Raw genomic sequence first — 72089 nt, forward strand, 5'->3', positions numbered from 1 at the left:
AACAATTGGAACACCGAGATTAAGAACATTTTGCCTTACATTATTGAATTTTCATTGTATTCATCGACTGTGAATTGACAATTAAGGAACTCTCTACCAGGTGAATGCCGCCAAAACGAGACTTACTATTTTGGCAACTTCTTAACATGTCAACCTGTGACCATTTATTAACTCAGGTAATTGTTTGTCATTCTCTTTGGTCCTATTTCTGATGGCTAAGCCAAAATTTATTATGCAAGGTATTTCTCAGAGTATTAGTGGTGTATAGAGATGAGACAATGCAATGCAGTTTCATTCTATATTAATAAACAACGTAGGTTTGCGGCTGCTACAGGTGCCGGTGTATGGCTTATTTTGTGCAAACTCATGCAAGCTATCTGTAGACGTCTTTTCTTTTTTTTCACCCGTACTGAGAAAACAATCATTTTAACTTTGCTATACATAAGTGTCCCTCAGCTTTCACTTTGATACAATATTTCTAATTTTAGATATTTTACCCACTTCCAAAGCCATCTGATAAATTTTTTCGTTCCATTATGCATTGAGAATTGATGCCATATAAAACAAATGTTGTTTCCCAATTTCTCAATTTCTGCATTTCAAACATTTATTTTTGTTTTTTACTATTTTTTTTCTAACGTTCCTTTATATCCTTTTATCTTATTATATTGCTGGCGATTGCATTAAAAAAATATATATATATTTAATAGAATCCTCTAGCTGCTTCTGGTATATTAGGAGCGTGCAATAAGTAATGCCCCTGACCCATTTCTAGTTGTCTGATCTAGCTGAAATTTTGCATGTGCAATGATTTATATCTCTACGGGATATGTGGCAAATTACAACTCTGAACTAATTGTGGTTTCTGTTTTACAGGTGTTTGAACTGAGTCAGGTGTGAAATGGAGCCTGTTGATTGTCGAGCAGTGATCCAGATTTTGTATTTGAAAGGACGCACACCACAAGAGACTTTTGATGAAATGAAAGAAACTTATGGTGATAATGACCCATCATATGAACTTGTAAAACGCTGGCATTGTGAATTCAAATATGGCCGGAAGTCTGTGGAAACAGCTCTCAGACCTGGTCGCCCTCCTTCTGCCATTGATGAGGCATGTGTCCGTCAAGTTGAGGCTGCCATTTTGGAAGATCGTCGCATTACTATTCGCCAAATAGCCCAAGATGTCAAGATTAGTACAGGTTCTGTGGAAACTATCATTCATGACCATTTGCATATGCATAAGGTGTCTGCCAGATGGATTCCCAGGTTGCTCACACCATTCCAGAAGCGAGAACGCGTTGAGTACTCGAGGATGAATTTGGAGATGTGCCAAGAAGATAAGTCAAAGTTTTTCAAAAAACTGATTACACAGGATGAAACCTGGATCCATCACTATGATCCAGAGACAAAAGCCCAGTCAATGCAGTGGAAGTACTTGGACTCACTATCTCCAAAGAAGGCAAAGGTGTAGCCCTCCACTGGCAAGGTCATGCTCACAGTTTTCTGGGACCAGGACGGAGTAGAGATGACAGATTTCCTGGCAAAGGGTACCACAATTTCAGGAGCCTATTATGCTTCACTTTTGAGGAAACTAAGGGAAGCTATCAAAATCAAGAGGCAGGGCAAGATCAGCAAAGGTACCCTCCTCCTGCAGGACAACGCTCCGATCCACAACTCGCATGTCGCCAGATCAGAAGCACGGGCATGTGGTTATGAAATCCTGCCCCATCCTCCCTATTCTCCTAACCTTGCACCCTCTGACTTTCACCTCTTCCCAGCCATGAAGTTGTTTTTGAAAGGAAAGCGTTTCCCAGATGATGCAGACTTGATTTCTGAAGTCACACCGTGGTTGGAGGACCAACCTGGGGTGTTCTACAAAAACGGTCTCCAGAGCTGCATCAAACGATGGAAGAAATACATAACTCTGGGTGGTTCCTATGTAGAGAAAAACTATTAACTGTGTCAAGTTTCGTTGCTTTACTGCTATGGGAAGTGGGTCAGAGGCATTACTTATTGCACGCCCCTCGTATATTATTGACTGGAAACATCCAGGTGTGTTCACAATATTTGGGATGATGAATCTCTATATCATGATCGTTGGAGGTTGCACACAGACGGTTATAACTATAAAATAGAAGTCGAACATGAAAAAGTCAAATTTTCAAAGAAATACACAGGGTGTTACAAAATTAACCATCTATTTTGAAATATTACTTTTAACCCTATGCATACGCCTTACCTCCAAAGCCAATGGAGCGTAATTGCCACACTTTTTATTCTCCCTCTTAATCACATTCTGTTCCCAAGGCCCTGAAAAGTCTACGATTTGTCACCTCTTTGAGACCTTGCCAATAACTATTAAATTTTTAGGATTATGTTCTAATTGCTTGGCTGTAATGACACTTTTGTTCCCCCATGTATCCACATTGCCATCCTCACTTGTTCTTACAAGGGGTGAACAGAGGTATATATTGCATGAGTAAATCTTTCTGAATCTTTTCCCAAATGTTTTCCTTGTAATGGATTAAGAGTTGTGAGACTTTAAAAACTTATATTTCTTTTCAAAAAACAATCTGGTTTGCAGGGTCCATTCATAATGTCATTAGATATTTTTCATAATGGAAAATAGTTGATGATTTGTATACACAATAAGAAGATGGTGTAGAAAGAGAATAGTTTAAAATAATTTCCTAAAAAACCATTCTTAGCATGGGTATTTCTGAGGGGGATTATTCTGTGATTTCTCTGTCTAAAAATGTTCATAACCCTAACCCTAATTATTAAATTTGATCGGTTATTAGATTTATTTATTTTACTGTAAAAAACGTTTATTTGTTTTACTGTAAAAAACGTTTATTTATTTTACTGTAAAAAACGTTTATTTATTTTACTGTAAAAAACGTTTATTTATTTTACTGTAAAAAACGTTTATTTATTTTACTGTAAAAAAACATTTATTTGTTTTACTGTAAAAAACGTTTATTTATTTTACTGTAAAAAACGTTCATTTATTTTACTGTAAAAAACATTTATTTATTTTACTGTAAAAAACGTTTATTTATATTACTGTAAAAAACGTTTATTTATTTTACTGTAAAAAACGTTTATTTATTTTACTGTAAAAAACGTTTATTTATTTTACTGTAAAAAACGTTTATTTATTTTACTGTAAAAAACGTTTATTTATTTTACTGTAAAAAACGTTCATTTATTTTACTGTAAAAAAACGTTTATTTATATTACTGTAAAAAACGTTTATTTATTTTACTGTAAAAAACATTTATTTATTTTACTGTAAAAAACGTTTATTTATTTTACTGTAAAAAAACGTTTATTTATATTACTGTAAAAAACGTTTATTCATTTTACTGTAAAAAACGTTTATTTGTTTTACTGTAAAAAACGTTTATTTATTTTACTGTAAAAAACGTTTATTTATTTTACTGTAAAAAAACATTTATGTATTTTACTGTAAAAAACGTTTATTTATTTTACTGTAAAAATATAATATAGAAGTACTACTACTATTGCTATTACTAATACCACCACCACCACCACCACCACCACCACCACTACTACTACTACTACTACTACTACTACTACTACTAATAATAATAATAATAATAATAATAATAATAATAATAATAAAACTACTACTGCTACTACTATTACTACTAATTAATAATAATAATAATAATAATAATTAATAATAATAATAATAATAATAATAAAACTACTACTATTACTACTAATTAATAATAATAATAATTAATAATAATAATAAAACTACTACTGCTACTACTATTACTATTAATTATTATTATTAATAACAATAATAATAATTAATAATAATAATAATAATAAAACTACTACTATTACTACTAATTATTAATAATAATAATAATAATAATAATAATAATTAATAATAATAATAATAAAAACTACTACTGCTACTACTATTACTACTAATTATTGATAATAATAATAATAATTAATAATAATAATAAAACTACTACTATTACTACTAATTATTAATAATAATAATAATAATTAATAATAATAAAAATACTACTGCTACTACTATTACTACTATTACTACTAATTAATAATAATGACGATGATGATAATAATAATAAAACTACTACTACTACTACTAATTAATAATAATAATAAAACTACTACTGCTACTACTATTACTACTAATTAATAATAATGACGATGATGATGATAATAATAATAAAACTACTACTGCTACTACTATTACTACTAATTAATAATGATGATGATGATGATGATGATGATGATGATGATGATGATGATGATGATGATGATAAAACTACTACTACTATTACTATTACTACTAATTTATAATAATGAGGATAATAATAATAATAATAATAATAATAATAATAATAATAATAATAATAATAATAAAAACTAGTGGCGACAGAAGTCATGGAACTACCAAACCAAAAGGAGATGATGGCGCTAGGGGAACAAGACGCCTATAAATACCTAGGAGTACTGGAAACAGACACCATCAAAGCAACAGAAATAAAATAGAGAATTGGAAAGGAATATCTCAGGAGAACAAGAAAACTTCTTGAAACGAAATTATATAGCAGAAACCTAATAAAAGGTATAAATATATGGGCAGTATCACTAGTAAGATACTCTGGACCGTTCATAGGGTGGACTAAAGAACTGAGACAACTCGATCAGAAAACCAGGAAACTCATGACCATGCACAATGCACTACATCTAAAGGATGATGTTGACCAACTCTACATGAAAAGGAAAGACGCCAGGAGGGGACTGGTTAATATAGAAGACTGTGTGAATGACAGCAAAAAAGAACTAGAAAAATACATAATGCAAAACACTGAAAGAATAATCATAGCAGCAAGAGGCACGGAAAAAATCAATAAAATGGAAAACAGAGAGACAAAGGATAAGACAAGAAAAGAAAAGTAGGAAGAGAAACAACTACACGGAAGATTCATAAGGATGACAAAAGATGAAAATAATGAAAACACTTGGGCATGGATGTGAAAAGGATACATAAGCCGAGAAACTGAATCCCTAATAACTGCAGCACAAGACAACTCGATAAGAGCCAACCACATCAAAGCAAAGATCAACAAAACACAAGAAAACAGCAAATGCAGACTCTGTAGACAAAGAGACGAGACAATAAATCATATAATAAGTGAATGCAGCAAACTGACCCAAAAGGAATACAAGAACAGACATGACGAAGTAGGAAGGGTAGTACACTGGGAATTATGCAAACAACTGCATCTCGAATGGACAGACAAGTGGTACAGACATAAGCCAGTAACAGTGCTAGAAAACGAGAATCACAAAATCCTATGGGACATGGACATACAAACTGATAAACCCATCCAAGCAACTAGACCGGATGTCGTAATAATTAACAAGAAAGAAAAATCCTGTTAAATCGTAGACTTTGCTGTTCCAGCTGACCACAGGGTGAATATCAAAGAAAAGGAGAAATGGAGCAAATACACAGAGCTAGCCAGAGAGTTGAAAGGGATATGGAAGATGAAGAAAATCAAAATAATACCTATAATAGTAGGAGCACTAGGAATGATCCCAAAAAACTTTGAAAAAATAATGGGAGAAATTGGAATCAAAGGAATGACTGGAAAAATACAATGAACAGCAATCATGAAAACAGCTGAAATATTAAGAAAAACCCTTGAATGTGGAAACAAGTGTGAGCCAGGCAAAACACTACATGGAACTAAGAACACTGAAACCGCATATCTAACCCAACCCAACCCTACTCCCATTACCACATCACTGCCCCCCCCTCCAAAAGAGCAAGACCAAATAACTAAGTAGAGTCAAGGCAGAAGGAAAGATCGATGAACTGACCAGATCTCAGCCAAATAAGTGCGAAGAGAACTGGGACCTTGGGGAGACTTATTGCCACTCAAATCCCAACAAAGACCAATAGCTGCTGCCAACAAGAAATCAATGGCAAGCAGCTGTTGCGATAATGCAAATTTATATGCAAATGTTATCGAAAGAGGTGGAGAGTACTGGAAACCTGGGAAGACTTGTTGTCACTCAGCTTCCAGGGAACATCACAGGCTGTTTTTAGGGAAAGATCTCTGAAGACCTGTGTGAAAGTTCCTTGTGAGCCAATAATAATAATAATGGTAGCAAATGCGTAGATTAAGATCTCTAATGTAGAGGATAGATATGTGTGTCCTTGACTGTGGCATTAAAATAAACAATATAAGACCGAATTACATATACATAAACAATATATTTATTGTGAACAATGTAAAAAAATAACATAAGAGTGTGTGCTTGGGCAGGTGATGTGTACAGTTGGGAATGAACCGACGGTAGTAGTTCACAAGTCCAATGTAACGACGTAGTTGATGCAAGGAGATGGGTACAAGAAAATCTTGGACTGCTTGCACCTTTGAAGGCAAGGGTATAATCCAGACGTTGATCTGGTGTCCAAGGAAATCAAGGAAACAGACACTGAATTTGCACTTTATGTTAATGATGTACTCAAAAGTGTTGGGTGAACTCAGGAAATTAGTTCAACAGGGCTTCAAAAATTGCATTTGATGGACTTGCCATGCAGGTGTTTGGTGTTTTGCAGGAAAACATACTACAGTGGACAGAAAAGAGAAGTCTTTGTCTCAGATTGATGGAAAGTTGAGAGTTCAAAAGGAAATCAGCGCCAAGAATATTTGTCTATATGTTGGAGATGATGGAAATCCATGGGAAACTGAATCAAAATCCAAGGTTTAGAATATGTGATGAGGTACCAAAGGTTTGGATGGAACTCCCCTTAGCAGTTTGGGGTGCGACAGTGGTTACAGCTGACGTGTGATGATAATTGTCTGCAACGTGGTTGGTGATAACCGTTAGCTACTTGAGGTCCTCTTCTCCAACGAAATGGACAGCGTGTGAGACAATTGTTGTGACAATTTGTCTAATCATAATTGCTGGAGGATCTTGTTGCGACTGCCAAGCTAACTTTTCATTTGCTTCAAAAGCTGAGAGGACTTTCGATTGTTGAGACTGATGTCGTTAAAAAGTTGCTTCAACTGTGCCGTCTCCAATATTTGTTTGAGGATAACTTCTTTCAACACCTTGTATGAGTTTACACTTGGGAGTGCTGTGAAAATATCTTCGACTTCTTCAGTGACTTCTGTGGGCAGCGCTTCCACGATATAGAAGTACTGTGGAAGTGATTTTTCATTTTGTGAAAAAAACAAATATGTGGCTTTTGTGTATTGTAGCTAGACATCCTGAAAGAAATGAGGCTCTCTACAGACTTGGAAACAGACTGCTTCTCGATAATGTCAGCAAAGTCAACATAAAGTGAAAAAAAATGAAACTCTTTTTTTTATTCATTTATTTATTGCGTAATATTATCCTCATCTTTTTAGTTTCATGACGTTTTGGCTAACTATCCCTCTGGCCTTTGTCAGTTGTTTACCACAGGGGATAGGAACTCCGAATCTCCTAACTACGTCCTCAGCAATTACTGCCTTCCATAGTTGTTATCGTCTCACCACGTTTTGGCCAAGTTAGCCTCTGGCCGGCTTTGGGTAGGATTGAAACCGCTATCTTCAGACAATGCTCATCTGGAACCGTAGAGATTCAATGTCTCTATCAACTGCGCCACGGGCCTCTTTTTTATTATTATTATTTTTTTTTAATTGATATTACTATTTTGTTATTTTTTTTTTTTTGTTCTTCTGCAAGCACATGGTGTGGGAAATTGAATGGCAGTGAGTTACAATTGTGACACGTGTCTGAAATTATTGGAGTTTTGCTGTGCATGTTTCTCTCGCCATTACATAGAAATTATGACGAAATGTTGAAATTTTGTTTTTAAAGTTCAAAGTCGGCATGGAGGAATGTTTAATTATTACGTGAATAATTAAAAAGTTCAGTTCGATGGTCAGATGTGAGAGCTGAAAATCAGAGGTCATCAATCTTGTTGACATCTATGCCTGGAGTCACCAATTTTGTAGAAAATAAATATGCATGTCCTCGACTTTGACTTTAAAACAAGATAACACCGAATACATGTATACAAACAATATATTTATTGTGAACAATGGAAAAAACATAAGAGTGTGTGTGTGTGTGTGTGTGTGTGTGTGTGTGTGTGTGTGTGTGTGTGTGTGTGTGTGTGTGTGTGATCAGGTATAGTTGTGAAATGTTCTTTAATGTTGTTGCGAGATAATTCAATTGTTCATTGCAGTCTATTAATTTTTATAGTGAAATTAAGTTAGGCTTACTTCGAATATTTGCACATATATACAGACTAGCAGGGCTACCCGACGTTGCCCGGGACCGTATAAACAATGAAAAAACAAAAGCAGATATTGAACATATGTTTTATTCTTAGGGGAGAGGAATCTTTCAGGGTGAGAGAGAGAGAGAGAGAGAGAAGATAAAGAGTGTGAGAGAGAGGCAGAAGAGAAAGTTGTTCTATCCTCTTTCCCAAATTTGACTACTGTTCACGTTTGAACTCTCATCGTCGAGTTGATCCTCGAGTTGCCTATTGGCCTTGATAAGTGCTAATATAGAGAGAAGAGAAACAGGGTGAGAGAGAGAGAAGATAAAGAGTGTGAGAGAGAGGCAGAAGAGAAAGTTGTTCTATCCTCTTTCCCAAATTTGAATACTGTGCATGTTTGAACTCTCATCGTCGAGTTGATCCTCGAGTTGCCTATTGGCCTTGATAAGTGCTAATATAGAGAGAAGAGAAACAGGGTGAGAGAGAGAGAAGATAAAGAGTGTGAGAGAGAGGCAGAAGAGAAAGTTGTTCCATCCTCTTTCCCAAATTTGAATACTGTGCACGTTTGAACTCTCATCGTCGAGTTTATCCTCGAGTTGCCTATTGGCCTTGATAAGTGCTAATATAGAGAGAAGAGAAACAGGGGTAGAGAGAGAGAGAAGATAAAGAGTGTGAGAGAGAGGCAGAAGAGAAAGTTGTTCCATCCTCTTTCCCAAATTTCACTACTGTGCACGTTTGAACTCTCATCGTCGAGTTTATCCTCGAGTTGCCTATTGGCCTTGATAAGTGAATAATATAGAGAGAAGAGAAACAGGGGTAGAGAGAGAGAGAAGATAAAGAGTGTGAGAGAGAGGCAGAAGAGAAAGTTGTTCCATCCTCTTTCCCAAATTTGAATACTGTGCACATTTGAACTCTCAATGTCGAGTTTATCCTCGAGTTGCCTATTGGCCTTGATAAGTGCTAATATAGAGAGAAGAGAAACAGGGGTAGAGAAAGAGAGAAGATAAAGAGTGTGAGAGAGAGGCAGAAGCGAAAGTTGTTCTATCCTCTTTCCCAAATTTGAATACTGTGCACATTTGAACTCTCATCGTCGAGTTTATCCTCGAGTTGCCTATTGGCCTTGATAAGTGCTAATATAGAGAGAAGAGAAACAGGGGTAGAGAGAGAGAGAAGATAAAGAGTGTGAGAGAGAGGCAGAAGAGAAAGTTGTTCCATCCTCTTTCCCAAATTTCACTACTGTGCACGTTTGAACTCTCATCGTCGAGTTTATCCTCGAGTTGCCTATAGGCCTTGATAAGTGCTAATACAGAGAGAAGAGAAACAGGGGTAGAGAGAGAGAGAAGATAAAGAGTGTGAGAGAGAGGCAGAAGAGAAAGTTGTTCTATCCTCTTTCCCAAATTTGAATACTGTGCACATTTGAACTCTCATCGTCGAGTTTATCCTCGAGTTGCCTATTGGCCTTGATAAGTGCTAATATAGAGAGAAGAGAAACAGGGGTAGAGAGAGAGAGAGAAGATAAAGAGTGTGAGAGAGAGGCAGAAGAGAAAGTTGTTCTATCCTCTTTCCCAAATTTCACTACTGTGCACGTTTGAACTTTCATCGTCGAGTTTATCCTCGAGTTGCCTATTGGCCTTGATAAGTGATAATATAGAGAGAAGAGAAACAGGGGTAGAGAGAGAGAGAGAAGATAAAGAGTGTGAGAGAGAGGCAGAAGAGAACGTTGTTCCATCCTCTTTCCCAAATTTCACTACTGTGCACGTTTGAACTCTCATCCTGGAGTTGCCTATTGGCCTTGATAAGTGCTAATATAGATAGAAGGGAAAGAGGGTGAGAGAGAGAGTAGATAAAGAGGGTGAGAGAGAGAAAGAGAAGAGAAAGAGGTCTAGAGAGAGAGAGAGAGAGAAGAGAGTTAGAGAGAGAGAGAAATATGGTGATAGAGAGAGAGTTAGGAAATTGGTAGAGAGAGAGAGAAAGACGGAGAGAGAGAAGAGAAAGGGAGTGAGAGAGAGAGAAGAGAAAGACGGCGAGAGAGAGAGAGAGAAAGACGGCGAGAGAGAGAGAGAAAGACGGCGAGAGAGAGAAAGAGTGCTTGGGAAAACTGCGACCTAATTTTCGTGTACATAAGCGGCCTGATACTGATACCCACCCCTCCCCTTCAAGTTTAACAGAGTTAGAAAGTAAAAAGAAAATGGCTAAACCTTTGTTTACATGTTTTACAAAGAGCAAAGTCACCTTCGCCGGCAAAAAACTTCGAGCAAAAATAAAAACATTTTCCCTACGTCAATTTTCGTGTAATTTTGGAATTTTGCTTTTTGGAGTGCGATAAATCCGTTGGTAATAACGGTTCGAGTCGAAAACTCATATTTAACTGTGTAATAGTATCAATTACTCCTCCGAAGGCAGTTTTTATGTACCTCAGCCGCAGCCGACATTTTACTGAGCTGACGTCACGTCACGTGACACGTAATGAATAACGTTAAAATGACAGGTTTTTTGGGGGCCCCCCTGGGAGAAAAACGATCAGTTCCCCCCCCCTTCTACTGGTCCGTTTGACGTGAAATTTCGATATTTGTCATCCGGGATATGGGGCTTCGATATGATACCAAATTTATCAAGTCTGGTTGTGTCTGTCAAAAGTTTTAGCGTTACATACAAACATACAAACACACAGACGTTTGAGATTTATATATATAGATGGAAAATTGTTCTTTGTGTGCGTGAATTTTTTTAGCAATGTGTATCGCATGCCTTCACTGTCATGTCAAGGTGAAAAAAGAGAGAGGAAAAAGAAAGAAAAAAGAAACGGAAGGAAAAGGTAAGATGGAAGTGCCCTCAATGCCTTGTTAGAATGTCAGATAAACAAGGAAACGTAATTTGTGTGCTGCACACACATGGCTTGTTTTGTGTCTGTGTGTTCGTGCCACATGCAAATCTGATGTAGCAGCAGTAATAGTTGCTATATCAATTACCATTAGCTCCTTACTCCTAAAATAAGATTTACTGAAAAAAATGATAAATAAATAAAAGTTAATGGAAATGATCACTCTTTTGCAAATTTTTTTCCATCTTTTGCGAATTTTTTCCATCTTGTATTCAACGTTCTGAAAAGTAACGATTGTAATTTAAACGATTAAATAGAGTGAAAAACGCTCTTTAAAATGATATATAAAGTAAAGGTATTATAACGAAAACTACATAGTTTTAGTATAACGAAAACTACATAGTTTTAAATCAAAATAAAAAATTCCACAAAAACTTTCTTCTCAACCTAATAGAATCTCATTGAGTATGTATGAATGTAGATATAATTTCTTTTTATAAATTTTATAATTTGATAAATTTCTAAACGTTCATCCTTTATGTATTTTATATATTTTATCTAAGGTTTTGATAAACTCATTACGAGATTTTTATCTGTATTATTTACTTGTGGTAAAAAAAATGCAATAAAATAGGATTGTTTCAAAGATGATCACTCCAGACAACACAATGCCAGAAAAAAATAAGAATAAAACTTAACCCTTTTAAGTTAACTCTGAACTCTGAGAGGTATCTTATTGACTTTTATCATCTAGGTGCTAAAATATGATAATTTCAAAGGGGTTCCTAAGGCATTAAAAGTAAGTAAACTCTTGATTATTTACTTTGTTTGCCATAATTTAGCAACAAAATGATTTAATTGGACCCAGAAATCCTGGTTCTCAGTCTCTACGTTTTATGCTATAAAAAATATTTGTGTTTGTTTCTTAATAATTTCCAGATTGCGATACCCTCCAAAATTCCAATTTTTCCGGTTCTGATTAATCGTCCCAACACTAATATATATATATATATATATATATATATATATATATATATATATATAATTATTTACTTTAATGATTATTAAATACCTACGGACCCTTTCGGGAATCATTGGGGCATAGATTCGAACTCAGCAACAGAAGCCATCTCTAGCTCTATTAGCAAGGGCCTAATCCATTTTTTTTTTTTTTTTTTACATAGGCATCACCACATTATCAAGGCCAAGAGGCCACTCAAGGATAAGGGTTAAAGAGTGTACAGTAGAAATTGGACAATATAGTAATCATTAGTAATGAAAATTTGGTAAATTTGATAACTTATATGGAACGGCTCATCAAGAACTTATTTACGTTAGACTTGAAGACAGCCATATTGTAGTCAGCCGGAAAGCAGGAAAACGGAAGACAATTCCACAGGCGTGCAGTTCTAAGAAAGAAGCTTTGTTCGTGGAATCTACGTTTAGGTTTAAGCACAGATAAAGAGTGGGGGGAATTATTGATAGTGTTTACAGCTAGACGAGTGTTTCTTGTGAAAGTTTGGCGAGGGGGGACCATAGATTGAACCTCAGTTGAACACTTTCCATGAAAATAATGATACATCAGAGACAAACTCGCAACATCACTTCTGTGAGATAGAGGTTGCAAGGAGGAGAAAAGGACATCTCCTACGAGGCTAGAAATCTATTTTGAACTCTATCAAGGCAGGACAAGTCCTTTCTAGCAGCTCCTGCCCAGATGTGGCAACAGTATTCCATCCTTGGACGTACCTGGCTCTTATATAGATAGAGAATAGCATCAACAGTGAGATATCTACCGGATCGATAGAAAGATCCCACCATTTTTCCAGCGGCCTTGGCAACAGATTTGATGTACGTGTTCCATTTAAGATCAGGAGTAATGGTCAAGCCAAGAAGCTTGTCAAAAGTTGAGGCCTCCTGAAGACGAGAGCCATTCATTTCAATTGATGCCAGATGTGGATCAGAATGTTGATGATGTAAAGAGAGAAGCTTGGTTTTAGATGCATTAAAAGTAACCAGCCACTCCTTACCCCATTGTACTACGTGCTCAAGATCAGAGGAGAGAGAATTGGAGAGAACTTGGTCGTTTACTGTCTTAGATGTGCTACCATAAATGGTAGTGTCGTCAGCATAGATGTCTACAAATGATGTAAGGATGTGATTTGGAAGATCATTAATGTAGATCAGGAAAAGAGTTGGGCCCAGGATGGACCCCTGAGAGACACTGGCATTAATATTAATGAAACTCGTTAAAAAACATGATGACAGTACAATCTAAAAATAAGCTTAAACCAGGCTTAGGGTCAAACAAATTCAACTTGCCTCCTCCCTTGAGGCTTGCATTCACAAATATCCGTGGGCTTAGAACTAATTTAGCTGATGTTGAAGCATTTCTCCTAACAAATGCCCCGGATATCTTAGCACTAAGTGAGACTAACCTACACTCCTCCATCCCCTCTAACTACTTTAACATGCCTGGATATCTCCCACTCTGCCGTAAGGACTCTGACAGACATATGCACGGACTTGGAGTTTACATTCGTAATACCCTTCACCTGACTAGAGAGACAAACCTAGAAACGGATGATCAAGCCTTTATGTGCTTTAGACTAATCATGCAACACAACATTAGCTACTTTTACTTTCTCTACCGCTCTCCTTCGACCCAAGACTGCACCATAATAAACAAAGTATCTGACAGCATAGACACAGCACTCTCCTTCGACACTAGCGCCCAAGTACATGTATTTGGTGACTTTAATGTCCATCACAAAAACTGGCTTGGATTCTCTACTTATACAGATGCAGCAGGCAGCGCAACTCATAGCTTCTCTGTATCTCACTCCCTATCGCAAATTGTTACTTTTCCAACCCGCTTCCCTGATCAGGAAGAACAACACGCATCACTATTAGATCTGTTTTTGACCACAATTCCTGATGATTGTGTAACGAAATCCGACAGCCCACTTGGGAACGCTGATCATGCGCTAATAATGGTTGAAATCGCCCTAAACTCTAGACCCAAAACTGAAGAGCCAGTGCTCAAAACAACCAGATATTATAAAAAGGCTGACTGGGAAGCTATCAGAGATCTTATCAGAGACGCCCCATGGGGAAATATTTTTTCTCTTCCTGCTGAACAGTGTGCAACTGAGACCACTGAATGGTTCAAAACTGCAATCGAAGCGCATGTTCCCATGCGGAAATTCTATAGCAAGCCCCACTCTCCCCAATGGTTTACTTCGACTTGCGCAACTGCCATTGCTCAAAGGCAGCATGCATTCCGAAGGTTTAACCGACATAAGTCCAGTTCAAACAGACAAAAGTACATAGAAGCTAGAAGTAACGTTAAGAAAGAAATAGCGACAGCTAAGAGGGAATTTACGGAAACCACTAAAAAACGCATCGAAGCACAAAAATTAGGAACTCGTGACTTCTGGAAAATCTACAACAGTGTAGTAAATAATGGGCAATCAACGATTCCCCCACTAACCAACAATCACGAGGTTCTTTGCTCAGCAACCGAGAAGGCTAACATGCTTGCCAGTCGGTTTGCCTCCAACTCTACACTGGACCCTTTAAACCACCCCCTACCTGACTTTCCTATGCGGACTGACGCCAAGCTAGACGATCTGGAAATCACCCCTGCTCAGGTGCATGCTATCATAAAAAACCTTGACACTTCCAAAGCATGTGGACCCGACCTCATCCCAGCTGTGCTATTAAAAAAGTGCTCAGCCGAAGTAGCTCCAGTTCTCTCCAAACTCTACAACAAATGCCTTAATGAATCTTGCTTTCCGAGCTGCTGGAAAACTGCTTCTGTGGTACCAGTATTCAAGAATTCTGGCGAAAGAACTGACCCATTAAATTATCGCCCTATTAGCCTCCTCCCACTTTTTGCCAAAATATTTGAGACCTTAATTAACCATGCTCTAGTCCAGCACCTTACAGATGCTAAACTTCTGACCGACCATCAATATGGATTTAGACAAGCCCGTTCCACGTTAGACATCCTCACTGTAATCTCTGAACGCATATACCATTCACTGGACAAAGCGGGAGAGGGCAGAGCGGTAGCTCTAGATATATCTAAGGCTTTTGACAGGGTATGGCATGAGGGTCTCCTCAGGAAGATTAGATCTTACGGTATCACTGGTAGAATACTTAACATAATTAAATCCTTCTTAGATAAGAGAAAAATCCAGGTTGTCCTCGACGGTCGTACGTCTAAACAATATAATATAAATGCCGGAGTGCCCCAGGGATCTATCCTTGGTCCTCTGCTGTTCCTGATATTCATAAATGACCTCCCCGATAAAATTGCCTCTGAGATGGGTATATATGCTGATGACACCACACTCTATAGCAGGCACGACAGGAAAACAAATGAACATATATCTAAAGTAATGGCAGAAACACTGGAGGATGACCTCAAATCAGTGGTGGAATGGGGACAAAAATGGATGGTAACGTTCAATGCCACCAAGACAAAACTGGTTTCATTCAATAATTACAGGAAACCTTCTCTACCACCTATAGCAATGGCCAACAACTCTTTAGCTGAGAGTACGTCTTTCAAGCTCCTTGGCCTAACGTTCACAGGAAACATGAGCTGGAACAATTACATCGAGGGCATTGCCAGGGCCGCTGCGAGGAAGGTGGGCTCTCTCTACCGTGCTAGAAAACTTCTAACACCCGAAAGTATCCTGTACCTCTATAAGGCCACTATTCGCCCATGTATGGAGTATTGCTGTCATATTTGGGCCGGTGCATCGGCTACTAGTCTCTCTCTCCTTGACAGGGTTCAAAAGAGAGTCGCAAATCTGATAGGCCCTAAACTGGCATCAAAACTTCAGCCTCTGTCCCATCGTCGAAACGTTGCATCCCTCTGCCTGTTCTACAAGTATTATAATGGTGAATGCTCTGAAGAACTGCAAGCACTTGTGCCCCCACGACGTGAACACCCTCGACAGACCCGACAAGCTGCAAAATCCCACCCCCACACTGTAGAGATCCCTAGATGTAAAAGATCGTTCTACTCCAGTAGTTTCTTCCCCAGAACTGCTAGACTTTGGAATTCCATTCCAGGTCACTGCTTCCCCAACTGTACTGACATGCATAAGTTCAAGTGCAACGTGAACCAACATCTCGCTGCCCTAATCCCTACATAGTGCCCCAGTAGATGTTTCCCCTGATAGTAGCCCCCTACACCAAAGTGGCAATGTGCCTTGTTTGGGGTGAAAATATAATTTTAAAAAAAAAAAAAAAAAAAAAAAAAAATACTGTGAGCTTCTGATTTTTGCCCCTCAACTACTACTCTTATGAACCTATCAGAAAGAAATGATTTAATAATTGGGAAGACATTTCCAGCAATACCATAGCTAGAGATCTTATGAAGTAAACCTTTATGCCATACCCTATCAAAGGCCTTAGATATGTCAAGAGCAATTGCCCTAGAAAGGTTGCCTCCGTCGAGAGATTTGCTAATCCTATGAGATATAACTGTAAGCACATCTGCTGTAGATCTAGCAGAACGGAAACCATATTGAGTGTCACTAAGAAGGTTATTTTTGTTGAGATGGTTGATTACTTCTGTATTTAACACAGATTCCAGCAACTTACTCATGACGCACAGGAGACTTATTGGCCTGTACTGAGAGGGGGATGAACGATCACCTGAATTCTTAAATACAGGGCATACTGATGAGATTTTCCAGGGCGATGGGAAACTATTCTCCTTAAGACAACGTTTAAACAGTTTTGTAAGTATGGGCGCTAGTTCAGGTTTAAGTTTTTTGAGTACTATAATTGGAATACCGTCAGGGCCAGTTGCTTTACTGGAATCAAGGTTTTTTATTAGCTTGGCAACATCACGTACAGATATACGTATATCACATAGCGTGTTTTCTGATACAGGAGGAAATATTGGGGGTTGGCGGCCTTGATCGCAAAGGTAGAATTAGCTGCAAAGTTCTTGACAAAGAGTTTGGCTTTGTCTGATGCTGACAAGATTACCTCAGGTCCATTGATAATAGTTGGGATGGAGCACACGCTTCTGTTCAGGATTCTGTTTGCTATTTGCCAAAACTGGTGGGAACCAAGCCGCTGCTCAGCTACTTTGGACTTAACAGATTGAGCATACAACTCTCTTGCATTCTTTATTACTTTCTTACAATGGTTGCTGGCAGTCCTGAAAGCGGCTTTAGTTTTCATACATCTATTACGTTGGAAACAGTGGAAAAAGTGATTTCGGTTCGCAATGGCAGCAGCACATTCTGGAGAGAACCATGGCTGGCTGTTAGGTTTTTGCTGAAACTTTTTCGAGGGTATGAAACGGTCAATACCTACAATTAACCATTCAGTCAGGTCTAATACTATAGAGGACACATCCTTTTTAAACATGGAATGCAGAGGTAGATCAGATATAAATCTACGGAAGCTATCCCAGTCAGCCTTAGTGTACCGATATACTGTACGATGGAGAGGTACGTCTGGGGACTTATTATATTTCATTTTTATCTTAATTGATACAACAGAGTGGTCGGAAGATCCAAGAGGCGACAGAACAGAAACTGAACATAGTTCAGGGCAAGTTGTGAGAAAAAGGTCTAGTAGGCTCGCATACTGGCCGTCATTGTCAGGCACACGGGTGGGTTCCTGAACAATCTGAGTGAGGTCATAGGCAATGGAGAAATCATGACAGAACCTCCCCTCATCATCGGTCTTGTTTGAGTGGGTCAACCATTCGACGTTGTGAACATTGAAGTCTCCACATACGTGAATGTTAGCTGAAGGATAAGCAGATAGGACTTGGTCAATTTTCTTAGATATGCTTTGAAAGATAGTAACTCCGCTGTTATGGGGGCGATAGAGAGTAAATATAAATGCCGTAGTGTGAGCTAAAGCAACCCGGAAGCACATATAGGGTAAGTTAGGATCTTCCCTGGAGATGTCCCTCCCACATGGAAAGCTATCTTTAATATAGGCACATATTCCATGCCCATGGCGATCTTGGGGGTCAGATTTAGAAGTTAAGTTAGAGTAGTCTTTAATTGCGAACTCTTCTAGGGAAATAGCCTTTCCAATGCCAGTTTCACTTAAAAATAAAAGGTCTGGTTTAGTCTCCTGTAATTGGGTTTCAACCTCTGGAAGGTTAGAACGTAGATCCCTGATGTTGGAGAAGGAGACATGGTAGTAGGGGTCTACGTTGGAAGTTGGAGAACCGGGTTTAATTGTGTATTTTTTCTTGAAACTTGTCATGATGAATTTTTGGAATTTGTGGACTAGGTCGTCAGATTTACTTAGAGCAGGACAGAGGGGGGAAACAAAGAGAGAAAAAGAAACAAAGAATTAAAAAAATTTTTTTTATTTGTAGCTAATGATAAGGTAAAGCCATAACAATTACCCACTAGTATGGCATCGAGAGGCCCCACCAGAAGCTACTGCATGGTCCAGAATCCATTCACCAAATGGCAATACAGCAGCCCCAGTACTTTGCACCTGCTGATAGGACAGCCTCCTTGGTGGTTAATCCAAGGATCGGGTCCCTGACTATCAGGCGGATAACGTCAGCCCAGACAAAACGTTTACCTCCAGCACCCTTACTAGTGACATGGCTACAAGGATAGACATAGAAACAGAAAATTTCCGCCATCTCTGCCAACTGTTCGCACAAAATACTGCCAACCTAGAAAACAGCTTTTTCTTCTCCCTTTGTCAGAAAAATCACTCATTAAAAAATGAGGACTGAGGGACAAAAATGGTTGCATCATTCTACTGCTCCAGTAGATATCTAACTCCCAATGCAACCCCTCTATCTGTATAACAGCCAGGTATGTCCTAAAATGGAGCTCTGTTGCCATATTTCGGGAGGAGCTTCTATCCTGCCTTGATAGAGTTGAAAACCAGCTTCAAAACCTGGTAAATGATGTCCTTTTCTCCTCTCTGCAACCTCTTTCCCAGAGAAGAGACGTTGCGAGCCTGTCTCTGCTCTATCGTTATTTTCATGACAAGTGTTCATCTTAACTTCAATCTTTGGTAACCCTCACCCCTGTAAAACTTTCACAACTACTACTAACAATTTTCACTACTCTCTATTTGTGCCTAAATCTAAATGCAAATTCCATGAACAAAGCTTCTTTCCTATTTTCCTTTCTGTGGAACTCTGTTTCACTAGGCTGTTTTCCAGCTGACTAAAATATGATCATCTTCAAGACCAATGTAAACAAGTTCGTGTTGTGCTGTCCCATTAAATAATCAAATTCTACCCAATTTCCACCAATAACGATCACTACGCTGTTGTCTTATTAATCTTTATCCTCAAGTAGCTTTCAGGTCTTGATAAATGGTGGCTCTCTTATGAAAAAAAAATATTTGGTAAAAAAAGAAACACAAAATATTAGAAATCGAAATCGGTCTTCTGCATCTCAGTATAAATTTATTAATCTCCTGTGCGTCATGACTAAGTAACTTGAATCTGCGAATGAACAATACGTAGTGACAAACAATATGGTTTCATCCTGCAAAAATCAATAGCTAACGTGCTAACTGTAATTTAATACAAAATCAATGAATATATTGATGGAAGCTTCGTTTCTAGGATGATTGTTATGATATATTTTTTATTTGATAGGGTTGGACAGAAATGGTGGCTTCACAAGAATGGTAGCCATGGAATATCTAAAAATGTCTTCCCAGCCATAAAACCGTTTACCATACATTTAATGGCAAAATACAATATAAGCGATAGTCTACCATATATCGAGATATAAATGATAAGTATATGTATATATCGAGATATAAATGATAAGTATATGTATATATCGAGATATAAATGATAAGTATATGTATATATCGAGATACAAATGATAAGTATATATATATATCAAGAAATAAATAAGTATACATATGTATCAAGATATAAATGATAAGTATATGTATATATCAAGATACAAATGATAAGTATATGTATATATCGAGATATAAATGATAAGTATATATATATATATATATATCGAGATATAAATGATAAGTATATATATATATATATATATATATATATATATATATATATATATCAAGATACAAATGATAAGTATATGTATATATCAAGATACAAATGATAAGTATATGCATATATCAAGATACAAATGATAAATATCTATCGAGATATAAATGATAAGTATATATATATCGAGATATAAATGATAAGTATATATATATATATATATATATATATATATATATATATATATATATATATCGAGATATAAATGGTCAGTATATATATAGATATCGAGATACAAATGATAAGTATATGTATGTATCAAGATACAAATGATAAATATATATATATATATCAGGATATAAATGATAAGTATATATATATATCAAGATACAAATGATAAGTATATGTATATATCAAGATACAAATGATAAGTATATATATAGATATCGAGATACAAATGATAAGTATATGTATGTATCAAGATACAAATGATAAGTATATATATATATATATCAGGATATAAATGATAAGTATATATATATATATCAAGATACAAATGATAAGTATATATATATATATATCAAGATACAAATGATAAGTATATGTATATATCAAGATACAAATGATAAGTATATATATATATCAAGATACAAATGATAAGTATATATATATCAAGATACAAATGATAAGTATATGTATATATCAAGATACAAATGATAAGTATATGTATATATCAAGATACAAATGATAAGTATATAGATATATCAAGATACAAATGATAAGTATATATATATATCTAGATACAAATGATAAGTATATATATATATCAAGATACAAATGATAAGTATATATATATATCAAGATACAAATGATAAGTATATATATATCAAGATACAAATGATAAGTATATATATATATCGAGATACAAATGATAAGTATATATATATATCGAGATACAAATGATAAGTATATATATATATCAAGATACAAATGATAAGTATATATAAATATCAAGATACAAATGATAAGTATATGTATATATCAAGATACAAATGATAAGTATATATATATATATCAAGATACAAATGATAAGTATATATATATATCAAGATACAAATGATAAGTATATATATATCAAGATACAAATGATAAGTATATATATATCGAGATACAAATGATAAGTATATATATATATCAAGATACAAATGATAAGTATATATATATCAAGATACAAATTATTAGTATATATATATATATATATATATATATATATATATATCAAGATACAAATGATAAGTATATGCATATATCAAGATACAAATGATAAGTATATGTATATATCAAGATACAAATGATAAGTATATATATATATATCGAGATACAAATGATAAGTATATATATATATATATCAAGATACAAATGATAAGTATATATATATATCAAGATACAAATGATAAGTATATATATATATCAAGATACAAATGATAAGTATATGTATATATCAAGATACAAATGATAAGTATATATATATATATCGAGATACAAATGATAAGTATATATATATATATCAAGATACAAATGATAAGTATATGCATATATCAAGATACAAATGATAAGTATATATATATATCAAGATACAAATGATAAGTATATATATATATATCGAGATACAAATGATAAGTATATATATATATATCAAGATACAAATGATAAGTATATATATATATCAAGATACAAATGATAAGCATATGTATATATCAAGATACAAATGATAAGTATATATATATATCAAGATACAAATGATAAGTATATATATATATCAAGATACAAATGATAAGTATATATATATATCAAGATACAAATGATAAGTATATATATATATATCAAGATACAAATGATAAGTATATGTATATATCAAGATACAAATGATAAGTATATATATATATCAAGATACAAATGATAAGTATATATATATATCAAGATACAAATGATAAGTATATATATATATCAAGATACAAATGATAAGTATATATATATATATCAAGATACAAATGATAAGTATATGTATATATCAAGATACAAATGATAAGTATATATATATATCAAGATACAAATGATAAGTATATATATATATCAAGATACAAATGATAAGTATATATATATCAAGATACAAATGATAAGTATATATATATATCAAGATACAAATGATAAGTATATGCATATATCAAGATACAAATGATAAGTATATGTATATATCAAGATACAAATGATAAGTATATATATATCGAGATACAAATGGTAAGTATATGTATATATCAAGATACAAATGATAAGTATATATATATATATCAAGATACAAATGATAAGTATATATATATATCAAGATACAAATTATAAGTATATGCATATATCAAGATACAAATGATAAGTATATATATATATCAAGATACAAATGATAAGTATATATATATATATATATATCAAGATACAAATGATAAGTATATATATATCACGATACAAATGATAAGTATGTATATATATGTATATCGAGATATAAATGATAAGTATATGTATATATCGAGATACAAATGATAAGTATATGTATATATCGAGATATAAATGATAAGTATATGTATATATTGTTAGGAGAAACATATATACCCCCCTCCTTATATCATATTGGACATATAGATATGAGCCAGACAGACCTCCCCTTCCCCCTTCCAAGTCAAGCAGCAGACCCCCCCCTTCCTAAGTTGAACAGCGAACAATCGAACGACACAACCCCTCTCTCCCTTACTAATCAACTATAAGCAGCAGTCAAACACCCACGCAAACATATGTAACCATGACAACCGACATCAGGCGATCGTGACGTTAAGCGCAGGAAGAAAGCGCGCAAAAAAGTTTAGTTTTTGAGTTGACAGCCGTTGGGAAACGACGACAATATTTTCTGCTACCCAAAAAGCAGAAAGATGCACCCGCGTGGACGACGCATGTTGACCGACAAATGATCAAAACTCAACTTGGCGGACGGCCATGAGATCAAAAAGGGACATTTACTCCAACATGTAATTACCTTGGTCAACATAATTTAATGAGAGCCATTCTACCCGAGAACTTTGTCAGGGCAAACTGCATATTGAAGATGACGAAGAAAGAAAAAGAAGTGATAAAGAAAAACTAAGGACATTATCACGTCATTGAAATGCGCGCGTCCGGGGAGAAATTCCCACTAAAAAAAGCTAAGTATCGTTCGATATCCATTCTCTCATATTTCACCCCTCCCCTCAGCCCGCTCAGTGACAATCGATTTCTTTCCATGAAATAATTTCTTCCCTCACCAAGCATAAAGGTGAAAGAATTGGAAAAAGAAAAGATAAGGAGAGAAAGAACATTGTTACCTAACTTTAACTTAGATTGTTCTAATGTTTGTTTCAACTGTGACTTTATGCATTATCAAAAGAAAAGAGAAATCATAACCCCATCCGAACTTGATATTGTTGGGCATGTCATTTGGAAATATAATAATTGACTCTTTGTTGGTCAGCCTAGTAACCCCTTCTCTTCCTATTCGACTCTTGAAAGGCATTTTATCCAGCCTGTTTGGGATCCAAGGGATTGAATACTAGTAGTGATATCTTTTTCGAGTTTGGATTGCTTTAAAGTGATTCTACCTTTTTCTCCCTTTTCATTATCATGCCTTCTACTAATCCTCGCAATCATTTTACCATTTCCTATACTAATATTATCTAGATTCTTCTATTGATAGCAACAATATATATGTGCGGATTATTACTTACCTATTGTCCATTTAGACTCTTCCACAGATTTACGTGGCCTTGATATTTTACTTTACAAGGCTCACCCCTATTGTATGTCTCTATGTGTCCCTAAGGTGTTTTTTTTTACCTGCCTTAGATTGTTTTTGCTGCACCATACTTCCTACTTATTCTTTTTCTATCGTTCACCTTCTGGCAATGACTACACAGTTGTTGATGCTATATCCAACAATATTGATAATGCATTGAAAGTCTTTCCACCATGCTTCATCTCTGTTTTTGCTACATGCAACAGCATTGATAATCCGCGCAACAATCATTTTACCATTTTCTTTATAATGTTCAGTCTTTTCCCTGTTTCAAATCTCCTCATGTCCTTGCTCTTTGTGAGTCTAATCTAGATTCAAGCATTTACAAATTGATAATTACAACTTCATCCATCAAGCTTCATCTTTGTTTCTGGTGACTTTTCCATTGGATTCTTCTGATCATGCTGTTATTGATGTTGAAATTGATTTTTCTGTTAAGTCTCAATTGATCGTACCTTCCACAGGAAGATGTTTAACTATAGGAAGACTGATTGAGATAGGCTTCGTAGCTTCCTATATAACATTCCATGGGGTCCTATCTTTGATTTGTCTTCAAATGATGCTGCAAAGAAGATTACTGACTTACGCTTTGTTGGAATTGACACCCGCATGCCTCATCGTAAGTTTCAATTTCATTTTCCCCTCTGGTTTTCATCTGTTTGTTCTTCTGCTATTACTCTCATAATCATTACATCAATCAATATCATCAGGGTGGTTCTGAGGCTTCTAGACAATTCTACAGAAGAGCTACCAATGCATGCAAATGAGCAATTTCTGAGGGTGTCAGCCAGTCAGCAAGTAGCAGGTTGGACCAGTTGCAAGAGACTAGCTCGGGTGTTTGGAGGTGTGTGTCGAACAAAATAAAAAAAAAGTTGTAGTAGACAGGCAGGCTCGAACCCGTACCGCAAAGGAGGAAAACAATGTGAAAACAAAAATGACCTTTGTCTTTGCCATTGCGTCCATCACCAAACCAGAAGTGGCGAAGGTTTAAATTAAGGTTAGTCAATCGAAAAGAGGGGATGACTATCGAAAATATTGGCGAAAAAAGCGACCCCTCCCTGTAGAAAAGCGCCCAGTTGAGGATGAAGGAATTAATTTTTTTAGCTAATTTTTCGATATTTGTCATCTGAAGGGTCGGGCTTAAAAACGATACCAATCTCATGAAAATCCGTCGTCCCTGTCAAAACTTTTAGGCAGACATACAAACATGCATACATATATACATACATTTAAACAGACAGGTGAGATTTATATTATAGACTAGCATGTGTGCCCGGCATTGCCTGTGTGTTTGGAAATATAAAAGAAAAAAAAACAGTTTTAGTAGGGAGGAAGGCTCGAACCTGAAGCCTTGAGGCAAAGGTGGAAAAGAAAGTGTGAAAAACTGCTCGGCCATGACGGGAAAGGAACTGAAAAGCATTTTAATTTAATGATTAAAAAGCTAAGTCACAGGTGCTTGAATTAAATGAGGTCAAACATCACGCGACTTAACTTTAGCTGCAAGCCAGTGTCTGTGTTTCCCCCAAGATGTTGGGGAAAACCACCTCCCCATAAAAAGGGGAGCGCCCAAATGAATAGCAATTGTCTAATACGACGGATTTTGGTGGCCGTATTGATCAAAGCCGATTGCTTTTCTGGACCTCCCGGCACAAGTGCCAAGGAAACGCCTTTGTAAATGGATTCAGTTTCCCTGAGAGTGAGAAATACTGCGAAAATAGCATGTAAAAGTCATTCCAATAAAGATAGATGCTACCTCTCTTTGTAAATCATAGATATTATAATCTAAAGAGCATATAAAAAGTTTTAAGAATGAGTGACCCCACCGAGCGCCTCCCCCCCAAGCCTTTGCCGGACATACACAAAAAATGCACACACACTAACACACATTTTGCCTCTTATATATATATATATATATATATATATATATATATATATATATAGACTAGCAGGGGGTACCCGGCGTTGCCCGGGTGTTTAGAGGTGTGTGTGGTTTTGGGTAAATCAAAACTCCGGGGGGAGAGGGATTAAAATTTAAAAAAAAAGATTTTCGTAGGTAAGTATGAGGATCAAACCCGAACCCTTGGGGCGAAGTTGGAAATTAAAGTGTGAAAAAAAACCGTGACGTTAACCATTGGGCCACCGTGAAACTCGTTTGAATTTATTTAACTATTTAGATTTGGCAGGTGCATGTTTTAATGACTTAATGAGGTCAACTTTGACTGCGGGGTAGTATTTCATTTACTGCGGGAACGCTTTTTTATTTTTATTTTCCCAAGATTTTTTTTGGGGGGGGACCAGCTCCCCATAAAAAAGGGGATTGTCCAAATTGAATAGCAATTGTCTGATATAAGAAAAATATTTCCCCATTGATCAAATCTGATTGCTTTCAGACATTTCCGACGATCGCGACCGGAAAAATACCGCCAGAATTAGTGCTGCTTTTATTATACGAAAAAGCCTAATCCACATTTCGAAGTCAAGCAAAACAGGCGACCTCTGTTGTTAACTCGTAGATATTATGATTTATATGTGATATAAAAAGGTTTAATAAGTTGTGAGCCGACTGTCTGCTTCTTGGAAAAGAACCCTTCTTGGACATACACAAAAAGCGAACACATTTATATATATATATATATATATAGATGACATTCTATTGTTTATAAATAATAGTGTTTTTGAAGCAAATGTTTCTAATGTTTAAATGATGTTCCTCAGGGTTTTATTCTATACCCAACTGTTTCTTCTTTTCAGAAAATTAATTTTTATATTAATGATACCATTTTATATTCTGATATTGCTTCTCACCCATTTTTCTCGGATCAATTGATATATACAACTAATCTAGATGTTGACTTGGTTCAGTTGTAGATTGTCTTACAAAATGCCTGGTTTCGGTTAATACTGTTAAGACAAAGCTTGTGTCCTTAAGTAAGACTAAGTTTGTCCCTTTTCCCCTGCTCCATGAGATTCTTATAGATGGCTCTGTCCTGCAGGGAAAAAATTGACTCTGAAACTTTCCGGATTTTCTTTATCAAATCTTTATTGGAGTTCATATGTTAGATCAATTGCTTTTTCTGCTTCGCTATCATTCTAAACACTTCCTCACCCTTCTCTAAAAATCTATCCATTGCTCTTTTTGCTTCTTGTAAACAGGTTCTTTCTATCCTTATAAACACTTTATCACAGCTGAAACTATTCTCTATTTCTGTAAATCTATGATTAGAGTATTGTTAAATTTGAGTTGGTGAATCTGTCCCATTTGAGAATTTTTGATGTTGCAGAAACGTATCTGCAATTTGATTGGCCTCACTAATCTTCTCTGTAACCTCTTTCTCACATATGATGTTAGTCTTTTCTATAAATACTATTCTTCAGAATTTTCTGATCTATTCCCTGCCTACTTATTCCGGCTCGTTAGTCTAGTGGCCTTCATCAATACCTCATTGTAATACAGCTTCCTGTTCCAATAACACAAGGTTGTGGAACTCTCTTCCTGCTCACTGTTTCCCTTCTAGCTACAGCATTGATCTTTTCAAGACTAAGGTCAATAGGCATCTCTTGTTTCTGATAGCTCCTCACATCAAGTGGCTAGATGCCTTGTCTTGAACAAACACAAATAATCACAAACATGTGCTAAAAATGTATAACTATATGCCTATTAATACTTGAAATTAAAATTACTGAAACATTAGCACTCTTGTTCACTGCTATTTTAAGTTTGAATTAAAGTTTGGTGGTCTTATTCAATTTCTATATATCATAATTTAATCAATCCCTTACTTCCACTACTATTTAGGAATTTAAATAACCATCAATGTATTGTTAACAGGAGGGTGTTTTCATTCTTCAGAAGGTGAATTGATTTCTTCATGGAATGTTAAGGTGGATTCACTAGATTACCATATTTATCTAGAGTAAATCATTTAAAAATGCTTTAAGTTAATACCTAATTCATCTCTTTAACTGGGCATGTAATGATAGCTAATTTTTTATTGAGACAAAGAAAGGGGAGTTTGTCAGGATTAAGGCTTTCTTCAGCATGTTTCATCCTAGTATAGGTTTTATATAATTTCCTTGATTGATAATGTGTTTGGATATAAAGGTTCCCATCACTATCTGGTTTACTAAATGATTTCTTTAAAATCAGTACATGTACTGCCTATGCAGTAGTATTTTTCTAAACAAGGATTTTATGGGGAACAGTTCCAGGTACCCAATATTTTTAGTTAAACACTTTCTACAATTACACTGCTTATTGTCATTGATATTGTGTATTATTAATAACAGTTTAATTATCTTCTAATACAGCTGTAGTAGCTTAGTTTCAGTGTAAAAAAAAAAAAAAAAAAAAAAATAGTGTGTTATTTGCAGGAAAACAAACAATTTTGGATTCAATTTTTCTGGTTTCTATTTTTCCTATTAATCTCAATTTTAGTGTTAATATAATCACCGTTTTTATAAAGCATTGCTATATGTACAACTTTGAAAATTATTGCTAATTCTATGAACAATTAAAATTGGGATATGCACGATAGAAGGGGGGGGGTCGATTTAACTTGGGATTAACATCGATGGGAGTCGTAATAAATGGTTTATATATGCAATAGCAAGAAATAGCTAAGAAATTTTAGTTTCTGCTGTGATCTCAACTTTAAATCACAAGTTTCCCATAGTTTCATGTATGAAGTTTTTTGGCCTTAGAGTTAGAATTTCTAATTATAGCCAATCAGTCATTTATATATGCCTAAAATATAGTAGTTTTAACCTTTTCTTGCTCAAAGATGAACACAGGTAAAAGAAACATTTCAAATAACATAAATAGGTTACTAAAAAGTTCATCTGAAGCAAAAAGCTAAATATCTGGAATTTTTTGTTCTTACATTTTTTTTTTAAAGAGAAGTGGTCTTTGATCAATACTGCTGGGGAGCCATGAGACAATATTTTTCATGGTAAACAACTGATGATCCCTCCAACAAGCCAAAAGCTATATCGTCCCCCTTTGTCATGTTTTTTTGAATAAAAAGGTAATGAAGCAACTTTAAAAAAACCCTATAACAGGGGCAAGGTAGTGCTTCTGTATAAGTTTTTTTTTTTTTACTTTTTATATTCTAGATGTTACATTTTGGCGGGGGGGGGGGTCACTTGTTAATCTTTTATTTTATTGATATGAAATAAATGAAAACAAAGTAATAATACATTAAAGTACAATACAAAGTAATCACTAAATGGGCTGGGAAGCTACAGTGCTGGCGAAGAAAATTCTGTATCAAGAATTAAATCCAATATACCACCTTCAATTTGAGTGGTGTAATTTGAGCACTGAATAAATTGAGATCCATTAAGGGATTCTATTAATGCCACATTGTTTGCAAGAAACTGACCCAAATTGAAATCACCCTTATACCAACAGGCAAGTTGTTGAGCTCATCGGTGAGAAGATTTAAAAAGTTCTTGAGTGGGCCAGGCTTGCAGTACACGAGCATACAACCAATCACATGTATTAAAATTCAATCTACTAATATAGAATCAATATTTGATAAATCAAGTCAAGAGTTACTTCCCTTGTACCGTTAGCCAAAACCCAATTGTAGAACTGTTACCCATTTTGCCTATTTAAACCCCTGGCCTCATGTAAAACATTGTGCTAAAACAGCCAAATGACACCATTTCATGACAAATGATGCCTTAATTTATTTTTAAATTTGGTATCATTTAAAACCCCTATCTAGACAAATATGCATGTTAGGAGAAAAATAAAAAGGTGTTTTACAACCCCTAAAATCACCCTGGGACTCAAGTCCCAGAATTTTCCCCAAGGTCAAATATATTTCCAGAATTATATCCATGTGGTCTTGCTTTGGGTTAATTTTCAGCAAAATCTAATATCAGAAAAGATTCTATGTCCAAAAGAATGCAATTTTTGTTCATTTTGAACCCCTGAGGATGCAACGAGAATTTTTATAAAAAATCCAAGAATGTTACATTTCCTCCCTTGATAGTTGTAACTTCATGCAAAAATCTCAGAAAAATGCAATGAGTAGTTATTGAGAATTTTGTGAACGAATAGTTGAGAGTGAATTCTAATGTCTAAATCGACTAAATCAGTGGACCAATAATATTGAGGCTATCATAAATTCATTGAAGCAAGTTAATGCAATGGTTTCTGTAAGAGATCAACTGACTTATAAGCAAAGAACATGCAGTTACTGGTTTTCTTTCAAATTTGAGTGAATCATCAGATTTGAATACCATAGATTTTATAATGAATCCGGAATAAAAAAGAAAATTATATATTTGCAAAGACGGAAGACTTGTAACTATTAATATCAATTAGAGGCTCGTACTTGGAATTTTTCTAAGAAAAATGTTCGAAGGAATATTGTGGCCATGGGAGTAACAAATAAAGTCATTGTGATCGACAGATTCAGGAAAAACATCTTTTCAATTGAGCTAGAAGCTGGCAAATGTTAGTTTCCTCCATTCAAGAAAAAATTTGCTGTCTGGCAACCCATGGACAAAGGCAACTTTATGGTTTGGCTCTGTGATACCATTGAATGGCATACAGTTTCCATAGGTCAACCAATAAAAGTTTCCCCAGGGTGAATACAAGTCTCACCAAACTGCATAAAAGTTCAAGGCGAACATCGTAAACAAAACTTGCTTTAGAGGCAAAGATCCTTTTTTCCTCAACTGTTGGTAGGTAGAAAAGGCATCTGTTCACTTGGAACATTTCGTTTTCTTCATTGAAATGACAAACAAGTAATTTTTTTTTAAATAGTGGATTGGATGGGAGGGGGGTGGGGGGTTCACACCACTAAACTAATTTTTTTTTCTTCCATTAAAACACAGGGATAGACATATTACTATTATCAAAATTGGGGCTTTCAAGATTTAAGAGATTCATTTGAAAGAGTGATGGTAACAAATCAAGCCATAAATCGAAAATATACGTACAATAATGTTAACGTTACAAGATACCGTTCATATTTTGATTTTCACTAAAAATGGCAAAAGAAATAACTGTTGTAGTGAAAATTATAATTATTCAATCGAAAATATTAAATGTACTTGTCCCAAGTCAAATTTGACAGCATTAATCCAGATAAAGAAGCTTTGAATTGTAAAGAATTCTAGGTAAAATTGTCAGAATCAGCAGAGCTAAGTTCCCTTCTCATGTCAAGGTGACTGAACAATTCAAAAATTTCATACAGCAATTCTGATACCTGATTGGTTCATATTTATCACATCTGGCGATAAATATAATCATCTAAATCTTTGATCACATCCAATACTATGCCAAACAGCTTGCAATGCTTTTTAATATTTACAGCTACTATACATTACCATTTTGAATTGCTATTTGAATCGTATGTATGGCACAGGTGATTGTCATTTACTTGATAGCTTTTTAATTCTCCTTTCAAAGACAAAGTTAACGAAGGACACTATTTGAGGTTTATAGAATTAAGGTTGTTGATATATTCGATGAAGCCTTGTTCCAGATCTTCCGAGTAGAAGAGTTGCCCAAACTAAAGATTGAACTTTAAGCCAAACTTAATGCAGATTTACAGAAAAAACAAGATACAGAAAATGAAAAAGTATAGAAAAAAAAAAAAATACAATTTCCATAGTTGGATAAAATGCAAATGTTCCAATCAAAAATATGAGGAATGATTTTGACCTCAAAACAAATGTGACTACTCCCACTTCCATTTAAGGAGTTGAAAAGACTAAACAAATTAAAAATATTTGTTCTTGAAAAATAAATAAATAAATAAAAGTGTAAATAAAACATGTTTATTGTTTGTAAAATAAAAAATTTTTACAAAGAAAAAAAAAATGATCTAAGCAGAAGTTATTCTGTTCATTGTTTGATTGGTCACATTTCTGGTGGTCCACTGCTGGATTTAACCATAAATGGTCATGCGACAAAGTACAGCACAACTGGAGCTAGAATATTTTCTGGAAAAGATAAAATTAGATCAGATAAACAAAAAGAAACGGTTATAATAGATCTGGAAAACAAACTTATTTAAATCATTTGTTACAGAAACCTATTGCATGTTTATACTGTGTGGGGATCCTTGCAGTAAGTGGATGTTGTAGGAGCTGCACCAAATATGACCTTAATCTTTGACCTTGAAAAATGTCCAGAGACCATAATCATGATCGATTTAGTGGTGTCGGCTGTAGGAAAATCACACACACGAAATATGTAAATATAACAATTGCAACTACACTTCCGATTTTTGCAGATTTATGTAATCATCCCCAGTTCTTTTTTTCTTTTAAAGTTAATGAATTATTCTTCTGAGGAGTCATGGTGGAAAAGATTTTTAAAAATTGACAATTATATAAATGGTCCTGTGCTATGAAATAGGTGCTGTCAAGAATTGAACATTTTAACATGCTGAAAGAAACAAAGGGTAAAAAACACAAAAAAGCTTTAAAAATTGCTTAGATATTATCTTCATAAAAAGCAAAGGTGTTTGTATTCGCATGAATTAGTTGTCAATTGTTTGAGAAAAAAAAAAAACTTGTCATATTTGGAATATTCCTGTAGATCTTAAAGCCCCCCCCCAAAAAAAAACACACACACAAACACATTTGTCACCCAGATTACTTACCATTTTCTTTTTAAATTTCATTCATTGGCTTAACGCCTCGTTGATGCCATCAACAATTTTCTGAATTTTAGCGTCACTATCAACATATCCATCTCCATTCTGGAATTAAAAAAAATAAAACTACAAATTATCTTTAAAACACAATGAATGGGGAATTTGTATGTATCTCCAGAGGATAAAAAAAAAAAATTTCCATGTGTGTAGTCAGATGTTATAGTTTCTTGAGTGTCTCCCTCATTTCACACTATATGTTGAAAGTAAGAGGCACCCACATTTAGCAGAAAATACCAAAACTAGAATAAAACTATTGTCCTTCAATTGCAGGCGTTTCCCCGTTTCTTCCCAAGATTCTTATGAATCGCTCTGCATCCAGATGAGAAATCTAAAACTTCTGGGAAACCATATTTATTACATACATACATACATACATATGATGATGATTGCAACGTCTTGTCAGACGAGTGCCACTCCCTCAGACATTTAAAATCCATGAGCCCAAATGTCTGAGGGAGTATCTATACAAATTTGATGTTACAGAGTCTTAGCTTTGTACGACAGCGAAGTCTCTCTCAGTTCAAAATGTTGAGATCCAGCAACAAGCAAGAGCAAGATAGCCAGCAACAAATTAAACTTCAGACCAGCTTAATGCGGGTACTGGTCTTCCGCTTTATGGTTTTTTAAATCAGAGATTTGCTTCTCCTAGAAAGGTTGCCTTCACCACGGCTTACGGGAGCCCTCTCTACCCCAATACATACATATGTATGTATATACATATATATATGTATATGTATATACATACATATATGTATATGTATATACATACATATATGTATATGTATATACATACATATATGTATATGTATATACATACGTACGTACGTATACATATACATACATACATATATGTATATGTATATACATACGTACGTACGTATACATATACATACATACATATATACACATACATATGTATGTATGTACATATATAAATACATATGTATGTGATGATGATTGCAACGTCTTGTCAGACGAGTGCCACTCCCTCAGACACTGAAAGTTCATGAGCCCGAAAAAGACAGTCCTGCCAGCGAATTCACATGCTCAAGCAGACATGACACTAAAGACGGTCATTGTTATACATACATATATTCACGCACGCACACATACATATGTACACATATTACACACATATATACATGCGTACATACACAATACGCACACATGCAAACATAAACAAGACGGTCATTGGTATACATACATATAAATATATACATGTATACATACATGTCTATAAGCATACGCTCGTATATACCCATATGCATACATTATACATAAACAAACATACATATACATACCCACATGCATACCTATACATCCACATATACAAACACTTACCTACATATACATAACCATCTATATATATGCATTCATACACATACAATATACACACATACAAGCATATATAAATGTATATATACACACACACATATACAAATATACACACACATACATACACACACATATACATACATAAATATACACACACATATACATACATAAATACATATAATGATGGCAGATTAATTGTTACATGCATCCAGTATTACAGGTGTACACACGTCACAGCTTAATTTATCGCCACAGGACTTTTCTCTTTTTAATAGACAAATGCCTGAGGGAGTATCTATACAAAGATGATGTTACAGAGTTTTAGCTTTGTACGACAGCTAAATCTCTCTCTCGGTTCAAAATGTATGCATGCACACATATACATACACATATATGCATACACACACACACACGATGATTGCAATGTCTTGTCAGACGATTGCCACTCCCTCAGATACTGAAAGTCTGAGCCGAAAATGACTTTAGTCCTGCCGGCAAAATTCACACACACAAGCAGACATGACACTGAAGACGGTCACTGGTATGTGTGTGTGTGTGTGTGTGTGTGTATATGTGTATATATATATATATATATATATATATATATATATACACACACATACATACATACACATTACATATGCATACATAGACATACTTATACATACATAAACATACACAAGACGGTGATTGGGATACATACATACATTATATATATATATATATATATATATATATATATATATATATATATATATATATATAATGTAACGCAAATATACATATCTACACACACACACATCTGTAAACATACATACGTATACAGACACATGCATACAAATACATACATATACCCATACGTACACATATGTACATACATATATACATACACTTACCTACATATACATACACGTACATAAATATGCACTCATACATATACATACATGCTCATACATCTACATACACACATGCATAAATACACACGCCTATATACATACATGCACATGTATGCCTATATACACATACATATACACACATGTGCATAAACATACATACATATAATGATGGCAGATCAATTATTACATGCTTCCAGCATTTCAGACCTACATGCGTCACAACTTTTCCATCGCAATAGGACCATTTTTTTTTTTATATAGACAAATGCCCGAGGGAGTATCTATACCTGATGGTGTTAGAGTTTTAGCTTTGTACGACAGCTAAATCTCGGTTCAAAATGTTGACATCGAGCAACAAGCAAGAGCAAGATAGCCAGCAACTAGTCAAACTGCAGACCAACTTAATGCAGGTACTGGTCTCCTGCTTTATGTTTTTTTAACTCGGAGATTTGCTTCTCCTAGAGGGGTTGCCTTCACTACAGCTTACGGGAGCCCCCTCCACCCCGTATACACATGGAAATAAACACATACGTACATACAGATGTATGCCAACATACGTATGCATGTGCACACACATACAAACATAATCACGTAGAGGCACACATACATACATACACACACATATACAAATAGTCCAAAAGTCATAAATAGTAAGTGATCAGCGACTGGACAGTTTTTGTCCCTTTTCCTCCCTGCTTGGATTTTCTTTTCTTAAAAAAAAAAAAAACAAAAAAAAAAACAATCCAATCCAAGCTTCTTTAAATCATTTTCAGTTGGACTGTGTTCTCATCAGTTCGTAGGTTGATTTGTTTGGAAAATTATGTGCGAGTTTGTTTATATTATTTTTCTCTCTCTCTCACTCACACACACACACACGGAACTATATAATGGTTATAGCTAGTCAAATGTTTTTGTGAAAGTTTGGCAAGCAGGAACCACAGATTAAAACCATTGCTCTTTCTAATCAAATCTTTCTTGGAGTCCATATATTAAATCCACTGCTCTTTCTGCTTCTAGTAAAATCAATTCTCCCTATTGGTCTAAACACTCTCACACTCTACAAATCTATCAGACCATGTATGGAGTACTGCTGTCATATTTGGGCTGGTGAATCTGTCAAATTTGAAGGTTCTTTATAAATTGCAGAAACGTATCTGTAATTTGATTGGCTCCACACTTTCTTCTTCATTAAGACCTCTTGCTAGTCTCAGTCTTTGTTACAAATACTATTATAGCAAGTGTTCCTCAGAATTGTTTCATCTATTCTCTGCTTGTTTGATTGTCTAGAAGTTTCCAATTTGTTTTAATACCTCATAATACAGCTTCCTATTCCAGTAGCTTTTCAAGACTAAGGTCTCCTGTCTTTGCAATAATTAGCTTTCATTCTTATTAGCTTTTTATATTGAGTGGCTTCATGTTTTGTCTCTAGCAATTTCCATTTAAGTCATTAACTCCCAACCTTTGCTTGCATTGCAAAGATTATTTGTTTTTAGAGAGAAGATAAAAAATAATGAATTTCAATCAAAAATTTACATACCCAAACTGGATGCTAACGACCTCCATTAATAATAATGCAAATAGCAGCACTTGGAGATGCTATTTCGGTTAATCTTTGCTGCTGCTGCCATTTCCAGTAATCATGTAACTAACATCAGCATTAGTGTTCTTTAGTCAATCCCTTTTATTTTCAACTTCTGCTCATATAGACAACGCCATTCATCGACCCGGGATAACAACGCCATTCATCGACCCGGGATAACAACGCCATTCATCGACCCGGGATAACAACGCCATTCATCGACCCGGGATAACAACGCCATTCATCGACCCGGGATAACAACGCCATTCATCGACCCGGGATACTGAATAGCTCTAGAATGGATACAATTTGGGGGTTTTGTTAAAATTTAATACTGGACATAAGTGATTTAAAAATTTAGTAGACAAGCAAAGATGTAGCCGAGACTGCAGAAAGGATTTTGAATTTTACAAACACTCCCTTGGCAATATTTTCTTGGACACCCTGCATAAAAGTCAATTTGATCGTAATTGCTTAAGATGTGAGAGTACCTGAATATTTACCTTTTTAGAATGAAGAATCTTTCCACCAACTATCTGCACCTCGAAAAAACCTGTTGCAGTTCTGGTAGCCTCATAAGTCTATAAAATAAAACATTTGTTAGTTTATATTGCGTTGTAGTTAGCTTCACAATAAATAAAAAGATTATCGAATATATACAAAATATTTTTTTTGCCATCAAGACTTCCGATACGGTTATGATAGTTATATCAACAATTTGGCTAGGAGAAGAGTGTAGTATCTGTTCTGATACTACACTTCATCTTTCTGTTCTCCATGAAAGTTATTCTAGGCAGATGCATTTTATTTTTGTTCCAATCCAAAATATTTCTTTTATTGGAGAGTTGAATTCCCCAACCGCATTAACTGACCATGTTAATAACTGTCCTTGTGAAGAGGCAAGTAAATATGATCAATAAATGGTACTAGTGCATATTGTGAACCAAATGTATGCAAATGTCTGCTTGGTTTGCACGGAACCTAATGTAAACTGCCCGATTATGATAAGTGTTGCCAAGTAAATCTTACAAATGCTATGAAACAAAATAACATTCAGATATGAATTATGATTTAAAAATAAAAACATAAGGTGCTTACTGCAGGGAAGTTATGGTACTAGCTTTTTTAGTAGTATTTTCAAGTTTAATTCAAGTTTTATGGTATCTTGTTTAAATTATTAGGTGAAAGTACAGAAGTTACAAAACACCTTATGGTTAAGAGTGGATTTTAAAATACATTATTTCAGTATGTTATCTTCTTTGCATAAGTACTAAAATAACCTACCATAAGTTAAATTTTTTTTTTTTGCAAGATAATTTTTAAAATTTTAAGCAAAAAATGTTTAAGTTTTAAGAATATAATTTGAGTGGGGGGAGGGGGGTAATATATAGCACTATTCTTGATTGGCTGATCAATTTGACCAGCACTTGCCATAATCCCCAATTTATATCAGGTTTCAGGCAAAGCCGAGTGGATGCTTACGTATATCTAATTCACAAAAGGCATTAGTACCCAATGATCTATTTGGAATAGCATACAATAGCAAAAATATTCACCCCATGACCTCTTGAATCACATCCTTTGTTTTTTTGTTTATTTTTTTTTTTAAAGAGAAAGTAGAGAAACTAGTAACAACCAAACACTACCACCGTGACTACGCAAGTATAATGGCATCTAGAACATTCCGATAAATGTGCCACTACAACTATTATTTGTTTTGTAGATGACATTTCAATATAACTAGTACTTTTAATAGTATCACTGATAGTATTACAATAAATATTAGCGATTCGTCTGTAATATGTTTTACATATTTTTCAGGCGATTTACATAAGATTATTTTTTTCTTTGCATGAAGTGAAAGAACATCTTTGTATATACCAATCAAAGAACGAAAATATTCCTAAAATCAAATTTATCAATAATTTTTTAATGTTATAGTAATTTTGAATTTTTATTCATTAAAACATTGAAATTATGTTTTCATAAAAATACATAAATTCTTAAACGGAAGTTTTTAAGTTGGTTATAATATTAAAAGATACTCACAAACTCAAGTTTATCGGGAAATTTCTTAACCAGGATATCCTTGAGTCTTCTATACTAAAAAAAAAAAAAAAAAAAAAAATTTTAAATTAAGTATTAAAAAAATTTGACAATATTTAAAATCAAATTCTGGAACCTTGCAGAAGGTAAAGTAAAAAAAAAAAAAAAAAAAAAAAAAAAAAAAAAGACGGGCGGAAAAAATACATCAACATTTCAAAAACAAAACAAAGAAAAAGATTCTATTTATTCACAATTGCAATTCATAACAATGGTAAATAAGTCTCATAATTTATTGATGTTCCATGAACCATCAAAAAATCTAATTTATAAAACACTGTCTCCACTTTTTCAAACTGTATTTCTTGAGGTTGTAAAGCAGTGCTAGGCGGCTCAAATGATTGCATTTTGTGGATCCACAATAAACAGGAAAACCTTGTATTCAAAAAGAAATTAAAATCAGGAATTTATTCATACCTTTCTGATGCTTAGACGATTCATGTCACAGCAGTAAAGTCTTAAAATAAAACATTTTATATCAAACTTATAACAAATAAAAATAAAAACACTTACCTTAGGGGCATACCCTCATGCACCACTGAAAATAAAAAAGAAAAAAATTATATTGATATAATTTGCTTCTGCTTCCCTGACTGTACTAAACTGCAGAAATTTAAATGTAAAGTGAACAGACATCTTGCTGCTCAACTCTTCTTTCTGTTATACTGGAGCCCAAATCGTAGCTTTTGTTTCAAGTAGCAATATGCCTTGTTTATAGTGTGAAAACAAATATAAATATACAATCTATTATATTTTGCTTAGTGTGTCCGTTCTATTTTTCCGGAAACTACTGGATCAATCTGACTGAAATTTTGTATGGATCTTTGTTATACAGCTGCAGTGAACTAAATATGGTATCTGATGCACAGGGAATAATAGGGATTAGTATTTAATGCAAAAAGGAGCATAAATTTAACCATCAATTTAGCATAAATCACTCATTTTAAGTCCATGCGCTATAACTTACCAGTTTTTAACAGGTTATAAAATCTAATATATTTTAGCCTTCTGAAAAGACTGGGTTGGTTACATAGGAACAGACTTAACTATCATGAGCATTACAGGTGTAATGCCATTACATTTTCACTGCTTATCTAACATGTATGCAGCGACAGGAACAAAGGAAAAATTCAACACTTTTCAGTCGAAACAAAAAGTTGACAGGTCATTTTATTACTAAACTGTAGACAAAATTTTCCAAGCTAGCGGACAATGTGGGTGCATACCTGCATTTCTCGAGTCAATTACTCATTTCCTATATCTACAGATCAATCCATGGTTGTCTGATCATTTTTGTTAAGTTTTATTTCATCCGGTATTAAAGGTTCCTCTTGCACAAACACAAGCTTCCAAATCTTTTCTTTTGGTTCTCTTCCTTTACTGTTAAGTCACCTTGCGCCATGGCTTTTTCATTTGCATGCAAAATGACACTGCTACTATTTTTTTTTTTTTTTTTTTTTTTTTTTTTTTTTTTTTTTTTTTACACAGGAACCACATTATCAAGGCCAAGAGGCCACTCAAGGATAAGGGTTAAAGAGCGTACAGTAGAAATTGGACAATATAGTAATCATTAGTAATGAAAATTCGGTTAATTTGATAACTTATATGGAACGGCTCATCAAGAACTTATTTACGTTAGACTTGAACACAACCATATTGTAGTCAGCCGGAAAGCAGGAAAACGGAAGACAATTCCACAGGCGTGCAGTTCTAAGAAGCTTTGTTCATGAAATCTACGTTTAAGTGTCCATTACTTTACTACGAATGGATTTCATACAAAATATTTCCTAGCAGGTAAGGTATGAAACTACTACCAACTATCGATATAACAACAGTCAAAAGTATTTTTCAATCCCATTTTATAAACATTTTTATTAAAAAACAATTTTTTTTAAAGTGTCAAGATCTTAAAAATGAAGCCAATTCGTTTTATATCTGAATTCCCAATTTGGTTACTTTGAAACAATTCAACCTGCTTTGGCAATTAGGTCTTCTACGTCAGATCTTAATTAGGTTAATAACAATTAAACCCCTACATTTGATAATATGGTAGTTGAAATTGGTCAATTAAAGTTTGACTTCCAATCAATATTGGGTTTAGCTAAATGCTGACATGTGCTAGGTTACCATTTAAAAAAAGAAAAAAAAAAGTTTTTTTCTTTAAACTTTACCTCATTAATCGTACATCTTAAAACAAAGTTTTGCAAATCACTTTATTCAAAGTAAAGAAATAATTTTTAAAAATTCACGAAGTTGCTAATTCTTTACATTTACGTACATTTCCTTCACGATTCAGAAGGTCTTTTCAGCCAGAGTACCTCAAAATATTTTTGGCATAATGACAGTGCCAGGATTAGGATTTAAATTAGAAATTTAAATTTCAATATACATCTCATTTTACATACAATATTGAAGAAATATTTATAATATAAATTAAATTTTGGGGCAATATTCAGCTATATACATCAGTATATCAACTTTTGAAGGAGACAGATTCCAATGTTTTTGGTTTGTTTTTCTTTGATCTCAAAATATACCTTAGTTTCCACAATCGCTTCTACATGGGAGCCGAATCATTCCTTTGAAGTCTGTAAAATAGATTTCAGTTGCTGAGGAGGGGGAGGAGCAAACCTGGAAAACATTTGGTGGTTACAGAAGACATTCATGTTGTCTTGCTATTGTCTATCAACTTGTGATGTGCTGCATTATTTAGGTGAAGGAGTATTTTTTCATTTGTGGTAATTTTGGTATAACTTCCTTCAAGCATACCAATAATTCTATATAATATAATATTCACTAGTGATGGTTCATCTTTAAAGTTCATCAACAAAATATCTTGCACATCCTATAATAAAACCTTGCCTGCTGAGGTTCACATCTGGTTGGTTTTCATTTGCCGAGTGGTACATCCATCCTTCAACATTATCACATGGATGCAAAAATCTTTTAATTGCATTGAAACAGTTGTAAACACGGAATCGTTGAAGTCTTGTTTCTATTGATTGGATAAACACAGGACCCACTTCGAACACAGCTTTCGACAAATATGCATGAAAAATGGTAATATCTTCAACTCATACTATCTCATACAACTTCAACTGATGAGCAACCAAAAGGAGTTAGGACTTTATCGATGTTTTCTGGAACAACTGACAAATTCAGGCCCTGAGCATTTAACATCAGGTGTTTAGGACTGCGTTTAAATTTTAACCATTGTTTCTGATGGAGTGGAGTCAAAATAACTTTCCTTGAACTGTATTCCCATCAGAAAGTTTGGTTGATGGGTTAGTTTGGAAGTCAAATTTTATAGTTGCCAAATGCATGCTCGCATGTAAAAATGAGAAATCAATTCAGATCGCATGTAAAAATGAGAAATCAATTCAGATTTTTCTTCATTTATTTTTAAACTTACAGCTTCATTTAACATTTGTAAAACTAATTAGATTTGGCTCAAATTTTGATATGTGCCATTTGAAGGTTAGTACTTTATAAAAATCAGATTTTTTTTTATTGATGACTCCATCTAGGTCAAGGCCGGATTTTTTTGCATGATGAATTACAGTATAAAATACTCAGTCCTCAAATTGAGTGCATACTATAAAAACCCAAAACAGCCTTGTTTATTCGTTTCTTTCAAACACAAAAATACATACAAATACTTAATGTCGTCTTACAGAGATTAAAAAAAAATAAAATAAAGAATCATTTTTAGAACTCATTCTATGAACAGTATTTTGTATTGTCTTAAGGCGGTCAATAAAAAATTATTTTGAAAAGGTCCTATTTTCCACAATGTTATTGGGCAATGAAGATAATGTTGCATGTTCAAATACAGATATTTTAAGTTTTAACTTTAAATATGGATAAGCATTAAAAACAAGTTTAAACAAATCAGTTTTCAATGTATGCATCTATAAGGTGTACTTGTGCGTTAAGCAGTGTGTGTATGCTTCACAAGACGCTGTATATAGAAGTCCATAAAAGTAGTCTGTTGAGGCTTTTTTCATCACGGCTTGGAGTTAGTTTTAAGGACACAGACAGGTGCATTGGGTAGAGAAAAAATTACTAAACAATGAGCATTTTGTTTATGTTCTTAAACTTAGGTCTAAAAGGGATGTTGGCTGGATTGTAATGCAAGCATGCGTGTTCCGTAGGAGAACAGGAGATGAAGACATGTTTAGCTTTTTACACTACACTGGCTTTCTGATTTAACTGAAAGAAAATGCTGAAGAGATTTTGTTGAGTTTTCATACGAATATCACATTTACTGTGTCGTTTGCTCTCAGATTAAAAATACTTAACATTTTCTTTAATAGTTACTAAAAATGTGAAATAAAGAAAAAAACTAATGTTTTCACTAATAATTGCTTTAAAATAGTTATTTGTAAAATTTAAAAAAAAAAAAAATAGCCAACTTAAAAAGCTTAGAAAATATTTGAACTTAATATTTTTACTATCAAATATTTTTGTAAAATATATAAAATTTATACCAAATTTTAAAAGGCCAAATTTAAAATCTGGCAACCCTGGCATGTAGCTCGACATTCAGCATTTGAATTTTAGACTAATCAGATACTTTCTCTGAATTTATGAAATTTGCTATTAAAGTTCATTTTGAATACATTAAAAAAAGAAGATTTAGACATGGGAAACTAGATTAAAAAAAAAAATTTCGTCTGCTTATCAAAAAGAAATGTATAAACTTATTTTAATATTCCTAACATTTTTCACTGAACTTTCTACAATGAAAACAAATGAACATAAATTCTTAACTTTTAGATGGAATTATAGTAATTGAGCAAGGAAGTTTGGATTGATTTTTCAGCACTGCGGATAATTGACAGTGGCTTTCTTAGCTAATATTTTGCAAGGACTCAAAATAAGGACAATTTTTTTTTTATCTATTTAAACTTCCATTTTTACACAATTTTCAAGCTAGTTATTGTTTATGACTTATTGTTATTTTGTTTTTGACATCCAACTCGACTCACAGAGTAATACTTAAAATGATCTTAAGAAATATTGTGAGAAATTTATTCTCAAATAATTTAGAACTCTGCAATGCGAAAAACTGCCACAACAACGTAAAGCAAACTTACCAGGTTGATGCAGCCGGTTGAGTCTAATTTGCAAAAATGCTGTGTCATTTAAGCTGCTCTTTTGAGTCTATTAGATAAACTTTTGGCATAGTGGTATTTTTTTTTCTTCTGAGAAGCCTTTCGTGGTTTCTTGTTTAGAGCTCAAAATTTCTACATTCTTTTCAATATGCCAAAGTGGGAACCCCAATGTCAGTATAGTTGCCAATTTAAAAGACAATATTTCATCTGGAAGGAAAACCCAAGTTACGTTAAATTTTCTCAGTGCCGAGACAAGTAGGGAATAATTCACCCTTAAATTAAGGAGTCTATGAAGCTTTGACCATAAACACAAACTAACGTCCATCATGCTAGGAGGCTAGTCAGGAACTGAACTGTTCATTTGAATTCGTGCGGGGGGGGGGGGGGGTAAAATTTAAATCAACTAATCAGAAAGGCAAGGCATCAATTAATGATCATTCGTATTTCAAGTTATGCAGTTTCTGACATTATCCAAAAGTGGCTCTCCCCAAAGATCAGTCCCCTCACCAAATTGAGACTTTTCTATAGGTCGCTCCTTTTTGGATGAAGGTGTCAATATGTACCAACAAAACACTCGCCTTTCAAAAGTTGATTTCTAGAGGATATTCAGGTTTGCTTTAAACGAATCACATTTAAAATTGTCGCCAACAAGTAGTTTTTATATTAACACTTAATTTATTCTAATATGTATTTCCTTTTGTAAAAAAGGAATGTAGGTGGACAATACACACCCACCTTGCTTTGTCTTTTTCAGAGGATTATTATCGATTGGACACTAATTTACCAGATAAATTTTTTTAAATTTCTAAAAGGTGCTCATAATACGTTCTAGTAACTTGATCCCCTATATTGGAACCAGAACCATAAAAAGACAAAACGAAAAATATAAGAGGGATGTGCATGTTCTCGTCAAGTGGTTCCAATAGGGAGGGGGGGGAGATTTACTAGAACGTTGTATTAAAAACTGAGACTCCCTACAAATATTGTATTTAATTTTTTTTTTTTTTTGATAATCTGGTAGATTAGTATCCAATTGATAATCCGCTGGAGGGGGGGGGTGCATTCATCAAAAAGTGCGGTACTAGCGCACTTATGGATCCGTGTTGAAACATTTAGAAAGCCATTCTTAACGTAGGGAAGGTGTTTTGTATCTATTCTGTATTTTAACCTTACAACTTGATAAAAGCATCATAAAACTTTAAACTTGAAAATACTATTTAAAAAATAACAGATTAATAATTGCACTAGCACAAAAAAATGTTAGTTAAGAAAAAAAAAAAAAAAAAAAAAAAAGGTAAATATGAGGAATTACTCCACCCTCGAAAATTCCTTTAAAATTACCACTCTTATAGGTTTTCGGGGGTCGCTGAAAACGAAAATAACGTTTAAAATTACGGCAAACGAGTAGTTTCCAAGATATGAAAAAATGTTAGTTTAAAAAAAAAAAAAAGTAGGTGGGTGGGATCACTTTTCTATATTAATTTAACGTAAAATGAGCATCCACTTTGTGGCCACGATTTTTCGGTATTATTATACAAACACCGTGACAGCGTTAGGGTTAGGGTTAGGGTTAATTCGCTGTCACGGTGTTTGTATAGTTTTACCGATTTTTCTCCGGGGAGGGGGGTGGCTTTCTCTCCACCCTCGGAAAATCCTTTAAAATTCCAGGAAACAAGTAGTTTCAAAGATATGAAGAAATGCACTCACTTCATGGTCACTTTTTTTTTTTTTTAGGGGGATATTCAATTATAGAACTTGTAAAGTTTTTTTTTTAACAGGTGCTTATGCAGTTTAATTAACCGTTTAACGTAAGTAACGCGAACGCGCCGACAATAACCGAGCAGAAGAACTTTAATATTTTACAAAAATTCGGTTTACATTTGGCGGCATTTTAAACGTTAGTGGTAACTTTAAAGGATTTTCCGCACCCCCTCGAGGAAAAAAAAAAAAAAAAAAAAAAAAATAGCCACAAAGTGGGTGCTCATTTTACGTTAAATTAATATAGAAAAGTGATCCCACCCCACTTTTTTAAAACTAACATTTCTTCATATCTTGGAAACTATTCGTTTGCCGTAATTTTAAACGTTATTTTCGTTTTCAGCGACAAAGGAATTTGAGGGTGGAGTAATTCTTCATATTTACCAGAAGAAAAAAAAAGGTACTCATGCCCTTATCGATCCGTGCTGACTGCTGAAGTAACGTTATTATTTAAAAAGCCATTCTTACCATGGGAAGGGGAGGGTGTTTTGTGCCTATTCTGTACTTTAACCTTACAATTGAATAAAAATAAGCATAAAACTTTAAACTTGAAAATACGATTTAAAAATAGCGCGGATCAGTAAGTGCATTAGCACAAAAAAAAAAAAAAAAAAAAAGTCGCTTTGAACATAACATCGATAAAATACTAGTAACTTTACACATGCCTCAAAATTCATATTTTGGTCCTAAATGTTTTAAACTTACTAACACGAAAACTGACGAAGTTGAGATTTCTAGTGTTACATAACTTTTACTCTGTAAGAAAAAAAATCTGATTTAGTGTAATTTCTGCGCTTATACACTTCCGCGCTATTTTTAAATCGTATTTCCAAGTTTAAAGTTTTATGCTTTTTTTTTTTTATTCAATTGTAAGGGTAAAGTATAGAATAGGTACAAAACACCCTCCCCATGTTAAGAATGGCTTTTTAAATAACACTGCACTTATTGATCCGTGCTGAAATAGTGTTGCAGTTGCACGAACGGAAATCTAAAACGAAAACAGTTAATTTGCACGTGGATGTTAAACTGAACTCATGCTGATGCGGTTTTCTTAAAGAAAACAGTGATTTTCCAGAATAGTGCAGAGCAAAAAAAAAAAAAAAAAAAAAAAAAAAAAGGGGGGGGTGAAATATATATATATATATACGTATATATACATCCAATAAGTCACCAACCGTGCGAAAATGGTAATGTACTATGATATAACTTCTTTCAGTATCTCTGGATTGTAAAACAAACCCGCATTGTTTAATTTTTAAGTAAAACCACATTCCAAAATAAAACAAACTTATCAAAATAATTAAAATAGTAGCTTAGCTTGGTAACATTTATTGGTTGTGCATTTGTTTTTTACCTTTTTATTGCTTTGTTAGATATTCGGTATCGCCATAAAAAAGTTACTTCTGCAATTTATGAATTACGCTTCTCGTCGTATATTTCGTAGATTACGTAAGTCGTTGGATGATGCGGACTGAAAATAGTGTTTTTCATTTTTTTACTTTTTTTTTTTTTTTTTTTTTTTTTTTAAACAAATATTAAATAAACTTTAGCTAGTAAAAAAAAAAAAAAAAAAAATTAAAAATTAAAAGAAAAACAAATCGGTGCTTTGCTTGTGTACTTTTGCCACCGTGCTATTTTTAAATAGATTTTCAGGTTAAATTCAAGCTTCACGAGATCTTTTCTTTATTGTTCAGTGGAAGCACAGAATAGTTACAAAACACCCATGATAAGAATGGCTTTCAAAATAACATTATTTCAGCACGGTTACAAAAGTGCACACTGCACACAAGTACCAAAAAAAATTGACAATGTTAATACTAGAATATTTCATTTTCTTTTGTGTGTGGTTTTTCCAATTAAAAAGACAAACAAAGAATATTTAAAAAAAAAAAAAAAAAAAAAAAATGCTACGTTAATAAGAAAAAAAATGTTATAAACCTACCAGTAAGTAACGTGTATTTTCAGAACCATGTTTAATTCTGATGTAACTTGTGTCTCCCAAAAGCCGGGATATTTTATTCGTAGTTGCTTCTAAGCCTACAGATCCGAACTAGTCATGCAGGTAAATTAGCAGTCGGTTTTATTCACGAAATGTACGAAACTACGGCTGATAAACTTAAACCATTTTGAGAAATAAAAGTTAATTTAGTTTTACTACAAAGATAAATTTTATTTTATGGCAGTTATCTTATTTGCAAAACCATGCTTAAGTAGTTGATTTTTTAAAAAAATTTTATATGCGAAAAACCACCACTAAATATTATGTAAGTAGAGCCAACCTTCCTAAGACCAACCCATAATTAAAAGCCAGTATTTTTAGGAGTGTTTTTTTTTTTTCTTCTGTGTTTATTCTGCACCAATTTCTTTTTATTGCAATCTCATAATTAACTATCAGAACTAGTGCACAGGCATTGCCCGGAAAAAGCGAGAAAGAAATTCACCGCCAAACTTTATGTAAGATACATCTTCCGTACTTCTTTGTTGACATTTTGGTATTTTTTTACTACCTGTCCCAGCGTAGTATAAACACCTCAACCATCCCATGTTAAAAACGGCTTTCAGAATGCACCCCTCTCTCCATGTTAAGAACGGCTTTCGAGGTTGGAGGGGTGTTTATTCCGAAAGTCGTTCTTAACATGGGGTTGTTGAGGGCGTGTATAATACGCGTGGGCACGTCGTCGTTTTAAAAAAAAAAAAATACTATTTAGCGCAAAATAATTCGTTTAGCAATAGTGCCGATCATCAAAAAATTCTCTGGAATTTGTAACGCTAAACTTGGATTCAACCGTAAACTTACCGACATTTTTTTTTATTTTTTTTTTATCTGATCTGATAGTTATGAATGCTATAAATTATGCAAACGAACTTGGCTGTTTTCCAAAATAACAGGATATTTTAAAACTGGTAAAGATTAATCAGAAGTGACTTTTCCATCAACATAGAAAAATAAAAGTTTCTTTAAGGCCCGTCTCACGTTCGTTCTAAGAAATAGTTTTCATCATATGAAGAAATTACTTTGTCAAAAATTTGGTGATCACTTTTCCATGTAAATTTAACTTAAAATGAGCACCCACCTTCTGGCCACCTAGTGAGGGGGAATGTTTTTGTTTGTTTATTGGCTAAAAGGTTTCTTTGTTTGTTTGTTTTTTTTTCTGCTTTCACCTTATAATAAAGACACAACGAAATTGAAAAATACAGAAAAATCTGTATACAGATACATGTAATTCCTTATGTTATCAGTGCTGACCATTTCTGTATGTGTAAGCGTGCATAATTTTGCTCAAACAAGTAATTTTCTCGATATTAAGCAATGTAATGTTATCAGTGGTGACCATTTCTATACACAAAAGCGCATGCATATTTTTGCTGCAAACAAGTAGTGTTCCAGATATTAAGCCATTTTTGCAGCTCGCACGTTTGCACATACAGAAATGGTCACCACTGATAACATATAGAATTACATGGCTTAATATCTGGAAAACTACTTGCATTTCATATGATTTTAAATTGTTCACCAAAGATTACTATGCTATGTGAGAAGGCAGTTTGATATACGAGTTCACATTTCACAGCTTTCATTTATGCTACCATGCACTTGTGCATAGCGTAAATGAAGGTTGTGAAATGGTGGAAAATAATCCCAGGGTTCAGGGTTTAATACCATGCAAAGGGTAAATTTGCAATGGAAACAGTTATATTCTTTTGAAGCACACTGAAATCTACAAAATAATATATTTTTTTATACAAATGTGAGATGGCCCTTAAAGTAAAATAATACCCAAAGAAGTACGGAACTTGGTTTTTATCTTTATAAGTATTAACAGTTCAGCCCAGCTTTGCTAGGACACTATGTACTGTTCATAAGTTTATGTGCATATGTATATATACATATTAAAAAGTTTGACTCGTGTCCAGATAACCTACATCTACAATGTCAAGTGTTTAGACCCAAAATTGACAGAGGAGTTTGGTAGAGTCTGCAAACGTCAACTCTTTCAACGTTAACCTCTTGGCAGCCAAAATTTCGCCCAAAACCTGATTGAAAAGCTTGCTGCATGTCTAAATACCCTTTATGTAAAATTTCAAATGTTTAGACCCAAAATTGGCGTAATAGTTTGCTAGAGACCGCAAAGGTCAAATCTTTTAAGCTTTGACCCCTTGGCGGCCAAATTTTCAGCCAAAAACCGATTTGTCTGAATACACTTTATGTAAAATTTCAAATGTTTAGACCAAAAATTGGCTGAGTAATTTGGTAGAGACCACAGAGGTCAATTTTTTAAAAACTTTGACCCCAATTTTGACCCCTTAACATTTATTATTTTGGACTCAAATTAAATTTAAAAGTTTGATCTATGTCCAAGTAACCTACATCTAAAATTTTAAGTGTTTAGACCCAAAATTAGCGGAGGAATTTGGTAAAGTCTGCAAAGGTTAAATTGTTGAACTTTGACCTCTTGACAACCAATTTCTGGCTGAAAACCGATGAAAATGCATCTGAAACCAAGCTTCTATCTTTATACCATCACCGCTCTGATCTTCATCTGGCATCAATTGAAATAAATGGCTCTCGTTTTAGGGAGGCTCCATGTTTTGACAAGTTTCTGGGCTTGACCTTTACTCCTGATCTGAAATGGAACACATATATCAAATCTGTTGCCAACGCCACTGGAAAAATGGTAGGATCCTCCTACCGTTTCAGTAGATATCTCACTCCTGATGCAATTCTCTACCTATATAAAAGCTTACATCCAATGATGGAGTACTGTTGCCACATCTGGGCAGGAGCTACTAGAAGCAACTTATCCTGACTTGACAGAGTTCAAAATAGACTTCGTAGCTTAGTGTGGGATACCCTTTTCTCTTCCCTTCATCCTCTTTCTCACACAAGAGTCATTGCAAGCCTGTCACTACTTTATGGTTATTTTCATGGCAAGTACTCGTCTGAACTCCAATCTATGGTCTCCCCTTGCCAAACTTTCATGAAAAACACTCGTCTAGCCAAAACCACTATCAATAATTTCCCTTACTCTTTATCTGTGCCTAAACCTAAACATAGATTCCATGAACAAAGCTATTTTCTTAGAACTGCATGCTTGTGGAACTCTCTTCCATTTGCCTGCTTTTCAGCTGACTACAATTTGATTGTCTTCAAGTCTAATGTAAACAAGTTCTTGATGAACCGTCCTTCTAGGAAGTATAAGGAAAGTTATTTATAATAGTAACCTTGTTGAGAAGCCCGTTGAAAAAATCCTTTCATGGACATACACAAACGCATACACCCATTTTGCCTTTTATATAATAGACTAGCCTGGGTGCCCGGCATTGCCCGGATGTTTGGAGGTGTGTGTTGAGAAAAAAAAGAAGTTGTAGTAGGCAGGTAGGCTTGAACCCGTACCACAAAGGAGGAAAAGAACATGAAAAAAAAAAAGTGACGTCTTTGCCATTGCGTCCATCACCAAACCAGAAGTGGCGAAGGTTTAAATTAAGGCTAGTCAATCAAAAAGAGGGGGTGACTTTCCAAAATATCGGCGAAAAAAACAACCCCTCCTTGTAGAAAAGTGCCCAGTTGAGGGTGAAGGAATGAATGTTTTTAGCCAATTTTTCGATATTTGTCTTCAAAACGATACCGATCTAGTGAAAATTGATCACTTCTGTGGAAAGTTTTGGGCAGACATACAAACAAACAAACATACATACATACATTTAAACAAACAGGTGAGATTTATATAATAGATTATTACAACATTATTTTTATTTAGTTAAACGTTGGCATTATCTAATTTATTTATTTAAATGTTAGTATTATTTTATTTTATTTATTTAAATGTTATTTTTATTTATTTATTTAAACGTTAGTATTATTTATGTAAACGTTAGTATTTTTTTTTTAATTATTTATTTAGAGTTTGCTATGAATGTTTTATGAGGAAGAACTATAGAGTGAATTTCAGTCAAGCACCTGCCATGAAAGTAACGATAGAGTAGAAATAGGTTTGTAACTTCTCTGGAAGAGAAAAAGACATTGAAAGTGAATACGAAAAAAATAAACGAAAAAAGATTTAAACGAGGTGTGCACATTTTTTTATTTTCTTACTCATCCCAAACAAGACACACTGCCATTTGGGCATAAGAGGCTACTAAGTGAGGACATGTCCTACAGAGACTCTATGTAGGGAATTGAGCAAGCAGCGAAATGTCTTACAGTTAAATTTCTGCACATTAATATACTCAGGAAAGCAGGACACCAGGATGGAATTCCAAAGCCTAGCGGTTCAAGAAAAAACTTACTAGAGTAGAAAACCTTCCAGCATCTAAGGAAGTGAAGAGTTAGATTTTATCCCTTATCGGGATAGTTGGGTGTATTTATGTCGAAGGGGCACAAATGTTAGAAGTTCATCAGAGTACATTACATTAAAATACTTGAAAAACAGGCATAAGAATGCAACAACACATCAAAAGGCCTATTAGATTGGAGACTTTTTTGGTGGGGGGGGGCGCTATCTAAGAGGTAGAGGATAGTGGTAGATATACCAGTTAGTGTAAATTATTACATTCAGCCACTAATACACTTTCATAACTATGAAAGAGCATCTTTGGAGCAATGTACTTATGTTGTGGAGGGGGGTTTTGTGGGAGAGGTAAGTCATTGTGTCTACACAAACACTGGAAAGAATACGTGCCATTCATTAACACTATAACTAACCCTAAGTCCAGGTGGAAATTGGAAATACGACAAACAAAACAAAAACGATGTATGCACATTTGGTGTAATAAAAATGTTAAAAAAGGCGATTTATAGTGTAAGAGATGGTTAATAATCAATTTTGCCCATAAAATGTTAGAATTGATCCTATAAGCATTTCCTCACATACGACAGCATCTCAGAATAGCAGTAAACTCAGATACTTGTTTGGAGTTATTAAGCCTGATACAAAAGAGGTAGTAATGCTTGGGCAGACAACATCTCCTTGCCTTTGAACATTTTGATAAATCATAAATAACATAAAAGTGCTGTATCCTAACACTAAGTCCAGATGGCAATATAAAAGCAACAAAACAGTGCAGACAACACAGCCCTTCTCTGTAAGATGGTCTCCCGTTACCTCTGACAATCTAACTTACACAAAACTGTTATGTTTTTATCACTAAGTCTAAATAGCAATAAAAAAAAAATGGAAAAAGAGCACATCCACCAAAACGAAGAGCACATACAGCACCTGGTATTACTAAATGGTTACCCATTTTAGTATTGACTAAGTTCAACAGGCAATGAACTCATTCCTCTTGCTATTGCCTGGAAGGATAGCCTCCAGTATGTTCGGAGCTGTAATGAATTCTAAATTATATAGAATTGTTGTTTATTTATATCCGGTGGTGAAAAAAGAAAGAAAAAAGTGTCTGTTGCTTCTATTTGTGCTTGCGATCTTGTCATGTCATATGAAACTGAGGTGCATCCAGTTTAAATAAAAATCCTAGTTTGCCCCCAGACTTACAAAACTGTTTAAGCGTTGCCTTAAGAAGTGCTTTCCAACACCCTGGAAAACCTCATCAGTATGCCCTGTATTTAAGAATTCAGGTGAAAAGTCATCTCCCTCTCAGTACAGACCAATAAGTCTCCTGTGTGTCATGAGTAAGTTGTTGGAATCCATATTAAATAAAGAAGTAGTCAACCACCTCAACAGAAACAACCTTCTTAGTGACATGCAATATGGTTTCCGTTCTGCAAGATCTACAGCAGATGTGCTAACGGTTATATCTCATAGGATTAGTGAATCTCTTGACAAAGGTTTCCTTTCCAGGGCAATTGCTCTTGACATATCGAAGGCCTTTGATAAGGTATGGCATAAGGGCCTACTTTACAAGATTTCCAGCTACAGTATCACTGGAAATGTTTTCTCAATTATTAAATCATTTCTCTCCGATAGGTTCATAAGATTAGTGGTTGATGGGCAGAAATCAGAGGCCCACAGTATTAATGGTGGAGTCCCTCAGGGGTCCATCGTGGGCCCAACTCTCTTCCTGATCTACATCAATGATCTCCCAAAACACATACTTAAATCATTTGTTGACATCTATGTTGATGACACGACCATCTATGGCAACATATCAAAGGCTGTAAATGACAAAGTTCTCTCTAATTCTCTCTCCTCTGATCTTGAGCGCATGGTACAATGGGGGAAGAGGTGGCTGGTCACTTTTAATGCATCCAAAACCAAGCTTCTATCTTTACGTCATCAACACTCTGATCCCAATTAGGCATCAATTGAAATGGATGGCTCTCGTCTTGGGGAGGCCCGATGTTTTGACAAGCTTCTGGGTTTGACCTTTACTCCTGATCTGAAATGGAACATGTACATCAGGTCTGTTGCCAAGGACGCTGGGAAAATGGTGGGATCCTTCTACCGCTCCAGAAGATATCCCACTACTGATGCAATTCTCTATCTGTATAAAAGCCAAGTACGTCCAAGGATGGAGTACTGCTGCCACATCTGGGCAGGAGCTGCTAAAAACAGCCTATCCGGCCTTGACAGAGTACAAAATAGACTTTGTGGTTTAGTGGGGGATGTCCTTTTCTCTTCCCTGCAACCTCTCCCCCACAGAAGAGACGTTGTGAGCCTGTCTTTGTTTTATTGTTATTTCCATGGCAGGTGCTCGTCTGAGCTCCAATCTCTGGTCCCCCCTCGCCAATCTTTCATGAGAAACACCCGTCTGGCTGAAACGGTTGTCAATAATTTTCCCCACTCTTTATCTGTGCCTAAATCCAAATGTAGATTCCATGAGCAAAGTTTCTTTCTTAGAACTGTATGCCAGTGGAACTCTCTGCCTCTTGCCTGTTTCTCACTTGACTACAACTTGGATGTCTTGAAGTCCAACATAAACAAACTCCTGACAAACCGCCCCCTTAAGTAAGACACTCTATCAAACCTCCAATACTAATGATTACTACAATACTATCTCATTGATTACTGTACATGCAATAACCCTTATCCCTGAGTGGTCTTTGGGCCTTGATAAGTGGTGACCCCCCCCCCATGTATAAAAAAAAAAAAAAAAAAAACACTAAGTTAATTTGAATTTAGAGTAGTAAGCTTTGACAGCAATGTATTAGATTTAAGAGTAGTAAGTAGTGGCAGACTTTGAACTAGCGAGCATTGACAGCAGTGTGTCAGATTTTGGAGTAGCAAGCTTTTACAGCAGTGTGTTAAATTTTGGAGTAGTGAACTTTGACAGCAATGTTTCTGATTTTAGAAAAGTGAACTTTGACAGAGGTGTGTTTTATTTTGGAGTAGCAAGCTTTGGAGCAGTGTGTCGGATTTTGAAGTACTGAACTTTGATAGCAATGTGTCAGATTTCGGGATAGTGAGCTTTGACCACACTGTGTTGCATTTGGGAGTAGTGAGCTTTGACAGCAGTGTGTTATATTTTGGAGTAGTTAACGTTGACAGCAGTTTGTCGAATTTTTGGAGTAGTGAACTTTGACAGTAGTGTTCCGGATTTTAGAAAAGGGAGCTTTGAAGCAGTGTGTTGGGTTTTGGAGTAGTGAACTTTGACAGCAATGTGTTGGATTTCAGAGTAGTGAACTTTGGCAACGGTGTGACGGATTTTGGTTTAGTGAACTTTGACAGAAGTGTGTCGGATTTTAAAGTAGCAAGCTTAGACAGTCGTGTGTCAAATTTTTTAGTAGAAAGCTTTGACAGCATGTTTTATGCATATGGTTTGAAAACTAATAAACATGAGTAAACAGGAAGACGTATTAATAATAGCAGTTATTATTAATCAAATGTTTTATTGACTCTAAAGACAACTCTGTGTTTGCTAAATAATAATCTGCTAATATGTTATTCTGTCAATTGAGAATGCAAATGGAAATTATCGAAATAGCTAATCAAAACGACACAAAAACAGAAAGAATAGGTAATGAGATCAATTAGTAAAACAAAACAGATGCCTTTGGGTTGACACTGAATTTTGATGCACAACAACACACGAACAAACAGATAATAAAACTAAGTTATCCTCGAGTGGCCTCTTGGCCTTGATAAGTGGTGATGCCTACGTAAAAAAAAAGTTGTTTGGCTTTTCATCACAAGGTCGATTTTTAATACAGGGAAAAATTTATTTTAAGAAAATGAGGGAAAGATATTATTAATATCTTCCCCCACATTTTCTTAAAATAAATTTTTATTTAAAATAAATTATAGTTTTTTATACACCCCCACACCTTTCCTTTAAAATAAAATTTTCCTATATTAAAAATCGACCGTGTGAAAAAATGTTAAGAACTCATGTTTTTCTTTCTCATTTTAAAATAAAAATGTCTACAAAAAGTTAATATGAATATTAAACTGTAAAATAATTAATCCTCTTTTTAAAAAAAAAATGTTTTTATTTATTAGAATAATAATAATTTAAATATAAATCAAATAATTGTAGAGGATGAACTCATTTTTTAAAGGAGAATTTAGAATGATATGGACAGAATCTATGTGTTTGTTTATCAAAACTTTCTTGTAAATAAATTATTAAAAAAACATTCCTTACATTAAAAAACAAATATTTAATATATCTCCATTTTCTTAAAATAAATCTTTTCCTTTTATTAAAAATCAACCTTGTGATGAAAAACCAAACAACTCGGTTTTATTATCTGTTTATTTACAGATGTAATGTGCATCGAAACTCAACCAGCATAGATTCAAAGGGTTCCTTTCGTTTTGTTTATTTTGTGAGGTCCTTAAAACCTAGGAAATATTCTGGTTGAAAATGAAGAGTAAATAATAAACACTAACAAAATTGAAAAATTGAAAAAATTACTGTGCTATGAAGAAGAGATGTATGTTCTATGACAAAGACCATCTAACGATCCTAGTGATAATGGATGACACCCGGTGGGAGTATGTTAAAATGAAGCTGATTTGCACAGAGCCAGTTTCACTCTCTCATCTCAACTAGCCTGATCCAGTGACAGGACAGGACTGATACAGCTGGAGGCTAGGTGAGATGCAGGAGCTACTGAAAGTATCAACCTCCTCCAGGGATAATAGATCTGAAAATAAGACTGAAATTCCTCTGACTTCACGTATGAGTCATCCAAACTCTCTATAAAGAAAATATTGATCTAGGTGGAATGTAAAAATTATAGAAAGCAAATGAAATAAACGCACATCTTCCGAAAACACACATCAAGAATTGATAAATCGATAAGATAGGAAGCTATACTGGTCAGTGTAATAGGAAAAAACATGGTTTATTTTATATATAAGATTAAACATTACCGCTGAAGTTATCTTTTGGCCTTTCTTAACATCACAATCCTTATTTAAAAAGTTAGATAATGAAGTAAAGTCTATGATCCCTTCGAGGTACACTTGATGTTTCGTAAGAATAAATGACCGCAGTATATGCTAGGCCATGAACCATTTATTAATATTTCTATACTTATTTTTCATTTCTATAAATTAAAAGCTATGAAACAAAGTAAAACATTATATTCCATTTTTGTGTGAAACGCAAATACAGAATCGGTGATAATATTGTAGCCCCTTTGATCAGAATAAAATTATACCCATCCTAATTGATGTAGTTTCAGAAAATAGGCAGTTCATTCATTTTCTTTTAACTCATAACTACCACCACTTAGGTCTCTTCAGATGGTATACCAATAGAACAATTCTTTCCGACTGATTGAAGTTTGGTCGCTCAAGATTGAATACTAGGCCAATCAGCATTAAGTATTTCAACCAGTCAATTTTGAATATTATATAAATAGTGTTACTACTACTACTACTACTACTACTACTGCTGTTGCTGCTGAGCATCATTCACTCAATTTGAATGAATCAGTTATTGTTGGGTTCAGAAGGACATTGAAGGCTTACAGAATGGACCATATGAAGGTTGCCTACCGTATTTATGTAACTGTGATTCAAAGTTATGTTATTTATATACAAGCAAAACTCTGCAGATCTTGCTTGCTTCTTTGTCATTGTGCAAAGTACAGAGTGTCTCAATAAAATGTACACACTCTTTAAATCATCTCAACTTGCTACATGAATATGCCATCCAACATTGCCAAGAGATGTTTAAGTATAAAGAATGGTACTTCCAGTAGGATGGACCACATCGCCACTATCATCATGACATAACAGCCTATCTTTATGGTCACCTGCCAAACATGGGTAGGACGAAGAGTAAGTATCGAGTACTATCCACGATCAGCATATTTTTTTGAGGTGTGAGGAGGCATTCTAAACACAAGGCTCACACCAAAAAAAACAGCTACCATGACCGAGTTAAAAGCAAACATTGAAAGAGGATGTGCCAGCATCCCAACTGAACTGATAAGGAACGTTTTGGATTCAATCAGTGAGCGTTATTAGCTGTTCCTGGATCACAATGGCTAATAACTTGAACACTTTCGAGAACTAGCTGGTTTCTACATTTTTTTTTCACAGTATTTTGACGCATGAAACTTTTCTTTATCATAATAAATGTTGATTTTATAGACATTTAAAGAGTGTATGCATTTTATTGGGACACCCTGTACATCACACTATCCTTTTATGATGTAATCCATTAAAACAAAAAAGGAGGAACGGTTGTTTTGTAATGACATTGAGGGGGGCGGGGGGTCGCACAATCCTGCTTCATGGGACCAATTAATGTAATAAGGGCATCGTCTGTCCTGAAACACAGGGCTGACCATAAGTCAGCATGGCTACACCTTTATCTTCATCTAATTTAAGCAGACACTGATTGATCACTAGAATTACTGCTCTGATGCTTAGACCACACAAAATGCGCACAAATGCATAAGTCTGTATGGCAATATCTTTAACTTGTTGATTGGTCGTTTGTCATCAGATGTGGTGGTTGAGTACTTTGTATAGGTGCTCTGCTGTTGCTGGTATATCGTCTCTCTCTCAGCTTCAGTTCTGTGTCAGGTTCAGGGCAGATCTGAAATTTAACTGGATTATTCTCTACAATCCAAACAATCAATGATGACTCAGAAATCCTTTTCTTATAAACGAAAACAATTATTACATGAATTAATTTCAGATACACTTGGTGCAAAGGAAAGTTAATGTTGGACATTCTCTGGTGCAGGTATTTGACTTAATTCGATTTTCATTACAAGGTTCGAGACAATGTTGATCTGTCTACATGACTGGTCAAAGTTTTTCTTTCCACTTTGCTCTTTCGGGGAAGAGTCCAGCCTATGGTCGCCTTTGCTGTAAAATATTCACAACAAAAACTCGTTCAGCTACAACCACTACTAATAGTTTATCTCTCTTTCTCTCTCTCTCTCTCTCTCTCTCTCTCTCTCTCTCTCTCTCTCTCTCTACATAAAACTAAACAAAATTTCCATGAGCAAAGATTCTTTCCTAGAACTGTTCACCTGTGGAACACAATACCTCTAAGATGCTTCTCAGCTGACTATAACATAGCTATGTTCAAGTCCAATGCAAACAAATTCTTGTTGTGCCATCTTCCTAATCAAATTTTTCCCAATCATCACCATTAATTATCAATCATCATGGCATTGTCTCACCAGCTATCTAACACTCATTTTATCCTTTATCCTCGAGTGGCTTTTGGCCCTTGATGTGTGGTGACATCTTAGTAAGAAAATGTTAGTGCCTTCTTTTTCCACTTCACCATAATTCTATCGAGTGAGTGTCAAAGACTTGGCTTCATGCATAATGTCTTCATCAGTTCTATATGCAAATATATGCAAGATCATTCAGGTTTCTGGTCCTGTCAGACCTCAGATCCTTTAAGGTAAGCCTTTTTAGTTTCTTAGCTAGGCGAGTGAATACCCCCTCCCGATATAAAACCTCTAAGACGCCTGCTCCCCATTTTTTTTTTTTTTTTGCTTCTCCCCAAATTACATTGATCTTGGAAGGACATCACATACTCCCCAACTCCCCAACCCTATTTTTTATTTTCCCATCTAGATTTCAACTGCACTTAGAGACCAACCTGCCTGTGATAGACAAACCTTAGGTACAGTGACAAGGATAACCACAAACCCCCCTCCGACTTTCCCATACTTTTGAATGACTTTATGCCTTATTTGTTTTTGAGAATTGTAATTTTCACAAGGAAATTTTTCAAAGTATATTTAGATGGCCACACTATTAAGGATGTCAAGAAGTTTTGTTACTGAGGTGATTCCATTGAGCAGGTGCTAGTGTGATTACAAGTGTTAGGAGTCTGTGGAATAAGTTTAGGGAATTTCTGCCATTACTAACCAGCAGACTATTACCATTCTTGACAAAGGGAAGAGTAGGCAGTGTTATGATAGAAATAAAACTCGGTCATTGAGAGTTGAAGACATGTGTTGCCTGAAGAAATGATATGAAAATGATGTGATTGATGTGTAATGTGAGTCTTAAAAACAGACTTAGTTTTGATGACTTCAGACGAAGATTACATATAGAGAGGTGTGCAGAATAGTAGACTCTGATAGAATGGCCACACTGAAAGAATAGATGAAAGTTCATGGTTATTTAGATGTAGAAAAGTTAAGGTAGCAAGGAAAAGCTAAGGAAAACAAGGAAGGAAGTGATAAAAATGGACGAGAGAAAGAGGAATAGACATGACCAAAGATAGGGTATTTTAGAAGTCAATTATTTTTTATTTGTCCTCTGTATGCCTGCATGAAAAACGCACGTTAAACTGATGATGATGATGATGATAACAATGACGATGATGATGACGACCGCAATGATGATAATGACGACAACGACAATAATGATGATGACGACGACAACAACAACAAAGATGACGATGATACCAAAGACAACAATGATGATGATGACGACAACAACGATGATGACGACAACAACAACGATGATGATGATGACAGCGATGATAACAGTAATGACAACAATGATGATGATGAAGCCGATGATGAAAACAACAGTAACGATGATGATGACTAATCCCACATCATTATTCGATGCATCTACTGCCACAACTATCTTATGGCTTAGGTCAAAATGCGTGAGTATTAGGTTAGAGTTAATGAAGGATTTGTTTTTGTCAAAATTATATATATTTCGAACCTGATGAGTTGCGTAACAAGGAAACACGTGTCGTGGATAATTAATTATGTTTTAAAATATAGATGTCACTCCCTATCTGAGGGCATCATATTGGTGAGGGAAAATTATTCCCAATTAGCATTTAGATGGATTGCTTTCTGCTGAAAAGTAATGCAGGCAAAATAAACAAATAAATGGCATCTACAAAAAGGTGATTTGCTTAAACAAATAAATGACATGCGCAGATACACATACGCACGCGTGTGTGTTTATGTATGTATGCGTGCGTGCGTGCTCGCTCAGGCGTGTGTTTGTGTGCAAATGGTGTTATTTTTCACACTCATTAACCATGTTATCAAATGTAAAGGTAGACCTTTTATATAAACATCTACAACAAAAGAAAAAACACTTATACACACACACGCACAGACACACACACACACACACATGCGCGTATAAATGGTGTTATTTTTCGCACCTATTGACCGTGTTATTAAATGTAGAGGTGGGCCTTTTATATAAACATATTATATAAAATTCTGCTTGACAACGGGCAACAAAGAAACAATAACATACCACACACGACTGAATAATCACCAGTACATGTGATGAATCATCTTGCTAAACCGGTTCAAATCTGCGTTTTTGTTTTGTTTTTTTTTTGTTTTGTTTTTTTTGGGGGGGGGGTTTCTGATTGTGTTATTGCGTAAATGTTGACTGGATGACAACATTTATAAGTGTGGATCAAAATTACGTTGTTAATTTTATAGCTGCAAGTAATTTGTGTATGATTTCACACTTCCCTGAACCTAATACTTTGACAAAGTATTGCTTTGTATACAACGAGTTGTTTCCTTTGTCATTAAAAATGAAAATTATCTCACTTCATCCCGAGAAACGCCGGATAGGGACAACTATTATATAATAAACATACATACAGCAAATAAACAAATTAAAATCAAAATTTATTCTGATAATTTGGATTATTCAGACCACTGTTCTCATATTGGATGGTTCTATTTACTTGCCTCCCCGCGAGGGCAGAGTTAGTCACATGGTCGGTTTTTAATATGGGGAAAATTCAGTTCCTCAAAAGGGGGAACTCTGGACAGGAACAAAAATTAAAATTGCCTCAGTCTAGAAGGGTTTCTCCTCCACTAACTGAGAACAGAAGATGTAAAGTGTAATATCAGAACAGATACAACACTTTGTTCCAAGTAAAAAGGCCAAGGAAATTCACACAACGTTTATATCCAGTGTAGCCCCCGACTGTCTTCAGGAACCTGTGGTGCAATGGATATAAGTGCTAAGTTATAATCAGTTCTAGATGACATTGTTTTGGAAGTTAAATATTCAATCCTCAGTACAGGTGATGCTAAGAATATAATTACGAATCATATAAGATTCTCACCTGGTCATGGCTGACAAAATGGTGCATGCTACTCCAATGGATTAAATAATGAGTTCCGTTCAAAATTCAGGATAGATTCCCGACTAGAACAAGATGCACATAAAAAAGGTTGGTCGAAACATGGACAATAATATCTAAGATGAGAACAGTAATCAGAATCATCAAAACAATACAAAGTTGTAATCCTCATATAAAGAAATACTCCCTCCCCCCCCCAAAAAAAAAATTCATTTCTTTCTCTGTATAAGTTTTTTAAAACAATGTGTGTAAACAAATAAAAATTAAAAACTAAAATGACTTCACTGCATTCTGAACAACGCAGAGTAGATACAGTGTGTGTGTGTGTGTGAGTGTGTGTGTGTGTGTATATATATATATATATATATATATATATATATACACACACCGTGTGTGTTTGTGTGCATGTATGTGTGTGTTGGGGTGGAGAGGACTCCTGTAAGCTGTGGTGAAGGCAACCTTTATAAGAGAAGCAAATCTCTGATTTAAAAAACCATAAAGCGGGAGACCAGTACCCACATTAAGCTGGTTTGCAGTTTAATTTGTTGCTGGTTATCTTGCTCTTGCTTGTTGCTGGATCTCAACATTTTGAACCAAGAGAGAGACTTAGCTGTCGTACAAAGGTAAGACTGTAACATCATCTGTGTATAGATACTCCCTCAGGCATTTGTCTATAAAAGTAGTCCTGTGGCGATGGAAAAGTTGTGACACGTGGAAGCTTGAAATGCTGGAAGCGTGTAATAATTGATCTTAATGACCATCTTCAGTGTCATGCCTGCTTGAGCGTGTGAATTCACCGGTAGGACTAAAAAAAATGTCATTTTTGGGCTCATGGACTTTAAGTGTCTGAGGGAGTGGCATTCGTCTTACAAGATGTTGCAATCATCATATATATTTATATATATATATGTGTGTGTGTGTGCGTGTGTGTAAAAGTTATTTTCAATTGCATTTTACCTTATATGTTTACATATCCTTTATTTATGAAGCTCAATGTAATTACAGAGCATATGACAAATAAATGACAAAAGTCTATATTCCAAATTTCAAAATGTTGACCATCTTACAATTTATTCCTTTAAGTACATTATTTTTACATTAACTAGGCATTAATGATTTTATTTTGGAATGATAGGTTAAAATAAATTAGACTATCAAATTAACATACGAAGCAGAGAGTGGAGCTTGAAATATTCTAACTATTGAACGAATTGCAACATGTTAAATATTAGTTTATATTAAAATTTTAAATTGTAATTAAAACAACAGGGTAAATGGGAGGATGGGAGAAGATAAAATATTATGTTATAATAACAGCATTAATAATCCTAGCATAATAAAAGCATAATTAGAATTAACTCATTAAATATTAATTTATATACTCATTTAGTTAATTAAAATAATAAATTATTATATGATTAGTGTATTTTAAAAAATAAATGCAAGTGGAAATTATTCAAGTTAAGTAGAATGTACTAACCAATTTAACTAGTTTGGGGAATAATTATTAAAACTTGATTGAAGAATATTTGTATATAACATTTACAGATGAGAAAAAAAGGTAATTTTTAGAGTAAAACTTTCAAAATGATTAAATTAAAATAAATAGATAAATAAAATAAATAAAAATAAAAAATAGTTGTAATTAAGTAAATAACATTCAATATCATACTCATGAGGGTATAAATATATAATAGCTAATTTCTTGCTATCTAATTAGCCCTTATGCATCTCAACTAGAACTGTAGGAAGCATCTTCCTACACTAATGCAATCATCCTTGCCTAAGCTGCTAAGATACTGCATAGGCATATGGTGTAAGTTTGAAGGCAGTATGTATGGGAATTCAGTGTATAATTCCTGTCCCTCAGCTTTGCTTCAATTCATCTGTATGATTGAGCATGAAGTGGATGTCAAGTCACAGCTCAGGTTTGGAGCAACTACAACTGACCAGGCAATGGCTAAACTCTTTCAATACAACTGCTTTGCCAAGTACAAAGAAGGTGCTACCACACAAAGGCAATCTATAGATAGAGATACTCCACTTCCAGTCTACATTGGGATGTCTGTTCATTCTAAGACCAGAAAAAGACATCTTGTGGAAATGCTGCATGGCCATGGTCTTAGAATTCCATATGATCAAGTGCTTGACATATCAGCCTAGCTGGGAGATGCAGTTGTAAGTAGATATGTTAAGGAAGGTGTGGTTTGTCCCATCAAGTTGATGAAAGTTCTCTTCTGTACGAGTGCGATGGACAATATAGATCACAATCCATCATCTACCACAGCAACATCGTCATTCCATGATACTAGCATCTCAATCTTTCAGCATACAACACCAGCTGACCAAGGAGAAGTCCGAGAACCAGTTTCTATCAAGAGCAGAAATGTGAAGAAAGTCTCAGAACTTTCTGACTCCCACACAAATCTTCATCCTGCTTTCTTTGCTAAAAAGAATCCATCTCCTCCCAAGAGCAATGTGACATATACATCTTTACCAAGTCTTCCCCTAAAAGATGAATATGAATGGCTGCAGAAGGTCAATCTCACACAGGAAGTAGGTGATGAGGTTAACATTAGTTGGTCAACCCACCATTCAGAGAAGAAGCGAGTCTTGAGTTTGAAGTGAGCATAACATCACTGTTGCCCCTTCTATGTGATGAAACTCATTCTGTTCGTACAGTGAGACATTATATGGAAAAAGTCAAGGATGCTATTTCTCACCTCAATCCAAACCAGTTTCCTGTAATAACTGTAGACCCGCCAATCTACACTCTTGCTAAACAAGTCCAGTGGTACTGGTCTGACTAGTATGGTGAGGACAGGTTTGTGGTAATGTTTAGTGGCTTCCACATAGAGATGGCTGCATTCAGATCACTTGGGATTTTGCTCCAGAATAGCGGATGGACAGGTGCTCTCGTAGAGGCTGGGGTGGCTTCTTCTGGAACTGTAGACTCATTTCTCTCTGCATCCTATGTCACAAAAACACTCCATATGCGCAAGGTCACAGCATGCTGTCTCTATATGCTTCAGAAGGAAGCATATGACTATCACTCTGCAGAAGAAAACAGTCCTGGATTTTGACAGCTGGTGTGAGACATGGAGGATCTTTCAGTTTCAGTTCTGGGAGCTTGTTCTGTCAATGGAGTTGGTTGTGTTGGTTAGATCTTTCAGAGAGGTTAACTTCAGCTTGTACCATCAAGCACTCTCTGCTCTGATCCCCTTCTTCTTTGCCAACAACAATGTCAATTATGCTCGATGGGTCCCCATCCACCTCAGAGACATGGTATCCTTGGAACAAACTCATCCTGCAGTGTTCCATAAATTCCAACTTGGAAAGTGTGTATTTCACAAAACTCACAGGGAGTTTTCTGGTATATCCATTGACCAAGCCCATGAACAAGCTAATGCAGTGGTCAAAGGTGATGGTGGTGCCATTGACATTACTGAGGATCTATCTGCACTGAGGCGATGGATGGTGTCTGGACTAGAAATTAGCGAGTTGGTTCACCAATATGAGTTGGCTTCCCAGCCAAATTGGGGAATAAGGATATCAGACATCATGTGCAGACTAGCCAGTCTCAGAAGTCCTTTACTGACAAGAAGGTCAAGAAGGTGTTTAGTGCAATAAAGGATCAAGGCAATCCTTTCCAGGAAGAATCCAAAGATCTTCTCACACTGGACACAAAGATTTTTGCACATCCCAGTGCTGCAGAGCTTGTTAGAGCTCACATTGATAAAAGTCAAGCTGCCTTCAAAAAGTTTTTCAATACACTTGGTGATGAAGCTTCCTTCTACAAGCCTATCAAAAAGAACAAAACGGACTTTTCCCACCAACAAACAGCTTTAGCTTCCACTGACAAGAAGAAATAGGTACTGAAAGTGACTGCAATCTGTTCTCACAGCTTTTCATATACTGTCAAGTACGAGAATGTAATCTGTTAGAATTCTTCAGGCATGAGAATCAGTCTTTTCCTGCAGCACTGAGTGACACAAGGAATCTCTATCTGGAAAGAAATCTGACCTTGTTGGCATTCTGGAAGATACCATTGCCCTTCTTGATTCTCAGCCAGAATGTGATGTTATCATTATTGATGGTACAGCTCTTGTCACAGCCACCGAGATATAGAAGGCCTGTTAACTGAAAGATGCCTGCAGGCAATGTAGGTAAGATTTGTCAAACTGTTACTCTCAATACTATATGACAGCATTTTTAAAAAGAGCATTAAAACATGTTAAAAAAGAAAAGAAAGGAACCCAATTCGATTAATGATAAAACTGAACTTTATTCAATATAAAATGTAACAGAAATGTGTAAGGAAAAATTCAAGATGGCGCCCGACTCTCTCTTTAACACGGTAAGTTCAGGAAAAGATGTTATAAATGTTGCAGCAATTCAATAATCTTTTTACACCGGTTCTGCACGGATTCCAACAACGGTAAAATATCCTCACACGGCACAAGAAGCAACAGCCACACGATTCCCCAGCCAACTCAATCGTCCCTCCCGACGTCTTTCCCCGCACCCGCTTTTATCGTCGTTCTAGGCCGACTAAATTTGCATATTCCGAGAATTCGTGTGACTTTGCGAGACATCATAATTTACAAAAGACGGCGGCCGCCATCTTGGTCTTTCTTTTCTATTTTTGGTCGGTAACGCTAAGCTGGTCTCGAGGTAAGTCTTTTTCCCCTCATCCGTCTCTCCCACGTACCCACACAACATGCAAACACGCGGGCGCTTATCTCCTGGATGCACGTTACATAAAATATAAATATTATGTAAAATTACGTAATTTTAAAGCAATATACAATCTAATACTGATAAAACTGAATTATGAATTTAGGGAACAAACAATTAAAGAAACATAAAACACAAACAATTCTTGGCCTTCGGGACAAGGTCACAGTGTAGTAGTATCTGTTCTGATGCTACCTTTTCTATCCTTGGCCGGTGGAGGAGAAATCCTTCATGACTGAGACAATTTTTATTTTTGTTCCTATCAAGAATGCCCCTTATTGGGGAGCTGGATTCTCCCCACAAGATTATATGTTGAAATATTTAAATAACTATTATTTTTAATACAGAAATTACATTTAAAGTTTTGGTTTTCTGTTCTTCTATGTTCATTTTTCCCCATGTTTTTCGCCAAAATGTGTAGCGTATTTTCATCAGTTACAAAAATGAAATGCAATAAGTCTTCAAACATACTTCTCCACCGTACAGTATATCGATACTCTATGGCTGACTAGGATAGCTTCATTTATTTCTGATTTACCTCTGCATTCCATGTTTAAAAAAGAAGGTGTCCTCTATAGTATCAGACCTGACCGAATGGTTAATTGCAGGTATAGACTGATTTATACCATCAAAAAAATTCCGACAAAAACCTAACAGCCAGCCATGGTTCTCCCCAGAATGTGCTGCTGCCATTGTGAACAGAAATCACTTTTTCCATAGCTACCAATGTAATAACTGTACTGAGACTAAAGCTGCTTTCAGGACTCCCAGTAACTACTGTAAAAGAGTAATAAAAAATGCAAGAGAGCTATATGCTCAGTCCATTAAATCCAAAGTAGCAGAGCAGCAGCTTGGTTCCCACCAGTTTTGGCAAATAGCAAACAAGATCCTGAACAGAAGCGTGCGCTCTATCCCATCATCAATGGACCTGAGGTCATCTCATCAGCATCAGACAAAGCTAAACTATTTGCCAAGAACTTTGGAGCTAATTTTACCCTATGCGACCAAGGCCATCAACTCCTCATATTTCCTCCTATAACAGACAACACACTATGCAATATACAAATATCTGTGTGTGATGTTGCCAAGCTAATCAGGAACCTTGATTCCAGTAAAGCAACTGGCCCTGACGGCATTCCAATTATAGTGTTGAAAAAGCTCCAACCAGAACTAGCGCCCATACTTACAAAACTGTTTAAACGTTGTCTTAAGGAGAATTACTTCCCAACACCCTGGAAAATCTCATCAGTATGCCCTGTATTTAAGAATTCAGGTGATTGCTCACCCCCCCCCCCTCTCAGTACAGGCCAATAAGTCTCCTGTGTGTCATGAGTAAGTTGCTGGAATCTGTGTTAAATAGAGAAGCAATCAACCATCTCTGCAAAAATAACCTTCTTAAATATTGTTTCAGTTCTGACAGATCTACATCAGATGTGCTTACAGTTATATCCCATAGGATTAGCGAATCTCTCGATGGAGGCTACTTTTCTAGGGCAATTGCTTTTGAAATATCAAAGGCCTTTGATAGGGTTTGGCATTCACAAGATCTCCAGCTATGGTATAGCTGGAAATGTCTTCTCAATTATTAAATCATTTCTGTCTGATAGGTTCATAAGAGTAGTGGTTGATGGGCAGAAATCAGAAGCTCGCATTATTAATGCTGGAGTCCATCCTGGGCCCAACTCTCTTCCTGATTTACATTAATGATCTTCCAAATCACATCCTCACATCATTCGTAGACATTTATGCTAGTGACACTACCATCTATGGTAACACATATAAGACCGTAAATGACCAAGTTCTCTCCGATTCTCTCTGCTCTGATCTTGAGCAAGTGGTACAATGGGGAAAGGAGTGGCTGGTTACTTTTAATGCATCTAAAACCAAGCTTTTATCTTTACATCATCAACGCTCTGACATCTGGCATCAATGGAAATAAATGGTTCTCATCTTGGGGAGGCCTCATGTTTTGACAAGCTCCTGGGCTTGACCTTTACTCCTGATCTGAAATGGAGCACGTACATCAAATCTGTTGCCAAGGCCGCTGGAAAAATGGTGTGATCCTACTATCGATCCAATAGTTATCTCACTGCTGATACAATTCTCTATCTATATAAGAGCCAGGAACGTCCAAGGATGGAGTACTGTTGCCACATCTGGGCAGGAGCTGCTAGAAAGGACTTGGCCTGCCTTGATAGAGTTCAAAATAGACTTTGTAGCTTCGTAGGAGATGTCCTTTTGTCTTCTCTGCAACCTCTATCTCACAGAAGAGATGTTGCGAGTTTGTCTCTGATGTATCGTTATTTTCATGGAAAGTGTTCGACTGAGCTTCAATCTATGGTCCCCCCTCCCACAGTTCTCTCCAAATTTTTCTAACAAATGCCCTAAACAATCTTGTCTTCCTGACTGCTGGAAAACTGATTTACAAGTTTGGAAGAATTCTAACGAAAGAACTGACCCATTAAATTATCGCCCCATTAGCCTCCTCTGATTTTTCACCAAAATCTTAATTAACCAAGCTTTAGTCCACCTCGCAATTGTTAAACTTATGTCCAACCAAAAGTATGGATTTAAGCAAGCCTGTTCTACTGCAGATATCCTAACTGTAATCTCCGTATATAACATGCACTAGATAAAGCAGGGGAGGCTAGGCTTGTAGAGATTTCAAGTCCTTTTTCACCAAACATTTAGGTGATATAAACATGAAGAAATTGGTGCGACTCCATTCTCGATAAGGCATTCTTCTCGGAGCCAACATCACATTCGAGCACATTCGACAACAATATTCTGGACGCAACAAAACATTTTGCATTATCGGAATATTCATGCATAGGGATACCAAATAAATTGGTGACCCCAACAAAGGCTAGCATGAAAGAGTGGGTGTTCATATTCGGCAATAATTCTAAGTGAATTGCACGCAAACTCATGCATGTAAAGAGAAATACGTACATTTTAACTTCTACTCCTTCTAATCTTTATGGAAAACTGTCCGGTAAAATCCACACCCACTTGTTTAAATGGGCGAACAATTTCACCCTATGAGCATGCAATAGAGACCCGGTAGATGCCTTATAAAGCAGAGAATTTATTCTTTTACATACAATGCAAGTACGCAAAAAGGCTTTTAAGGCTTGTCTCCCTTGAGGGATCCAAACCCCAGGCAGCTTTAACTTACAGAGGGTTGAATTAACCCCCATGTGACAACAGTTAAGATAAGCCTCCTTAATCAGTTTTGTTAAATAATGATTTTTTCTCAACGAAAGGGGAAACTTGACCTCAAAGGCAAGAATATCAGAACTCTGTATCCTACCTCTAGTTTTAATTAACTAATCTTTATCAAGGAATAACCCTAAGGCAGTTACCTTAGGGGGAGGCACCTTATCACAAGATTGTTTCAGAAGGCCTCCATTTTCATATTAAAAAATAGCAATAATTTGGCCCTATTGAAATTGTCAGCACTACGGTGATGTAACAAATCATAAAATTTCAACACTTTTTTCAAGACGCTGATTGCCTTAGATAAGCTGGAATACCTTGTAATATCCAACAGGAAGGTATTTTCAGAATGATGTGCCTCATAACTGTATAAACATGATACAATTTTTTTCTTAGTTCCATTTAAACAAGGTAAGGGTGAGATTGGCCAATCAATGCCATCTTTATTAAGCCATTCCGGGCCATACATCCAGAAATTGAATAACTGGGAAAACTTAGAAGTGTTGATGCCTCTACTTAAAAGATCTGCCGGATTCTCCGATGAGGAAACATATTTAAATTTCGGTAAAACGCCAAATTTGATAGTAATATCTTCTGACAATTTTTGGATCTCTGTGATACCCAGCTGCCAATGTCTTTCATCAGCCACTTCTGCTATATCCTGGAAGAACCTTCCATGCATTTTCTTCCAAGCCAGTTCCTCTGCCCTTTCTCTATCCATACGTTTCACATAATCAGCCTTGGTCTCACATACCTCCACTTCATTGGCCACAACCTTAAGCATCCACTCCTCACTTCTAACCACATGCTCCTTCAACAACATCTCCTCGGTTCTAACACAATCTTTTACACTTTTCAATCCTCTCCCACCATCTTTCCTCTTTGATACAGCCTTGCTACACTACTTCAAATGTGAAATATACCAAACATTGCTAAAACTTTTCTTGTTTTGATATCCATGGCATGTAAATCCTTGTTAGACCATTCTAAAATTCCTGCACTGTATCTCAAAACACTGACTGTCCATGTATTCACTGCTTTCATTAGGTTTCCTCCCTACAGTTTCGACTTTGCAATTAGTTTCACTCTTCTAAGATACTCCTTCCTGACTTTCTCCTTCATTTCTCTGCTCATGAAGTGAACACTCCCAAATACTTATATCCTGTATCTTCTATTTCTTTCATGATTTCTCCATTTGACAGCACTATTCCATTGGAATTAACGTTTACTCCTCTTTTCATCACCAGCACCGCGCATTTACTAATCCCAAACTCCATCCCAATGTCTTCTGAGTATGTCCCCACAAGTTCTACCAGTTTCTCCATTTCCTTTTCATTTCTACCGAATATTTTCAAATCATCCATAAACAGTAGATGGTTGAGGCATCTGCCACCAGATCTCTTCAAGAGGATGCTCAGTGGCATCATTATCATTACAAAAAGAAGTGCAAATAACGAATATCCTTGGAATATCCCACGTTTAATGCCACCCTGCCCCATCTCCTCTCTGTTTGCTGTCAGCACCGTTTTCCATTGAGCCATACTTGTCTCCAAAAGCCCTACCACATTCTCAGCAACCTTCATCATCAAGAGTATTTCACATATCCATAAGCCTTTCTGTAATCGATCCATGCTACGCTCAGATTCCTCTTTTCCTTTGCATCCTGCATTGATGCTTTATCAATTAGTAGTCGCTCTTGCAGGATCTTTCCTAATCAGTATTGTTCTTCCCTTCACAAGCCAATCAGGGACATCTCCGGACTCTACAATCCTTTGCATGGCAGCAGCTATAGGTAGATAAAGGCATTCAAACCAGAAGCCTTCTGGACCAGGTGCCTTTCAGTTTGTCATTCTTGGTATGCCAGTCTTAACATCATCAATGCTTATCTCAACGTTCTTCGTCTGCTGTATTTCTGATAGCCTTTCTCTGACCTCTTCCAAGCAGCTAGCCTTCTTATTATATCGCCCTTCAACAGACCAAATCCCACTCCAGAACTTCCTTGCATCTTTTGCATTTGGAGTGTTGTTATTTCCCGCCTGTTTACTACCATTTAATTCTTTATACAGCTGAGACTGATTGTTCCGGAAAAGGTTGTTCTGCCGAAATGCAACACTTTTTCCAACAAAGTTCTGAATTTTCATACCACCAGTGTGGACCTTCTCTTTCAACATTGTTAGAACGTTC

At 35.1% G+C, this 72089-nt stretch overlaps 1 long non-coding RNA gene across 1 annotated transcript; it reads right to left on the minus strand.

Annotated features, from left to right (window-relative positions):
• Nucleotides 1-31782: 31782 nt before the first annotated feature.
• Nucleotides 31783-47567, minus strand: LOC145268170 (uncharacterized). Its single transcript, XR_013864857.1, has 6 exons — nt 47413-47567; nt 39109-39133; nt 38542-38595; nt 36996-37073; nt 32629-32727; nt 31783-31963 (listed from the first exon to the last, which is right to left on the minus strand). It is a non-coding gene; the product is annotated as an uncharacterized LOC145268170 (long non-coding RNA).
• Nucleotides 47568-72089: the final 24522 nt, after the last annotated feature.

This window comes from Euprymna scolopes, chromosome 43 (genome assembly GCF_053919585.1).
Source record: "Euprymna scolopes isolate OS-2025 chromosome 43, ASM5391958v1, whole genome shotgun sequence".
NCBI classification, from domain to species: Eukaryota; Metazoa; Mollusca; class Cephalopoda; order Sepiida; family Sepiolidae; genus Euprymna; species Euprymna scolopes.